This window comes from Phyllobates terribilis, unplaced genomic scaffold, assembly GCF_046119375.1.
Source record: "Phyllobates terribilis strain yellow unplaced genomic scaffold, ASM4611937v1 Scaffold_2__4_contigs__length_985480577, whole genome shotgun sequence".
NCBI lineage: Eukaryota > Metazoa > Chordata > Amphibia > Anura > Dendrobatidae > Phyllobates > Phyllobates terribilis.
Genome location: NW_027362762.1, coordinates 300,771,394 through 300,843,482, shown reverse-complemented (window position 1 = coordinate 300,843,482; position 72,089 = coordinate 300,771,394). Strand labels below are relative to the sequence as shown.

Below are 72,089 nucleotides of genomic sequence, written 5' to 3'. Positions count from 1 at the left end.
GTAGTGAGAATGTGGACAGAGCAGGAGAAATTGCCGTCCGCACAGCAGGGGAACAGCTGACGTTACTGAGCCCCAATAACACGGCAGCAAGTGTTGACTGTGCAGACGGCACTTCCGAGCGCCAACTGACGGTGTTGGAGCTCAGGGATAATACTGAAAACAGAGGAGCCAGAGGTGTAATTGGAGCAACTTTAAAATCTGTAGTAGTGAGAATGTGGACAGAGCAGGAGAAATTGCCGTCCACACAGCAGGGGAACAGCTGACGTTACTGAACCCCAATAACACGGCAGCAAGTGTTGACTGTGCAGACGGCACTTCCGAGCGCCAACTGGCGGTGTTGGAGCTCAGGGATAATACTGAAAACAGAGGAGCCAGAGGTGTAATTGGAGCAACTTTAAAATCTGTAGTAGTGAGAAAGTGGACAGAGCAGGAGAAATTGCCGTCCGCACAGCAGGGGTACAGCTGACGTTACTGAACCCCAATAACAGGGCAGCAAGTGTTGACTGTGCAGACGGCACTTCCGAGCGCCAACTGGCGGTGTTGGAGCTCAGGGATTTCAGTTCAGGTGGTAGAAACATGAACACAACAGGAGACCTGGATACTGTTGCCAACCAATTATTTATTCTGGAAGAGGACTGGCAAATTCATGAGAGATCCAGGCCTTGTTCATTTTGAGAAAAGTAAGCCGGTCAACGTTATCGGAGGATAGTCGCATGCGACGGTCTGTTAGTACACCGCCTGCGGCACTAAAGACGCGTTCCGATAATACACTAGCAGCAGGGCAAGCTAGCACCTCCAATGCATACTGACTAAGCTCTGGCCATGTATCCAGCTTACAGACCTAAAACTTGAAGGCGAGAAGAGCCGTCTGGGAGTACACTAAGAGGGCAAAACATGTAGTCTGTCACCATGTAGTCTGACGGAAACGTTGCCTCCTGCTGACTGGAGCCGTCTGTGATGGTGTAGACATTTGTGGCGGCGGGGACACAAAACTTTGCCACATTTCGGCCATACTGGTCTTGCCTTGTGCTGAGGCGCTGCTTCTGCTCCCTCTTTGTGCAGAGCTTCCTCCACTGCCTCGACGCACTGAGCTGCTTTGTAAAGCACTAGCAGCACTGCTCTCGGTTGGAATGGAGAACATGATGGAATGCACCAGTGCGTCTTGGTACTCCCGCATTTTACACTCCCGGTTCAACGGTGTTATGAGGCTTTGTAAGTTGTCCCGGTAGCAAGGATCTACGAGGGTGGACGCCCAATAATCAGCCGTGTTGAGAATGTGGGCGATGCAGCGGTCGTTTCTCAAGCATTGCAGCATGAAATCAACCATGTGCTGCAGACTGCCAACTGGCCAAGAAACGCTGTCCCCTCCTTGAGGCGTGATCTCTGCCTGCTCTGCATCACCCCACCCACGCTCTAGATACTGACTACTAGAGCATTGTGTACCTCCCTCCTCTGGACAGATGTCTTCCTCATCCATTGACTCCTCCTCATCCTCCTCACAAAGTGTCCCCTGCCTAGGCCTTTGTGAGGAACCACGTTGCGCAGACTGTAGAGAAGCAGATGGCATTTGTGACTCCTCATCCTCCACCTCTTCCAAAACCTCATCCCTTAGTGCTTTCAGTGTTTTTTCAAGCAGGCAGATAAGGGGGATAGTCATGCTGACTAGTGCATCATCTGCACTCGCCATCCGCGTGGAATAATCGAAGGCACGCAAAATGTGGCAAATGTCCTTCATAGAGGCCCACTCAGTGGTGGTAAAGTGTGAACGGCGCGCACTGCGACTTGTTTGCGCCTGCTGCAGCTGGTACTCCATTACTGCTGCCTGCTGCTCACACAACCTCTCCAACATATATAACGTTGAATTCCACCTGGTGGGTAGGTCACATATGATGCGATGTTCCGGAAGACGTAATCGGCGCTGCAGAGCTGCAATGCGTCATCTTGCGTTGCTGGAACGCTGCAAGTGAGCGCACTCTATGCGGACCTTGTGAAGCAGTGCATCAAGATCCGGATAGTCCCTCAAAAAACTCTGCACGACCAAGTTGAGCACATGTGCCAGACATGGGATGTGAGTGAGGTTGCCTAGGCCCAGAGCTGTAACCAGATTTCGGCCATTGTCGCACACTACCATGCCTGGCTGGAGATTCGCTGGCACAAACCACACGTCGCTCTGCTGTTTGATGGCATTCTAGAGCTACTGCGCTGTGTGGATTTGATTCCCCAAATAAATTAATTTTAATACGGCCTGTTGACGTTTGGCCACGGCTGTGCTCATATCAGTCATCATAACAGGTAACCAACCGTTCACGGGTCGATGTGGAGGTAGACCGTGACGGCTCCTGCAGCGCTGATTCAGAGGAACTGGAGTATGAGGAGGAGTCAATGTGTACAGACTGGATTCCTGCAATCCTTGGAGTTGGCAGAACACGTACAGCGCCACTCTCAAGATCTGTACCCGGCTCCACAACATTTACCCAATGGGCAGTGAGGGAAAGGTATCGTCCCTGTCCATGCTTACTGGCCCACGCATCGGTGGTCAGGTGGACCTTGCTACTGACGGCGTTTTGTAGCGCATGTTTAATTTTTCCCTCCACATGATGTTGCAGGGCAGGGATGGCTTGCCTGCTGAAATAAAAGCGGCTGGGCACATTGTATTGTGGGACTGCCAATGCCATAAAGTTAGGGAAGGTGTCAGTCTCCACCAGCCTGAATGATAGCATTTCAAGGGCCAGTAGTTTAGCAATGCCAGCATTCAGAGCCTGTGCTCGGGGGTGGTTTGCCGAGTATGGGCGCCTTTTCTCCCATGCCTGTGCTAACGATGGCTGTAGACTGGCCTGGGAGTGTGAGGATGACTGGGAAAGTGGTGCTGTGGGTGGAATTACACTGTGTCTCTGTACAACAGTGCCAGAGATTCTTCCATGGCGATCCTGTGAGGAAGCCGAACCAGCTGTGTGTGAGCTGGAGGAAGAGGCTACAACACGAGCTGAAGAGGTGGTAGGTGGCGCTGTAGGTTGGCCTAAGACTTCAGTGTGTTTTTGTAACTCCACCACGTGCTTGGTCCGCACATGTTTCCACATATTTGTGGTATTGAGGTTGCTGACACTTTTCCCTCTTTTCACCTTCTGATTACACAGCTTGCATTTGACAAAGCAAATGTCATCTGCAACTGTGTCAAAAAAGGACCAGGCATTGCAAGTCTTGGGAGCGCCCGCTTTGGATTTTGGAAGAGCCATGCTCCTAATGGGTGCCGAAGTGGAGGCTACAGGCAACCAAGTCTGCCCCCTCCCTCTCCCTCCTTTTTGGGCTGTTTGGGGAATCTCTTCCTCAGAGCTGCTCCCACCACCTTCCTGTCCCTCACGCCATGATGGGTCAAGGACCTCATCATCTACACCACCCTCTTCAAACAGCTGCTTCTCCTGGGTAGTCTCGACAGCACAGTACGCACCAGAAAGTGGCACCTGAGTCTCATCATCAGATGCGTACTGCGGTGTGCTGCTGACCATAGGCACTGGCCCACCCGTCTCTTCAGATTCAGAGAGACAAAACGGTTGCGCATCACTGCATACTACCTCTTCTTCAAATTCTCGAATTCTGCTTGGCTAGCCCCCTCTTTCCAAGCCAAGAGATTCAGAGAACAGAAGTAGAGATGGCTCCTGTCCAGGGCTCTCTGACTGCCTGGGCAATTTGGCAGGTGGTGAAGAGACAGATGGGTGCTCTTCAGTGCTCAGGACCTGAGAGGATCTGGAACTAATTGAAGTCGATGCGTTAGCTGCCATCCATCCGACAACGGCTTCAATTTGGTCCTCCCGCAGCAGTGGGGTACGGCTAGCTCCTACAAAGCTGCGCATAAAGGACTGTTCCCTGGTAAAATTGGGGGATGCTGAGTCACTGGTGCTCGCAGCAGGCACAGAATCCCCACGTCCTCTCCCTGCAGGCACAGAATCCTCACGTCCTCTCCCTGCAGAAACTCCACGCCCACGACCACGACCACCACCACATGCCTTACTCCCTGCCTTCTTCATCTTGGTAGACTGATAAAGATAGGCAGAAAAGTAGTAAGGGCTTAGTGTGCTTATTCCTGAACAGCTGCTAACAGGTATAAGAAACACTAATTTTATAAAGTGTGGACTAGACTTTAATATGAGCTAATGTGGCCTACACAACTGTAAAGTGGAGTGTTTGGTGAACATTATTTAGGTTTTTTTTGTCACAAAAAGACACTGGATGTGCCTAAAGATGTAATACCGATAGTATCACAAACTTTTTGTAGCTATTACAATGTAGGAAGGTAACCTACAATGCAATAGATGAGGCTACAAAAAATAGGCTAATACTAATCTGGCTGGGGCTGCAGGGCCCAATGCTGCAGAAAGGCTCCTCTAACTACTCCTATATAGTGTGTTTGGAACCAATTTAGCTGAATACGGATGGAACCACCACACTAATAGGAGATATCAGGAAAAATTATGAATTGGCAAAAAAGGACAATGCATGAGGCAGTGACACACACTGAGTGCACTACAACCAGACGTGGCTGAAGCACACACTACAGGGTGAGCTGCACTCACACACACAGACCTTGCAGACAGCGGTGAACAGTGCAGATGCAGAGCACTGAGCACTAGCGCTGCAAGACCAAAAAAATTTCTCTATCTACTCCTATATAGTGTGTTTGGAACCAATTTAGCTGAATACGGATGGAACCACACACACTAATAGGAGATATCAGGAAAAATTATGAATTGGCAAAAAAGGACAATGTATGAGGCAGTGACACACACTGAGCGCTGCAAGGCACAGCGATTTATAAAGTAGCTTGGGTAAAGCAGAATAGACCAAATAGCTAGCTAAAACTGTCCCTAACTGAATTCACAGCAGAGTGAGCTCAAAATGGCGGCGGCGGCTTTTATAGTGCATCATGACATCATTTCAGCAGCCAATCACAGCCATGCCATTAGTTAAGATGCCTACATGCCTAACAGGATGTGCCCACACTTCTTAGGATCCTCATTGGCTGAATAAAATGAAACTGGCTCATTGCATTATGGGAACTTCCGATTCCGGTATACGATATTGCAAAAGTATCGGAATTAAGTATCGGAATTCTGATACCGCGAATATCGGCCGATACCCGATATTTCAGTATCGGAATGCTCAACACTAATTGTGATCCTTCTGGAGATGGTTCTACTCCTTCATTGGAGTCCAGTTGTGTTTAATTAAACTGATAGGACTTGATTTGGAAAGGCACACAGCTGTCTATATAAGACCTCACAGCTCACAGTGCATATCAGACCAAATGATAATCATTAGTTCAAAGGAACTGCCCAAGGAGCTCAGAGACAGAATTGTGGCAAGGGACATATCTGGCCAAGGTTCTGAAAGAATTTCTGCAGTACTCAAGGTTCATAAGATCACAGTGGCCTCCTTAATCCTTAAATGGAAGAAGTTTGGAACCACCCGAAGTCTTCCTAGACCTGGCCGTCCAGCCAAACTGAGCAATCGTGGGAGAAGAGCCTTGGTGAGAGAGGTAAAGAAGAACCCCAAGATCACTGTGGCTGAGCTCCAGAGATGCAATAGGGAGATGGGAGAAAGTTCCACATAGTCAACTATCACTACAGCCCTTCACCAGTCAGGCCTTTATGGCAGAGTGGCCAAACGGAACCCTCTCCTCAGTGCAAGACATATGAAAGCCCCCATAGAGTTTGCTCAAAACACATGAAGGACTCCCAGACTATGAGAAATAAAATTCTCTGGTCTGATGAGACGAAAATAGAACTTTTTGGTAATAATTCTAAGCGGTATGTGTGGAGAAAACCAGGCACTGCTCATCACCTGCCCAATACAATCCCAACAGTGAAACATGGTGGTGGCAGCATCATGCTATGGGGGTGTTTTTCAGCTGCAGGGACAGGATGACTGGTTGCAATTGAAGGAAACATGGATGCGGCCAAGTACAGAGATATCCTGGATGAAAACCTCTTCCAGAGTGCTCTGGACCTCAGACTTGGCCGAAGATTCACCTTCCAACAAGACAATGACCCTAAGCACACAGCTAAAATAACAAAGGAGTGGCTTCAGAACAAATCTGTGAACATTCTTGCATGGCCCAGCCAGAGTCCTGACCTAAACCCAATTGAGCATCTCTGGAGAGACCTGAAAATGGCTGTCCACCAACGTTCACCATCCAACTTGACGGAACTGAAGAGGATCTGCAAGAAAGAATCGCAGAGGATCCCCAAATCCAGGTGTGAAAAACTTGTTGCATCATTCCCAAGAAGTCTCATGGCTGTACTAGCTCAAGAGGGTGCTTCTACTCAATATTGAGCAAAGGGTCTGAATACTTATGACCAGGTGATATTTCAGTTTTTCTTTTTTAATAAATTTGCAAAAATTTCTACATTTCTGTTTTTTTTCAGTCAAGATGGGGTGCAGAGTGTACATTAATGAGGAAAAAAATGAACTTTTTAGAATTTACCAAATGGCTGCAATGAAACAAAGAGTGAAAAATTTAAAGGGGTCTGAATACTTTCCGTACCCACTGTATAAACAAGTGCACCAATTCTGCATTTATCACCCACTCCCGGTTATGGCTCCCACTCCTGACCAAAAATACTAACCGAATACTGACCAAATACTGATAGTGTGGCCGTGGCCTTACTGTATTTATCATAGCCTGCATTAAAGAGTAGCTGTAGTTTTAATTTTTATTTCAAAAGTCAATAGGACACATGAAATTAAGTAACTTTGTAATATATCCTATCAGAGAAATGTGCTTCTTTCTCCACCAGGACTGATCTTTCACTGTCAATTCATTATAGATAACATCTGTAAAATCTCTGAGATAGGAGATGCCAGCTGGTGCTTTTCAAATTCTTTGAAGTGAGGAGGAAGGAGCTAGAGGTAGATACTGAAATTCTGCTGCTTGTTTTCCACATTTAGAGTTTTCCATAGACCTTTATAAGCACCAACTGCCATCTACTATACAAGCCAAGTAAGTATAGGTTGAGATATTATTTTGATTATACTACAGGTCCCTTCTTACTCAATATCCTCATACAAGGCCTCTTGCATGATTGTACTAGACTATAAAAAATGGACCAAGTATGTGTGTTATTATAAATGTTTTATATTCATTTGTTTTACTACATGTAGCACATACAGTATCATAGATCCTAGCAACGTAAAGAGTAACCATCGTTTTCATTTTTATTTTTTATAAATTAATAGAACATGAAGATATATAATTTTGTAATATATCTTATCAGAGAAATCTGCTTCTTTCTCAGCCAGGACTGATTTTTCTCTTTCAAAATTCTCCATTCCCAGGTAAAATCTGCATTCAGTGAAGATACATTTTTACATTGCTGAGATATGAAATGACAGTTGGTTTTTATAACATTCTATGTAGATGGGAGGGGGAAGAAGAGATTGGAGCTCTGCCTCTAGCTCTTGCCTCCTCCTCCCCTCTACATAGCATGTCATGAGTAACAACTGGCATCCCCTATCTCCGTAATGGAAAAGTCTGTATTCTCTGAAGACAGATTTTATTCATTAAGAATTTTTAGAATGAAGGATCAGTCTTGGATAAGAAAGAAGTGGATTTCTTTACTAATATATATTAAAAAGTTCCTTATTTTCACAAGTACTATTGATTTGTGGAAAAAAATTAAACATTGGTTACTCGTAATCTATTTTGGGGATTTTTTGCTACAGTAGTAATTTTGTGAGTCTTCCCTCCCAAGAAGCATGAATGAGTCTAGGGTGCTGACTCCTCTGGCACGGGTTATCTGCTTCACTTTGATACTTACTTTCTCTGACCACTTCACAACCATAACACCCAAAAAACTTGTCTTAGCCTTAAACATTTGGCCTTTGTCAAAGTCTCTGAAATCCTTTCTCTTGGCTAATTTTACTGCTGCCTAATAAATCTCACCCCTCCTTAGTACTATTGTAGATAATCAATATTATTCACTTAACAGGTCAGGGGTTTTAAATTATGGCTGATCGGCATATGCTAAATTATTTGGAGTAATTTACCCCTACAGGTGTCAGGAATTTTTGTAATGCTTAGGAGATTGCATGTTGCCTTTTACTCTAAAAAGAACAATATGATTTAACTTAGGAAAGGTATAACCAAAGAGAAGCAATGAAGAGGTTGTCCAATGGATTTCTATGTTCCTTCATGTCGCTGTAACGCAGGTGGGTGTGGACCTACTGTGCCACTGGCTAGACTTACCCTGGAAGGGCATGACTAAGTGGCTACCTGGTCTTCCCTAGCGCCGCTGATGGTGAGTATACACTTGGGCCTCACGATAGACACCAGGTGCCACTCCAGGGCAAGGTCCGCACCCGCAGCACCCAACCCACGGGTCAGAGCAAGTATGCGAGTTACAGACTGGCGAGACATGTCCAGGGTTGGGGCTGGCAGCACAGGTTTAATATACATAGCCGAGGTCTGGAGTGGAGAGAACAGACAAGACGAAAACACAAACTGGGTCAGTAACGGCAGGGATAAACAAGAAAACACCTTTGCTGGGAATTAGATGCTAACAGAAAATTGGAACCTAAGCTCAGGCAAAGGTATGAAGGGTGGCGTTGCCTAATATAGCACCTGCTGGTTGGTGATTGGCTGGAGAATTCAAACCCTGCAGGACACAGCAGGGTTAACTTCCTGCAGGATCTGGCCGTGCCCCCCTACAGCTATGTGGAGACAACAATATTCAGAAGAGTTGGCAGTACTGCATGGACTCAGTAGCCAGACATGAGGATAAGCAGAGCAGAGAACACAGTGATTAACACGGCGGCGGGAACACGTGCGAGTAACAGCCATGACAGTCGCTATGAAGGGAATTTATCTGTATTACACCGGAAAAATATATCTTTGTACCATGTTAGCCAAAATACAGAAAAATATTAAAATTTGAGAGTTCTCAGTGGTTAATACCTTTTAAAAAAGCACTCCTCCCATCACAGTTTTTATCCCCTTAATATATTGCAATAATCATATTATATAGGATTGTGTATTTACAATTGGTCATTCTGCCTTTCTACCCAGCTAATTCTTTTTTCTCTGCTGTATGTAGAAACAAAAAGTCTTTTGTCCCTGCATGACTCTTTCCCTTCTTCAACACCTGACCCAGATGCTCCATTATCCCCCTGCCAGGACTTTTGCACTGACTGATGACTCATGCAGGGAAAATTTACCTCCTGTTTCTACATAGAGCTTAGAAGGATTCAGCTAGTCAGTTTCACATGATGTCATAGACATCATGGTAAAGAGAAGAATTAGCTAGGAAGAAAGGCTAAATGAGCAATAGTACACAGTACTATATAATATGATGATTGCAATAAATTCAGAGGATACAAATTTTGATGGGAGTGCTTTTTTAATGGCTGACTGTTATGGCTAGTTAGCCATTAAAAGGTATCGACAACTGAGGACTCTCAAATCTGTATTAGGCTGCGTGCCCACTATACGTTTTTCAAGCTTTTTTGATGTGGAATTTCCGCAGCGTAAACGCTTGAAAAACGCTTGGTAATACGTGCCCCATGATTTCCTTGTGGAAAAATCCGCAGCATGTCCATTATTTGTGCGTTTCCGCATGCGGATTTGAGGTCACAATGCATTTGAAAAACGCAAGTCAAATCCGCATGTAAAAACGCTGCAAAAATGCATGTAAAATCCGCAAGCGTTTTTACTGCCAAGAACATGCAGAAACGCTGCGGAAATTTTCTGCTTCAATTCTGCATCGTGGGCACATAGCCTTATACTGTGTCACCAACAGTGTCTCTCAAATGAAGCCAAGATAGGACAACAAGATCCAAAGAGGCAATGCACTCCAAAGAGCATGAAGGCCCACTCAGAGTGCAAAGTCTTTCAGAAAAGGGTTTTTTTTACACTCTTTACAGATTAAAAGTGGTCTTTTTGAATTTTACATAGTTTTTGGTAAAAAGGGATATTTTTTCCAACTTTGCCCTAGGTGCCAAAAGAACTTGTCAGTGTTCAATTAAGTAACTATTTCCCTTCTAAATATTGTTTATGGTTGAAAATATTTTGTTGCCTTATGCAAAATAACAGTCTAAAATTTTAAGACTCCCAAGATTGAACAAAAAAGTAACTCGTATGAGGGTGAAATGTTTTGATTAGCAACTTCATTATGTCTCTCATAGTAATAGGCATGGGTAATAAGGAATGCAGAATACCTGCTGGCCTAGTGCCTTAAAACTGTTCCGATTCCAGCACACATCTGCATCTCCTTCCCTCTTGGACCAACATGAAGGTTATGATGAGAACCCAGAAAGTCATGTATTAGTCCCACATAATCATGTTTTAATGCTACATCTTTTGTGTCTCCATAAACAAATCCTAATAACTGTTTCTCCGGAATTCCCTGAAACAAATTTCCACAGTGTTAGCTGGTTATATGGTTCTATTAATAAATAAGAAATACATGCACCATGTGTTTTCCATGAATACAGCTCGCCTCACTCCACACATAAAGATGAAGGCTATTTATGTTCTTCCTACTAGTTCTGCTAAAATACAATATTAGCTTTAGTTAATGGCAGCTACAACTGTGAGGTCTTATCAATATACTGAATGGGTCACATTTATTAAAAAACAAAAAGGTGCAAGAAAATTGCTAAAGCTTGTTAGAGAAATGAGCCATTGTTATAAAAGGAGTGGGATATTTTATTTGTCTTGTTACTCAACATGTAAGAAAAAAAAAAAAAGAGGCATCAAAATGCACTGCTTAATAAGTGGTTGCTGTTGTGCCAAACTTATTATAAAAAAGATTGTAAATAAGTTTGTAGGTACGCGAGTATAAATAAGGAAGATATGCAACTTAGGAAAGTTTCACATGTCCAAGATTCACAGTCTGAAAATGGACTACAGTCAGGGACGGTGTCAGCACCCGGCATACCCAGGCAAGTGCCGGGGCCCTGAGCAGGCGGGGGGCTCACTTGCGGTTAGGCACCCCGCTGGGCTATGGGCGGAGGAGAGCGGTGCCAGCTCCCGCCCTTCTCCCCCGCTTGCTCAGGGCCCCAGCAGCCGGATGCTTACCTCTCCCAGTGCCTTCGCAGATCCGCTGTCTTCCTGCTGTGCGCTCCCTGTGACGTCTCAGGTCAGAGGGTGCGGTGACGTCTTTCCACCGCGCCCTCCCCTGAACCATCACAGGCAGCGCAGAGCGGGAAGACACCGGTAACGCTGAGGAGTCCGGAGCAGCGGCAGCAGGTGAGGAGGAGTGAGGTGAGTATTTGATTATTATTTTTTTTTAATGTATGAGGCATGGGGCTTTATATGGGGGGTGATATCCTGCATAGGGCATTATATGGGGGAGGTGACATCCTGCATGGGCCATTATATGGGGGGGTGACATCCTGCATGGGGCATTATATGGGGGGGAGGGACATCCTACATGGGGCATTATATGGGGAGAGAAGTGACATCCTGCATGGGGCATTATATGAGGGGTGACATCCTGCATGGGGCATTATATGAGGGGTGACATCCTGCATGGGGCATTATATGGGGGGGAGAAGTGACATCCTGCATGGGCATTATATGATGGGTGACATCCTGCATGGGGCATTATATGGGGGGGAAGGGACATCCTGCATGGTGCATTATATGGGGGAAAAGGGACATCCTGCATGGTGCATTATATGGGGGGGAGAGACATCCTGTATGGGGCATTATATGGGGGGGAATTGACATCCTGCATGGGGCGTTATATGAGGGGTGACATCCTGCATGGGGCATTATATGGGGGGGAAGGGACATCCTGCATGGTGCATTATATGGGGGAAAAGGGACATCCTGCATGGTGCATTATATGGGGGGGGAAGGGACATCCAAATATTAAACATCATTTACTTATCAACAATACTTAGCTTAATCCCCACAAAAAACTAAGGAACTATTGGTTTATTCCAATAAACAACGGCATGTGCTGCATTGCATTCATATGAATTTTTTACAGGTTTTCAATAACTTTTTTATTTTAAAAAATTAAAAATATAAGCTCAGGACTGCTGCCCATGTCCCCCAATGACCTCTTCACTTAATCTTCCAGCAGGCAATGTCACATGACTGCTGCAGATTATCAACTGCGGGCAGCAGTATTGGCTTGCATCGGGTGTCTGGTAACGTGAGTAATGTTTTTTTTTTATTTTCACCATGGGCCTATGAAAAAAGTTATGAACAAATTTATTATACAAAAAACATTACGGTGAATGAACAGCGCATTTTATTCCTCCACCACTAGATGGTACTACATATATCTATTTGCAGTGCCTGTCCCTTTATGCACTCATGAAGGATTGCAAATATTAGACCTTCTTTAATTTTTGGTTTTTAAAGTAACTATACATTTTAAAGTTCTAACTTTTCTTTTACCATGACTATTACACAAGCCACAAGCCAAGTAAGAATAGGTAGGGATCTTATTTTGATTATACTACAGGCCCTTTCCTACTATCTCCCCATATAAGACCTAGTTCTTTCAGGATTGCACTGGATTCAGGACTGTAAAAAAAAGTCTCAAAGAAAAAATCAAAACGGAAGTAAAAAATAAAAAGAAGATAGATAGGGAATGATATGGAATTTTTAATCAAATTATATTAGAAAAGCGATTAGATTATTACATTAAAAAGATGTTTACGATTCAATTAAACGTTGGTTCCGGACTACCCCTTTAAAGGGAATCTGTCAGTAGGATCAAACCTTACTATATGGGCATGTAGGTCATAAGAAGCTGAATAGAATGATACCTTGATATCTGTGATCCAATGTCTTATTCCAAAAGGATCCAGGTTAAATGATCTGTTAAGATCTATAAGCTGATACGGGTTCGGGTGGTGGAACCTCTGTGCTGTGATACAAGGAGGGATCAGAGGGGTGTAACTAAGTGCCTACCTAGACCGATCCTGGCTTCGCGGCGGCTTAATCAACTCCGCAGACCAAGGAGGGACCGGGAAGGTGGACCAGGTGCCATTCTGGGACCGACCTCGTGTGAGAGCAGGCGACTCCCGTGGGACTGATGGCCTAAACAGACAGGCACGGCAGATGAGCACGGCAGGTAGGCAGACAGGTAATGCAGGTAGGCAAACAGACTTGGCTGGCAGACTGACAAGTGGACACGGCTGGTTGACAGACTGGTGGGTACGGCTGATAGACAGGCTGGCGGGCACAGTTGATAGACAGGCTGGCGGGCACGGCTGATAGACAGGCTGGCGGGCACGGCTGATTGACAGGCTGGCGGGCACCGCTGATTGACAGGCTGGCGGGCACGACTGATAGACAGGCTGGCGGGCACGGCTGATAGAGAGGCTGGCGGGCAGCACTGGAACCTGAGGGCTGGAGAAGTGTTAGAACACAAAACTACAACTTTGCAAAGACACCTCCATTTTGGGGGAGGTGCCTTATATAGGGGCAGTCCTCTGGCCATTGACCAGGCACTTTTTAGGATGGCGCGCGCGGCCCCTTTAAAAGGGAGGTAGCATGTGTTCCTTAAGCACAGTGCCCGGGTATCTGCGCGCGGTGCGCGCACCCTGGGCAATTGCAGCGAGGGAGCCGGAGGATGCCGGACCGGGACCGCAGCGGTGAGGGGATCGGCGTCTTTGCCGGGCAGGAGGCAGAAACGCCGACGATACAGTACTGCCCCTTCTTCAAGCCCGCTAGAAATTTTTCCAGAAGAAGAGGAGCATTAATGTTCTCCCTGGGCTCAGGACCAAACCCCTTCCAATCCACAAAAAAGTCTTTCCTCTTACCCTCTTGATGGCCAAAATGTTCTCTACCTCAATGACGTCCTCAGCAGAGACTGGAGCTGGAGTGGTACCTGGATTGTCAAAGAAAGGATTAAGGACAACAGGCTTGAGGAGAGACACATGAAAGAAATTGGGGATCCGTAAGGAGGCAGGGAGTTTCAGCTTGTACGCCACTGGATTTATTTGGCTCAGAATCTCGGAAGGACCGATGAACCGCAGACCCAACTGAGGTGGGTCCAGACGTCTCTTATAAGCATGCTTCTTCATCAGCTCTGAGGACTGTAGCAGCGCAGATTTAGTGTCTTCCCAAATCACCGAAAAGTCTCTGATAAGAGACTCCGCAGCTGGATTGTCCACAGAAATAGAAACAGGAAACGGAATATTGGGATGCTGACCGTACACCACAAAGAACGGAGAGTTGACTGAGGACTCACTTACATGGTTGTTGTAAGAAAACTCGGCCCAAGGCAGAAGTTCTACCCAACTGCTATGATGAGCGTTGACAAAGTGCGGAAGTTGCCTAGATGTCATATATTACGGGCACAGGAAGAGCAAGCAGGGACAAAATCCGCAACATCCTTGCGCAGAGTCAGCCACCCACAATGTCAGGAAATTAACAGAAGCGTCTTCCTTTGACAGGCATGTCCAGCCAGCTTGGACAAATGGCCCCAGAGTAAGACCCTCCTCCTATCCGGAGCCGCCACAAAAGTCTTACCAGGAGGAAGATGAGACAGGTCCAACGGGGCAACAGTTATTATTCTGGAGGTGTCAAAGATGTGTAGAGGCTCCTCCTCTTGATCGGTAGACAGGAATGAGTGGGAGAGTGTGTCAGCCTTAATATTCTTGTCTGCCGGGCGATAATGGAGAGTGAAGATGAAGCAAGCAAAGAATAGAGACCATCTGGCCTGATGAGGATTTAGTCTTTGAGCAGACTGCAAGTAGGAAAGATTCTTATGGTCCGTGTAGATGACAACTGAATGCAGAGCTCCTTCTAGTAGGAACCGCCACTCCTCCAGTGCTATTTTGATGGCAAGCAGCTCCAATCTCCGATCTCCAATGGAGTAATTGCGCTCGGAAGGGAAGAAGAGCTTAGAACAGAAGCCACAGGTCACCATTCGCCCGGACGAGGATTTCTGAGTAAGTACTGACCTGGCCCCTGAAGAAAAGGCATCAACCTCCAGGAAAAACTGTTTGTTACAGTCAGCACGATGTAGCACCAGAGCAGAAGAGAAAGCTTGCTTCAAGGACACAAAGGAATTTTCCGCCTCTGGAGTACATTCCTTGGGATTAGCCCCTTTGCAGCTCAGGGGGGAGATGGGATCAGTCCGGGGAGAGAAATGAGGAATGAAGAGGCGGTAATAATTAGCGAATCCCAGAAACCGCTGAATAGCCTTCAGCCCCTCAGGCCGGGGCCATTTTAGGAGAGCAGACACTTTTTCGGGATCCATCCTAAGTCCTTTCTCCGAGATTATGTATCCCAGAAATGGAAGACAAGTCTGTTCAAAGACACATTTCTCAAACTTGGCTTTCAGATGATTCTTCCTGAGCCTCTGCAATACCTATCGAACGTCTCTCCAATAAGAAGGCAAATCAGAGGAGAACACCAGGATATCATCCAGGTACACTACCACGCATGAGTATAGGAGATCTCGGAAGATGTCGTTCACCAGCTCCTGGAAGACAGCTGGCAAGTTACAGAGTCCAAAGGACAAGACGCGGTACTCATAGTGGCCATCTCGAGTTTTGAATGCCGTCTTTCACTCGTCTACCTGGCGAATCCGAATCAGATTGTACGCGCCAAGAAGATCGAGTTTAGTGAAGATCTTCGCGCCTTTTAGGCGGTCAAACAACTCCAAGATGAGAGGCAATGGATACTTATTTTTGATCGTAATCTGATTTATACCCCTATAGTCGATACAAGGGCGAAGAGAGCCATCCTTTTTCTTGACGAAGAAGAATCCTGCTCCAGCCAGAGAGGTGGATTTCTGGATAAATCCCCTAGCAAGATTGTCTTCAATGTACTCAGACATGGTACGGGTCTCAGCCAGTGACAGAGGGTAGATACGACCATGAGGAGGTGAAGCACCAGGGATGAAGTTGATGGGACAGTCCTATAGCCTATGAGGAGGTAGTATATCAGCCTCCTTCTTGTGAAAAACATCCGCATATGACCAATAAGGTGACTGAAAGCCAGGTAGGTTAGCTGGAGTGGATGGAGTTCGAGCAGGACGGATAGGAACCAAGCAGGTTTTATGACACTCCTGTCCCCAGCGGAGCACCTAACCCGAGCTCCAATTCAAGACTGGCTCGTGTCTCCGTAGCCAAGGCAGTCCTAGCAGCAAAGGATGAGACAGACCAGACAGCACATAGAAGGAGATTTTCTCCGAGTGTAGCATTCTCACCTGAAGAACTACAAGCTCGGTGACAAACAAGATGGACTCTGAAAGAAGCTTCCCATCCACCGTAGAAAACTGCTAACGGATCCGAAAGACGTTGCGTAGGGATCTAAAACCGTTCCACAAGGGCTTGTTGGATGAGATTCCCAGCAGACCCGGAATCCAGATAGGCAGTCTCGAAGAAGTGTATCTTCCCGCAGGATATCGATACTGACAGAGTCAGTGATGGAGAGGAAGAATTTTTGCCCAGGACGACCTCTCCAAGCGATCCTAGGCACTGGAGTTTCCCAGTCTCTCTGGACAAGAGTGTATTAGGTGTTCCGAACTACCACAGTAGAAACATCTGCCCTCAGCGCGGCGGACCTCCTGGCAAGACTTGCCTATCTTAACCTGGTCTACCTGCATAGCTTCAGTAGTAGATGCCGAGATAGAGGCCTGTAGGGAGACTGGCCTTTGGAAGGTTGGTGCAAGGAGTGGAGATTTCTTCTCGCGGGTCACCTCCTTAGAACGCTCCTGAAACTGGATGTCGATCCATGTGTCCAAAGACACCAGGTCGTCCAGGGAAGAGGGTATGTCACGACCAGCTAGTTTGTCCTTGATCCATCCAGAAAGGCCCTCCCAAAAGGTAGACACCAGGGCCCCGTTATTCCATGTTAGTTCAGACACAAGGGTTCGAAACCGCACCGCGTACTGGTGCACATTAAGGCTCCCTTGACGTAGACGAAGAGAGGAGGCAGTCGAAGATGTGCGGCCGGGTTCATCAAAAACCCTGCCAAAGGCCGCAAGGAAATCCTGAAGATTCGACACCAGGGGATCCCCTCTCTCCCATAGTGGGTTGAGCCAAGCCAACGCCTCTCCAGTGAGATGAGACATGATAAATGCCACTTTAGCACGGTCAGAAGCGAATTGATGAGCCAAGAGCTCGAAGTGCAGCATGCACTGGTTGAGGAAGCCCCAACATACAGTGGGTACGGAAAGTATTCAGACCCCTTTAAATTTTTCACTCTTTGTTTCATTGCAGCCATTTGGTAAAAAAAAGTTCTAAGAAGTTATTTTTTTTCTCATTAAAGTACACTCTGCACCCCATCTTGACTGAAAAAAACTGAAATATCACATTCTGCCCATGTGTGTCTCCATTCTGCCCCATGTGTCTACATTCTGACCCCATGTGTATCCATGCTGCTCCCATTTGTCTCCATGCTGCCCCCATGTGTCTCCATGCTGTCCCCATGTCTCCATTCTGCCCCCATGTCATCTCTCATCCTGCCCCCATGTAATCTCCCATCCAGACCCCACAGTGCAGCATTACAAGTAAAAAAAAAAAAGTTTCTCCTTACCTGGCCACGGTCCAGCGGTGTCTTTCCCTTGTGGATCTGAGGTGCGGGTGCGCTGGTGAATGGCAGTGACGTCATTCACTGGCGACATGTGAGCTGATGTCAGCTGCCAGCCTGTGATTGGCGTCTTCCCTCACAGCAATAGATTTCAACTGAACGTGCATCCGAGGACGTATGTTCAGTTCGCTGGGGCCTGGTGAGCAGAAGCAGAAAGAGGGGGGGCCCAGTCCAGGCCCCCCTCTGCTCACTGGGCCCCATACGCCAGAAAAAGCAGTAATGTCCTGATGGCGGCCCTATATATATATATATTTATATATCGTATTTTCCAGACTATAAGACACACTTTTTTCCCTCCAAAATTTTGGAGAAAAGTGGGGGGTGCATCTTATAGTCTGGATGTACGGTACCTTGTAGTCCGGCTGTGGATGGTGGGGGGAGTGGCATCAAAACAGGATGCCGCTGAAGCAGAGGGGAAGTGAGTAGAATCCTTTATTTTTTATGTGTGCGGCGAGAGGGGGCCATATTTACCAGGATGGGAGCCATGTATACCAGGATGGGGGTGCCATGTATACCAGGATGGTTGGTCATGTATACCAGGATGGAGGGGGCATATATACCAGGGTGGGGATAGGTGCCATGTATACCAGGATGGGGATGGGGGCCATGTATACCAGGATGTGAAGCCATATATACCAGGATGGGGGGCCATGCAAACTATGTAAACCAGGAAGGGGACCATGTTTACCAGGATGGGGGGCCCTGTATACCAGAATGGGAGCATATATATACCATGGAGGATAGTAGTACAGAATTGGGGGACATTACCATTATAACAGTGTCAGCAGCAGACCACCCCGCATAACAGTGCATCAAGACCACTCTTTTTGCTTCAATTTTTTTTTCTATTTTCTATTTTCCTCCCCTTAAACCTAGGTCTTATGGTCCAGTGCATCTTATAGTCCGAAAAATACGGTATATATATACACTGCTCAAAAAAATAAAGGGAACACTCAAATAACACATCCTAGATCTGAATGAATGAAATATTCTCATTGAATGCTTTGTTGTGTACAAAGTTGAATGTGCTGACAACAAAATCACACAAAAATCATCAATAGAAATCAAATTTATTAACCAATGGAGGCCTGGAATTGGAGTCACCCCCAAAATTAAAGAGGAAAAACACACTACAGGCTGATCCAACTTTGATGTAATGTCCTTAAAACAAGTCAAAATGAGGCTCAGTATTGTATGTGGCCTTCACGGCCTGTATGACCTCCCTACAACACCTGGGCATGCTCCTGATGAGGTTGGGGATGGTCTCCTGTGGGATCTCCTCCCAGACCTGGACTAAAGCATCCGCCAACAGTGGTGCAACGTGATGTTGGTGGATGGAGCGAGACATGATGTCCCAGATGTGCTCAATCGGATTCAGGTCTGGGGAATGGGCGGGCCAGTCCATAACTTCAATGCCTTCATCTTGCAGGAACTGCTGACACACTCCAGCCACATGAGGTCTGGCATTGTCCGCATTAGGAGGAACCCATGGCCAACCGCACCAGCATATTGTCTCACAAGGGATCTGAGGATCTCATCTCGGTACCTAATGGCAGTCAGGCTACCTCTGGCGAGCACATGGAGGGCTGTGCGGCCCTCCAAAGAAATGCCACGCCACACCATTACTGTCCCACTGCCAAACCAGTCATGCTGAAGGATGTTGCAGGCAGCAGATCGCTCTCCACGGTGTCTCCAGACTCTGTCACATCTGTCACATGTGCTCACTCTGAACCTGCTTTCATCTGTGAAGAGCACAAGGTGCCAGTGGCGACTTTGCCAATCCTGGTGCTCTGTGGCAAAGGCCAAGCGTCCTGCATGGTGTATGGCTGTGAGCACAACCCCCATCTGTGTACGTCAGGCCCTCATACCACCCTCATGGAGTCGGTTTCTAACCGTTTGTGCAGACACATGCACATTTGTGGCCTGCTGGAGCTCATTTTGCAGGACTCTGGCAGTGCTCCTCCTGTTCCTCCTTGCACAAAGGCGGAGGTAGCAGTTCTGCTGCTGGGTTGTTGCCCTCCTATGGCCCCCTCCACATCTCCTGGTGTACTGGCCTGTCTCCTGGTAGCGCCTCCAGCCTCTGGACACTACGCTGACAGACACAGCAAACTTTCTTGCCACAGCTCTCATTGATGTGCCATCCTGGATGAGCTGCACTATCTGAGCAACTTCTGTGGGTTGTAGAGTCCGTCTCATGCTACCACGAGTGTGAAAGCACAACCAACAATCAAAAGTGACCAAAACATCAGCCAGAAAGCATTGGTACTGAGATATGGTCTGTGGTCCTCACCTGCAGAACCACTCCTTTATTGAGTGTGTCTTGATAATTGCTAATAATTTCCATCTATTGTCTATTCCATTTGCACAACAGCATGTGAAATTGATTGTCAATCAGTGTTGCTTCCTAAGTGGACAGTTTGATTTCACCGAAGTTTGATTCACTTGGAGTTATATTCTGTTGTTTAAGTGTTCCCTTTATTTTTTTGAGCAGTGTATATACAGCTAAAAATTAAGAGACCACTGAACAGTTTTCTATTGGAAAGCATGGAAAGACTGGTGGAAAGCATGCCAAGACGCATGAAAGCAGTGATTAAAAATCATGGTTAGTCCACCAAATATTGATTTCTGAACTGTTCCTGAGTTAAAACATGAGTAATTTGAGGTCTGAAAGCACTGTTTCTTTTTTAGTATTTTGATGCTTTCTCATTTGCTGCAAATAAATATAAATTTTTTAGCTTTGATTTTCGGAGACATTTTGTGAGTAGTTTATAGACTAAAACAACAATGTACATTTTACTCAAAAATATACAATTAAACTTCTCTATTAAAGAGAAAAATCTGAGAAACTGAAGATTTTGCAGTGGTCTTTTAATCTTTGCCAGAGCTGTATATATATATATATATATATATATATATGCACATATACATAGATTAATGCACACATAGTTATATATACACACGTGGACAAAATGTTAGTACCCTTCTGTTAACGCCTTAGTGACGGAGCCAATTATGACCTTAATGACCAAACCAAATTTTACAATTCTGACCACTGTCACTTTATGTGGTAATGACTCTGAAACGCTTCAATGGATCCCACTGATTCTAGATTGTTTTTTTGTGACATATTGTACTTCATGATAGTGGTAAAATTTCTTTGATTCTTCAACTTATGTTACATTGCGACAAAAATGGAAATTTGGCGAAAATTTAGCAATTTTCAAATTTTGAATTCTTATGCCCTGAAATCAGTAATGTCACACAAAATATTTAATGAATAATATTTCCCACATGTCTACTTTATATCAGCACAATTTTTAAACAATTTTTTTTTTAGGAAGTTATAAGGGTTAAAATTTGACCAGCGATTTCTCATTTTTCAAACAAAAATTCCCAAAAAATTTTTAGGGACCACATCACATTTTAAGTTACTTTGAGGGGTCTATATGACAGAAAATACACCAAAGTGACACCATTCTAAAAACTTAACCCCTCAAGGTGCTCAAAACCACATTCAAGGAGTTTATTAACCCTTCACATGCTTCACAGGAACTGAAGCAATGTGGAACGAAAAAATTAACATTTCACTTTTTTTACACAAAAATTTTACTTCAGACCCCAATTTTTTTTATTTTCACAAGGGTAACAGGAGAAAATGGACCACAAAATTTGTTTTGCAATTTATTCTGAGGATGTCGATACCCCATATATGGGGGAAAACCACTGTTTAGGTGCACGGCAGAGCTCAGAAAGGAAGGAGCACCGTTTGACTTTTTGAACCCAAAATTGACTGGAATCAAGAGCGGACACCATGTCAGGATAGGAGAGCCCCTGATGCACCCAAACAGTGAAAACCCTCCACATGTGACCAAATTTTGGAAACTCAGCAATACCCCACATGTATTCAAAAAGTTTTGTTTGGACAAACGGCATAACTTGAAGTGGAAGGAGCAATATTTGAATTTTAGAACACAAATTTGGCTTAAAGAGAAGGCGGGCACCATGTCCCATTTGCAGGTCCCCTAAGGTGCCTAAACAGCAGAAAAACCCCACAACTGACCCCATTTTAGAAACTACACTCCACAAGGATTTTATCCAGGGTTATATTGAGAATTTTGAACCCACAGGTAGGCTTTTTCTCAAAAATCTTGCTTTAGCCCCAAATTTATCGCTTTTTCCAGAGGTAACACTGAAAAGTAGATCCCACAATTTGTTACCCACTTTCTTACAAGCATGGCAATACCACACATGTAGTCAAAAAGTTGTGTTTGGACAAACGGCAGGGCTCGGAACGGAAAGGGCACAAAGTGAGATTTGGAACACAAATTTGGCTTTAATTGGAATATATTGTCATATTTGCAGAGCCTGTGTAGTTTAAGAGGAACAGAAATCCCAAATAAATGTCTTTTTTGTAAATTATGCCCCGTTGTGCATCTACCTAGGGAGGTAGTGAGTAGTTTGATACCACCATTTTTTATGCAGTTGATGCAACACAAGTTTTAAAATTTACAATTTGCATTTTTTTCACTGCCTCTTTTATGAATCTTTTTTGTACGTTCTGAGGAACACACCTCAAATTTTATTGCACTCGTTTTCAGTGTTCAAAAGTACATCTAATATGACACCAATGTGAGTACTGGACACATGGCTGTGCCTATAATAGATGGCGCACCATTTGGTCTTTAGGGTAAAATTGATGGAATTCCAGGACCCATTCAAAGGTTACTGAGACATTGAGCAAACAAGAAAATCCTTCTAGGAATTATTACTCACAGAGGGAGTCATGCCCCTAAAAACACATTTGCTAATTATAACACTTGGTCTTGCTAACAAAACAGTTGTCCTGCAATTGTGTATATTATAGCAGGAAGAATAAACAGCACTGAAGTGAAGGGCAAAATGTGGAGGAAATGCAGCCAACTATGTGGCAAACCTGAGTTTGTTCCAAAGAGGAAAGAACAGCAGCAGTGCTGGAATGACGTTTCAGAAACTCGTCGAACAACGTCCGTTTAGCTCCATCAATTCCTATATGAGAGACGAATGTGCCAATAGACGTGGTACACCATAGCAGGCTCCCGCCCGTCAAGGATGGGACCGCTATGTGCACAAAACAACCAATCCCCTACTGAATCCTGAAAGCCCATAGTGTACAAGTACAGAACAGCCTCACTATTAGAGATCCTCCAATAAAATGATGATGCCCGTATAATCAATATAAATACAGTACAGACCAAAAGTTTGGACACACCTTCTCATTTAAATATTTTTCTGTATTTTCATGACTATGAAAATTGTATATTCACACTGAAGGCATCAAAACTATGAATTAACACATGTGGAATTATATACTTAACAAAAAAGTGTGAAACAACTGAAAATATGTCTTATATACTAGGTTCTTCAAAGTAGCCACCTTTTGCTTTGATGACTGCTTTGCACACTCTTGGCATTCTCTTGATGAGCTTCAAGAGGTAGTCACCGGAAATGGTTTCCACTTCATAGGTGTGCCCTGTCAGGTTTAATAAGTGGGATTTCTTGCCTTATAAATGGGGTTGGGACCATCAGTTGTGTTGTGCAGAAGTCTGGTGGATACACAGCTGATAGTCCTACTGAATAGACTGTTAGAATTTGTATTATGGCAAGAAAAAAGCAGCTAAGTAAAGAAAAACGAGTGGCCATAATTACTTTAAGAAATGAAGGTCAGTCAGTCCGAAAAATTTGGCAAACTTTGAAAGTGTCCTCAAGTGCAGTTGCAAAAACCATCAAGCGCTACAAAGAAACTGGCTCACATGAGGACCGCCCCAGGAAAGGAAGACCAAGAGTCACCTCTGCTTCTGGGGATAAGTTTATCTGAGTCACCAGCCTCAGAAATCGCAGGTTAACAGCAGCTCAGATTAGAGACCAGGTCATTGCCACACAGAGTTCTAGCAGCAGACTCATCTCAACAACTGTTAAGAGGAGACTTTGTGCAGCAGGCCTTCATGGTAAAATAGCTGCTGGGAAACCACTGATAAGGACAGGCAACAAGCAAAAGAGACTTGTTTGGGCTAAAGAACACAAGGAATGGACATTAGACCAGTGGAAATCTGTGCTTTGGTCTGATGAGTCCAAATTTGAGATCTTTGGTTCCAACCACCGTGTCTTTGTGCGACGCAGAAAAGGTGAACGGATGGACTCTACATGCCTGGTTCCCATCGTGAAGCATGGAGGAGGAGGTGTAATGGTGTGGGGGTGCTTTGCTGGTGACACTGTTGGGGATTTATTCAAAATTGAAGGCATACTGAACCAGCATGGCTACCACAGCATCTTGCAGGGGCATGCTATTCCATCCAGTTTGCGTTTAGTTGGACCATCATTTATTTTTCAACAGGACAATGACCCCAAACACACCTCCAGGCTGTGTAAGGGCTATTTGACCAAGAAGGAGAGTGATGGGGTGCTACGCCAGATGACCTGGCCTCCACAGTCACCAGACCTGAACCCAATCGAGATGGTTTGGGGTGAGCTGGACCGCAGAGTGAAGGAAAAAGGGCCAACAAGTGCTAAGCATCTCTGGGAACTCCTTCAAGATTGTTGGAAGACCATTTCCGGTGACTACCTCTTGAAGCTCATTAAGGGAATGCCAAGAGTGTGCAAAGCAGTCATCAAAGCAAAAGGTGGCTACTTTGAAAAACCTAGAATATAAGACATATTTTCAGTTGTTTCACAATTTGTTTGTTAAGTATATAATTCCACATGTGTTAATTCATAGTTGTTCCTGCCACACCCATCCAAAACCGTCCCCCAAAAAGATGCCGTGTTTGTAGGATGCACAGCAGAAGGAGAGATTCCCACTATTATTGCCCCATGTGCCCATCCCAACCAGGCCTTTGTTTCACCCCCTGTTTTGAAATCTACCACACAACTTCTCATTATTAATTTTATATAAATAAGACCAAATTGTGTGGTAGCATCTTTTTTTTTCAAATTTATATTTTCTGTTTAGTGGGTCCCAGTAGAGAGGAATTTTTATTGGACAAGTAATAAAAAGAATATTTTTGTCAGTAAAACACATTTTACCCCATTTCACAATTAAATTACAGGACTTGATCAATCACATACCAAACTATTATTCAGATAAATTCTCGTCCACATGCCCACGTCTGTGTACCCCAGAAAGTGGACCCCAGAAATGTTCTTGAAAAGTCAGGTCATCTGACAATTAATTCCAGGACTTGATTACTCACATAAACATTTTTGACCATTTATCTTAGTTTGACTGTTTTTAAGACTGTCTTGCTACACAAAACTTTTGTTTCTATTTATATTACTTATATACAGTACAGACCAAAAGTTTGGACACACCTTCTCATTTAAAGATTTTTCTGTATTTTCATGACTATGAAAATTGTACATTCACACTGAAGACATCAAAACTATGAATTAACACATGTGGAATTATATACTTAACAAAACAGTGTGAAACAACTGAAAATATGTCTTATATTCTAGGTTCTTCAAAGTAGCCACCTTTTGCTTTGATGACTGCTTTGCACACTCTTGGAATTCTCTTGATGAGCTTCAAGAGGTAGTCACCGGAAATGGTTTTCACTTCACAGGTGTGCCCTGTCAGGTTTAATAAGTGGGATTTCTTGCCTTATAAATGGGGTTGGGACCATCAGTTGTGTTGTGCAGAAGTCAGGTGGATACACAGCTGATAGTCCTACTGAATAGACTGTTAGAATTTGTATTATGGCAAGAAAAAAGCAGTTAAGTAAAGAAAAACGAGTGGCCATCATTACTTTAAGAAATGAAGGTCAGTCAGTGCGAAAAATTGGGAAAACTTTGAAAGTGTCCCCAAGTGCAGTTGCAAAAACCATCAAGCTTTACAAATAAACTGGCTCACATGAGGACCGCCCCAGGAAAGGAAAACCAAGAATCACCTCTGCTTCTGAGGATAAGTTTATCCGAGTCACCAGCCTCAGAAATCGCAGGTTAACAGCAGCTCAGATTAGAGACCAGGTCAATGCCACACAGAGTTCTAGCAACAGACACATCTCTACAACAACTGTTAAGAGGAGACTTTGTGCAGCAGGCCTTCATGGTAAAATAGCTACTAGGAAACCACTGCTAAGGACAGGCAACAAGCAGAAGAGACTTGTTTGGTCTAAAGAACACAAGGAATGGACATTAGACCAGTGGAAATCTGTGCTTTGGTCTGATGAGTCCAAATTTGAGATCTTTGGTTCCAAGCACCGTGTCTTTATGCGACGCAGAAAAGGTGAACGGATGGACTCTACATGCCTGGTTTCCACCGTGAAGCATGGAGGAGGAGGTGTGATGGTGTGGGGGTGCTTTGCTGGTGACACTGTTGGGGATTTATTCAAAATTGAAGGCATACTGAACCAGCATGGCTACCACAGCATCTTGCAGCGGAATGCTATTTCATCCGGTTTGCGTTTAGTTGGACCATCATTTATTTTTCAACAGGACAATGACCCCGAACTCACCTCCAGGCTATGTAAGGGCTATTTGACCAAGAAGGAGAGTGATGGGGTGCTACGCCAGATGAACCATGGCTCTCACTGTGGTTCACTGGAGTCCCAAAGCTTTAGAAATGGCTTTGTAACCTTTCCCAGACTGATAGATCTCAAATACTTTCTTTCTTTCTCATTTGTTCCTGAATTTCTTTGGATTGCAACATAATGTCTAGCTTTTGAGGATCATTTGGTCTACTTCACTTTGTCAGGCAGGTCCTATTTAAGTGATTTCCTGATTGAGAACAGATGTGGCAGTAATCAGGCCTGTGTGTGACAGGGAAATTGAACTTAGTTTTTCAAAGATGTGAAAAAACACAGTTAATTTATGTTTTAAGAGGGGAGCAGTCACTTTTTCACATAGGGCCCTGTAAGTTTGGATTTATTTTTCCCTTAATAATAAAGACCTTCATTTAAAAACTACGTTTTTTCTTTACTTGTGTTATCTTTCTCTGAAATTTAAATTTGTTTTGTGATCTGAAACATTAAAGTGTGACAAACATGCAAAAGAATAAGAAATCAAGAAGGGTGGAAACACTTTTTCACACCACTGTATAATGTTGTTAACAAATAGGACCACATATGTATTACAGGTTCCCTTTACCCTGATGTATCTATTTAGACTGGGCATTAGATGCCTCTGGTTAAGCTGTGACTCTCCTACTTGGTAACTGAATTTCACTATCATGTACATTACAAAGTTGAAAAGTATTCAATGCTCAGTTCTATCATTCTTATTACTCTCATTTTTGGCATGTTTCGTGTTTTTCTACCTCACTACCTGGAATTTCACTAGTTTGTTTGAGGGCTTGCATCAGTACATGAAAGAACATGCCTACAACTGTGAACATTTGGTTTTCTTTTTTATGCGAAGCAAACAACAAATAGGACAAAATAACTGAAAACTTTAGTGTGTAGAACTATTCACCACACTAAAGTCAGTACTTTGTAGAACCTCCTTTTGCGCAATTACAGCTACAAGCCGCTCTATGAGCTTTCCACATCTGGCCACTGGGATTTTTGCCCATTTCTCAGGGCAAAACTGCTCTAGATCCTTCAAATTAGATGGTTTCCTCTGGTGAACAACAATCTTCAAGTCAGAGTACAGATTCTCAATTGGATTAAGGTCTAGGCTTTGACTAGGCCACTCCAAAAAAATTACACGTTACCCCTTAAACCACTCAAGTGTTTGTTTAGCAGTATGCTTTGGGTCATTGTATTGTTGGAAGGTGAACCTCTGTCCCAGGCTCAAATCACTGACAGACTGAAACTGGTTTTGCTCAAGAATATCCCAGCATTTCGTACCATCCATCTTCCCCTCTACTCGGACCATTTTCCCTGTCCCTGCTGTCGGAAAACATCTCCACAGCATCATGCTGCCACCACCATGTGAGGATTGTGTTCCATAGCATTCACCCTGGTGGCCAAAAATTTACATTTTGGTCTCATTTGACCACAGCACCTCCCTCCATACATTTGGGGAGTCTTCAACATGACTTTTGGCAAACGAGCCTTACAATTTTTGTGTGTAAGTAAAGGTTTTTTTCTGTCCACTCTGCCATAAAGGCCACCACATATGGAATGTATAGCTTATTGTGGTCATATGGACAGATACTCCAGTCTCTTCTTAGGGACTCTGCAGCTCCTTCAGGGTTACCTTTGGTCTCTGTGCTGCCTCTCTAATTAATGCCCTGCTTGCCCGGGCTGAGAGTTTTGGTGGTCGGCCCTCTTAGACAATTTAGTGCTGATGCATCACACACGATTCGGATTTAAAAAATATTTAAACACAGGTTGTAATGTAAGAAAATAGGTAAAAAGTCAAGGGGGTGAATACTTTCGCAAGCCACTGTAAGAACAAAGCATAGTTTGCAGTTAGTGTATGTGGGCATCTAAAGGTGGGATTGCTGCCTAAACAGCTATGCCAGGTAGGTCAGAGACCTGCATAGCTGACATAATTACAGGCTGTTAGAAATAAATAAATGGTTAAACTTAATCCTAAGCCATAAACGTTAAAAAATGCGCAATTGTGGCAATTTACGGTATGACTCTTGCACTTCTTACAGTGTGATTGGAGATACTGAAACTGGACATGTCCCAGCACAACTAAAGTATTTACAGCTTTTTATTGCATTATTCCTCTTTAAATAGGAGGCTTAGCAGAAAGAGCCTATAGACAAATTGAAGGAACAAGACTCAATGGATCGTTCTCATTTTTACTTCTGATTTACAAATTCCCTTATTAGTCATTTTCTCTGACAATCAGGATGGAACGCAACATTATATTGACATCTTATATCGTGGACAATGTTACCTGTCCTGAAAATGCAACCATTTGTAATGGCACCGCCTGTCTATTGCCACCTGACAGATTCAATATTATTCTAAACACAGTTTTAAGTATTGTCATCACAGTCATGTTAGCTTTGGTCATGTTTTCAATGGGCTGCACTGTGGAGATTAAGAGATTTTGGGGCCACATAAAACGCCCCTGGGGCATTGCAATAGGATTTCTGTGTCAGTTTGGGATAATGCCCCTTACTGCTTTTGTATTGTCTCTGGCATTTGACATTCATCCAGTTCAAGCTGTTGTCGTTTTAATCATGGGCTGTTGTCCTGGTGGAACTGGTTCCAACATCCTGGCATACTGGGTAGATGGAGACATGGATTTAAGGTAAGATACATATATAAATGTCAAGCTAGTACTGTATTTGTCTCCAGACTTTATATGATTTTTTTGTTCTTTTTTATACATATACTTACTTCTTTTAGTAAGGTTGTGCTCATGATTTCAATATACATACTCAGCTCTCTAAACTTGAATACCATGATGAATGCAGCCATTGGCTCTACTCATAGCCTTAAAGGGGTTTTCCCACAAACAAAGTTAATTTTAAAGTTGATTTTAATTAATACATCTGGGAATAATAATAATTTTTACAATTGGATGTGTTTAATAAAATGTTCCTGTGCTGAGATAATCTTATAAATGTGCCCCTGCTGTGTACTGTGTAATAGCTGTGTCTGACCATACAGTAACATGGTCTGATCATACCACAGCTCCTGGGCAGGGGAGGAAGGAAAAGACTATACAGACATTACAGCACGGGATCACAGCTGATTCTTTCTGTGTGGTAAAGCATTTCTCTGCCTGTTTTTAAAAAATGTTTTCATCAAAGAATTATTTGGGATCCCATGCTGTAATGCATTGTTTCTGCAGACTACAGTGCAAAATCAGATTTTCTCCATGTGTTTTTGCTGTCACTGTTATTCTTCATTTGGTTTTAATAGATGTTGGGATTAGGAGGTAACAGCACTAGAGATGAGCAGACCCGTGGAAGTACGGGTTCTGGTACCCGACCCGAACTTTATTCCAAAGTTTGGTTCGGGTACCAGAACTGTACCCGTACTTAAACCAAAACCCATTAAAAACAATTGCAACACAAACTTGCTCTCTCTCTTCCTCGCTCTGTCTCTCTCTCGCACTCTGCTCTCTCTTGCGTGCTCTCTCACGCGGGCTCTCTCTCACTGTCTCTCTCGTACTCTCTACTTCGAACATTGCAACGGACTTTCGGGAGAAGTCCGTGTTCGGTGTTTAGCACTGGACCCAAACAGTCCGATATGAACCTCAAACTTTTAAGTTTGGGTTCGCGTTCGCTCATCTCTAAGCAGCACGCTCCAGCAATCTTGGACAGCTTCAATTTTGTGCCAACAAGCTCAATAGATAAGAGCTTGGAAGCACTGTGTATATACTGCTATCTAAAAGTAGTAGTCAGTCTCTAAAGAAACAACGAGCTCTAAAGAAAAGAAATGTGTTAATATGGTTGAAAATATAAAAAAGCAATATATTAAATTCCAGAAATGATTTCATTTACAAGCAGACAATGACCATTTATGGAAATGGGAATAATCCTTTCAGCAAATTTTGGAAGCTGTATTGATTTAAAATATTTTATTATTTTGTGACTAGAGATGAAAACTAATATAGATCTAGATTTTTGCTAAGCTTGACACAGATATTCAGCATTTTTTGTAAACTGTAGATGTGGAAAGATGTGATTGATCCAAATCAAAGCTTTACTTTTAACTCGAATCTCCGTTAAACTTGAAACAGCTTATTAAACGTTTTATGTATTTGATGTTCTGTATAGGAGGGCATTTCCCACATTCTCCATGTATCATTACTGCAGCTGCCTGCAATCACCGACACAGGCCAATGCATTATTTCTGGAGACTACAGTGCAAAATCAGATTTTCTCCATGTGTTTTTGCTCTGCAGCCTCGCTGTTATTCTACATTTGGTTTTAATAGATGTTATGTACAATAAATATCACTATTATTGATTTGTTTTGCAGTATAAGCATGACAACTTGTTCCACTCTCCTAGCATTAGGCATGATGCCGCTCTGCCTCTTCCTCTACACTAAAACATGGGTTGATTCCAATTCAATTATTATTCCTTATGACAGCATTGGTAAGTAGTGTGCGTTACACAATATAATATCAGATATAATTAATTACAAGTACAAATATATAAATAGAAAATTTATTAGGATATTAGAAAAAAATTACACATTCGCTAATCTTACAAAATAAAACATTTAAAATTGTTTCCATTGCCCCCTTTGAATGTGAATTTCTGCTTTAATGAAACATCAGATAAATTGTATTCTCCGCACACTCTGGGATGGATGCAAATAACACTTCTGTATTGTGATACATTGTTTTTGACGAGCCCCCTTGGCCGTGGGGTACTCGGTAGCCGGGCCAGTCGTTGCTAGGGGAGATGTCACAGTGGCTGTGACCCGGTCCGTGACCCAGGGCGATCAATAAAAGGGGTTATTTACAGGTGAATTAAAGTTTTTATATAAAGTTCGTGACGCCACCTGTGGTATGCGGCTATATGGGGCCGCCGCTGTGGAGGAGGTCCTCTGGAACTGATGTTAGTGCAGCAGAGTTGGTTCCGCTCTCCACAGGCAGAGCTTAGTTCCAGGGCAGGAAATGGTGATGTTATAGATGTTGCTGTGCAGTGTAGTGCAGGGGATGATGGTGCAGCAGTAATAATTCACAGAGACAGTGGGGTGCAGTCTTCAGGATTTACTCACAGTTTTCACTTTGCTCCTGGTTACAACGGCAGATCATAACTTCCCATTTCATCCTGTGCTTACTCAGGGAGGAGCTCAGCAAACCCTCAGGTACCTCCGGAGTACGTAACGGGACCCCCTTCTGTGTGTTCCTTCTGGCCGCCTCCCTGCACCTCACACCCAGTGTCCCAATCCAGTGACCATGGACCTTGTTGGGCAACGTCTTCTCTGTCCCCTGGGTCCTCTATGGCCACCTTTTTGGTGAGTTAGATGTGACTTTTGGCTGCAGCACCTGAAATGCTGCACCCTCCAGTTGCCTAGTTGAATATTGCAATTCTCACTAGTTAGGGGCTGGTCCCCTCTGCGACCCAATCCCTCCACCGCCTGGTAGATTCGGGCGTGCGGGTGGCCTCCAGCACTGCCCGTACCCCTGGGATCCTTTCTTCACTCCTGGAGCCTTCTCTCTGCTCCCGTTCCTTCCTCCTCTCCTTCTCCTGGGCCTCCTCCCTCAGGCCTGCGCTTCCCTGAGCAGAGCTGCAGGAGCTCCTGCTCCCAACTCTTCCTCTGACTCTCTCTCACTTCTTCTCCCTCTAGAATGTTCCACCCTCTCTTTTATATCGCTTCTTACTGAGCTCCCCTGAACTTCTTCCTCGACCCACACCCACTACATGGTTCCCCCTACTTTGGCCCCCCCCCCCACTCCAGCCAGGGACAGGGCTCAGCAGGAGAGCGACGCATCTTGCCCCTCCTGCCGGTCTGGAGTAGTGTAGTGTTGGATGCAAGTGTTGGGGGCCCTGGCAGTACTCCATCCTTACCTGAGAGTGAGATACCACACCTCTGGGTGAGATGCAGTACCTCTGTGGCGACTGAACCCACAGGGGCGCCACAGTTTCAACTATAGATAAACAAGCAAATAATATTTATATATGTTTTTGGTCACCTGCATGAAAGAAAAAATTATTTGCTTATTCATCTATTGTGGAAACAATGTATCACAATAAAAAAAGTTTTATTTGCATCCATCCAAGAGTGTGCGGAGAATACGATCTTTCTACTGCCAAGGGTTCCACCTTTCTCTACCTGTATCTCTACACTTACCTTGTAGAGTGAACGCCGGATCATCGTTTATTAAAGAAACATCTGGCATTACTGACAGCAGAGCAGTGAAGCATTTTGTTATCTTGTCATAAAAGAATAGTAGCGAGCGTGTTGCTCTATTTCAGGGGCAGACATTAGGGCTGCCACTAGGAATTTCAGGGCCCCATGCTGGCAGAATTTCCGGGCCCCCTTGAGACTCCATCCAGGCTCCACCCCAGCTCTGCCTCCACCCCTTGAACCTTCCACAGTCATACCGCCCACTCTTGTAAAAACTCCACTTCTGCACCACATCCTCATTAATCATACATTAACAGTTCCCATTGAACACCATATCACATATATAGCCAGATGCTTTTGTTTTGGCCAAAAGATTTTTTAAGCCACCACCACGACAAGGAAGACTTTTTTGGGAGGGTCAAACTCCCATTAACAGATGTCCAGAGATCCTGTTTAATATAATATATTGAATACATCATGTTTGGACAGCTTGGCTGTTTTCCATTAGTTAAATATACTCTAAACACAGAAACTTGACCACTATTTAATACAGTTTCCTTCTAGCCAAGGCTTTGCAGCTAGGTGGTAGAGGGGCATTCTGGTAATCCTTGGCTCAAGGCCCAAGGAGACGTGGCCAGCTGCCTCTGCTGCAGTCATACAATGTAAGTAGTTTCGGCTGTGATTGGGGCACGGGGGCTTAATAAAGCATAGTAAAGGAATTAACCTGTGCCCCAGCGTGCCATGCACTCTGTTAGGCCTTTTAAACAGTGGCTCGGCTGTGCTGCCTCAGTGCAGGCTGTGCAGCATGTCTCACCCATTCCGTGCGCCCCTCTTTGCTTCTGCCCACCAGGCCCTACACAGCAGTAATGACAGTAATGCCCTGATGATGGCCCTGGCAGACATACCGCATGTGCAGCTCTAATGTGTTAATTCACGAGTATTATCATGTGCATATTTTATCATATTATGCCTATTATGAATATGCATGTACATGTGCATGTCTTTTACAAAGATTGAGTCTAAATCAAAGGGGGCAGACACAAGACCTTCAGAGGGGCTCTTGCCTGTCAGTTTCTGCCCCTGCTCTAATGTGAATGTAGGGAAGAACAATAAGAGTAAGGTCAAATGGAGCGGACAGAGCGTGGCCATGGTGTTGTAGCGATGCGAAATGAGAAAAATGCACTCCAAACAGCATTAATATGCTATAAAAAAAACTTTTACTGTATGCAACTTCTTTTAGTTACAATTTCAATACCAGTTTCATATTTCGTATACAACCCCTGGCAAAAATTATGGAATCACTGGGCTCGGAGGATGTTCATTCAGTTGTTTAATGTTGTTGAAAAAAACAGATCACAGACATTGTAACATTCCTGGCGGCGTGCTTGCATGGTGCACCACCTCCCACCATGCAAGACCGCAATCTTACCTGTCAGTCCATGTTGCACTCTTTGTTTCAGTTCCTGCTGTGTCCATATCTCTTGTCTGATTGCTTAGGGTGTCGGCGTGGCTTTCTGCTTGTTTCTTATAGCTACTGTGTGCACAGTCCGAATGCGTCCCCAGCCTATTGCTGTGAGTCACTGGATACTTAAACTCCCTCCACCCAGTAGGAGGGGCCTGAGCAACACCTTCACTCAGTTTGTCTTTGCAACTGAGTTGCCAGGTCCTGTCCTGTATCTAGTATGTTTCTGCCAACCTGGGGGCTGTATGCCCAGGCCTTTTACCTGTACTTGTGACTTTAGTCACTTTCCGCCACCCTGGGGGCTGAGTTCCCAGGCTCGTTCCTGTATCTTGTTCCTGGTTCAGAGCCTGTCTGAACAGTGACCTAGTCTGTTACTTGTTTGTCTCTATGTCTGTATCTTCCTTCTTTCCTGCAGTATCTGAACCTGCACCTAACTCCAACTCGTTGTCTCTGTACTTCTGTTTGTGAGTCTTGTGTCCACTCGCTACTTCATTGTAAGTACCTTGTGTGTATCTGGTTCTGCTCATTCTGTTTCCCTCCCTCTGTATCTATCTCCTGTGTTCCAGCTATCTTCTTTTGTTTTCCAGTCTGTTCCATGTCAAGAGAGTCCTGTCCTGTCTACCGCATCTGCGGGTTTTCTTTTGCTCTGCTTGCTCACCGCACCGGCGGTTTTGCTCTGCTGTGCTTGTTCACAGCATCTGCGGTTTTGATCTGCTTTGCTGGTTCACCGCATCTGCGGGTTTTGCTCTGCCTTGCTTGTTCACCGCATCTGCGGTTTTGCTCTGCTTTGCTTGTTCACCGCATCTGCTGGTTTTGCTCTGCTTTGCTTGTCTACCGCACCTGCGGCTCCGTTCCTGTATCCCAGTCTGTACTGGTCCCTATTCTGCCTGCGTTTCTACCTGCCAGTACCCGCCTCTCTGCATGTCAGCCGTGCCTGCCTGTGCCCACCTGTCTGCATGCCAGCCGTGCCTGCTGTTAGAGCCCTCCTGTTAGTTTTTGCTATCTTGTGTTTTGCGGTCACGTTACCAGCTGCCTATATATTCCAGCTCCGCCCTTCTGGCTTTGCTGGACTTCAGTGTTTTTTGCCTGTCTCTCTAGCCAGGTACTTCGGTGCCTATCTCTGTCTAGTTCGCTTGGTCCTCTGGGACCTCTAGTACTTTTTGTCTGTTTGTCTTTTGCTCTGCAACAACTTGTTAAGAGGTGTCCCATTTTTGTCCCAGTCCTTAGTTCTTTTAGGGACCCCTCCCTTTATTCTATAGGTCTCCGTTCAGCCTAGCCGAGGACGAAGGTGGGTCTGTTCACAAGGAACAGGCTGCCCGCTATATCGTAGGGATTCAGCTTAGTCTTACTGTAGGGACAGCTTTCCCCTTTCTTTCCTTAGTTTATGTTGCAGATCATAACACCTGCCAGTGCCCACCTGTCTGCATACCAGATGTGCCTGTCAATATCCACCGGTCTGCATACCAGCCGTGTTTGCCAGTACCCACCTGTCTACATGCCAGTCTAACCTGCCTGTTCCTGCATTCCCCGGTGTGGGTCAACAGCTGTGACCGGGGTCTGACCTGGAGTAGCATCTGGTCCCTCTGCTTGGTTCCTCCCTGGTTTGCTCAGGCCATGGTTCCCATTGAGCCCCACGGCCCTTCGCTCTCAGAGACATTTTGAATCCTTGTCCAGCCCAAAAAAAACTAAAAGGAAAGAAATTCGGGGATCAGTATGGTTTCCGTCCAGGAGTAGGCTCAACGCCTGCAGGGATTGTCTCTGGAGGTGGCCGAGCTTCAGCAACACGTGAGTAGCTGTCCTGGAGCGCATTTTGTCGAACCAAAGGTAGGACTGCCTGATGTTTTTTATGGTAAACAGCAAGATTTTTTTTCCTTTAAAAATGCTTGCTTGTTATATTTTCGTTTAAGACCGAGGTCCTCTGGGAATGAATCACAGCACATTGGTTTTATTATGTCACTTTTGCGCAATGAACCACAGGGGTGGGCCTTTTCTCTCTAACCTAATGATCCGTGTTTAAGTTCTGTTGAAGAATTTTTTTCTGCTATGGGGCTATTATATGACGATCCTGATCGATTCTCATCTGCTCAATCAGAACTTAGACGTTTGAATCAGGGGTCAGATGATGTTGAAATTTATTGCACACACTTCAGTGGATGGGCCTCAGAAGTTAAATGGAATGATTCGGCGTTGAAATGTTTATTTCTTGCTGGTGTGAGTGAAAGGGTTAAGGATTTGCTAATTGCATTCCCTGCACCTGAGACTCTGCAGGAAGCTATGCAGTTACCTGTTTGTGTGGACAGGAGAATAAGGTCCAGGGTCGATGATGTAAAACCTCCTGCAACTTCAGGTCCTAGTTTCCAGAAAATCTGCTCTGACAGCGGAGAACCAATGGAGGTTGGGGCGATGTCACTCCGCTCTCAAGAAAGAGATCGGAGATTCGCCGAAGGTTTGTGTCTTCATTGTGGTAAAGCTGATCATTTGATTAAGTATTGTGAGCGTCGTTTAAGTAAAGAAAAAAAAAAGGTCAGTTACGCCCGTATAGCTTGTTTACGCTCTGCAGGAGTGTTTCTTTCTGGGAGTACTGCTCTGCAGGGAGATTTGATTGAATTTCAGGTTTTTGTGGTTTGTGGTTCAACACTTAATGTGATTGATAAAGGGTTTTTGGAAAAACTTAAATTGAAATCCAAACCTTTGTCATCTCCTATTTCTGTGGTTGCAATTGATAACACTCCTTTGAAATGTATAACTCACAAGACTGCTGCATTTCCTCTCACTATCAATGGTGTTCACCAAGAAATTTTGGACTTGGTTGTTTTGGATAATTTGCCCTCTCCAGTTGTTCTAGGATTGCCTTGGTTAAAACTGCACAATCCGTTATTGGACTGGTCTACTAATGTGATTAAGTCTTGGAGTCCGAAGTGCTATGATAAATGTTGTAATGGTCGCATTGCGGCTGTAGAAAAAGGGGAATTACCAGTACCTATTCAAGATTTTTGTAGGGTTTTTTCGGAGGAGGAGTCGCAAGTTTTATCTCCTCATAGAGATTATGATTGCGCCATTGAGTTTGTTCCGGGTGCAACTCTACCCAAAAGTCGCTTGTTTAATCTGACTATCCCTGAAAGAAAGGCCTTAGAGGAGTACATAGAGACTAGCCTGGCTGCTGGTCACATTAGACCTTCTAAGTCGCCTGTGGCAGTCGGATTCTTCTTTGTTAAAAAAAGGACGGCGGTTTACGTCCATGTCTGGATTTTCGTGAAATTAATAAGATTACTGTACGCAATTCCTACCCATTGCCGTTAATTCCTGACTTGTTTAACCAGTTAGTGGGAGCCAAGTGGTTGTCAAAAATTGATCTCCGAGGGGCATACAATTTGTTATGTGTGAAGGGGGGTGATGAATGGAAAACTGCCTTTAACACTCCGGTAGGTCATTTTGAGAATCTGGTGATGCCTTTCGGTCTTACCAATGCACTTGCATTTTTTCAGAACCTTATTAATGACATCCTGAGACCTTTGATTGGTAAGAATGTGGTTGTGCATTTGGATGACATTTTGATTTATTCACCAGATCTAGAGTCCCATTGGCAGAGTGTACGTGAAGTTTTGCAGTTATTGAGTGATAATTCACTCTTGCTAAGCTGAAGAAATGTGAGTTCGCTGTTTAGAAAATAAGTTTTTTGGGCTACATTGTCTCCAGCGAGGGCTTTGAGATGGACCCTGTGAAGGTTCAGGCTGTGCAGGAATGGCCTAGGCCTGTTGGTTTGAAATCTATACAGAGATTTTTGGGTTTTGCCAATTATTACAGGAAATTCATTAAGAATTTTTCTGTAATTGTTAAACCTCTAACCGATCTCACCAGGAAAAGTGCGAATACGGCCCAGTGGACTACTGAGGCTATTGAAGCGTTTGAGTATCTCAAAGAGAGGTTCAGTTCTGCCCCTATCCTTATGCAGCCTGATGAGACCAAGCCTTTTTTTGTCTAGGTCGATGCTTCATCAGTGGGGGTCGGAGCAGTTTTGTCTCAAGAGAACAAGGGTGGAGTACATCCTTGTACCTTCTTTTAGAAAAAATTTTCGGAAACCGAACTGAATTATGATGTTGGAAATCGGGAGTTGCTGGCTATTAAACTTGCGTTTGAACATTGGCTTTATTTTTTGGAAGTCGCTAGATTTCCTATTCAGGTTTTCACAGATCATAAGAATTTGATCTATCAGGTTGCTGCCAAGCGATTGAATGCCCGTCAAGCTAGGTGGACACTTTTTTTTTTCTCGGTTTCATTTTTCTGTAACCTATATCCCTGGTGCTAAGAATGTTAAAGCCGATGCTTTATCTCGCAGCTTCTCTCCTACGGTCGGTGCCGAGGAGGAGGAGAGCATTTTGCAGAAAGAAGTTGTGGTGGCAGCATTGGACTCTGATTTGGAGAATGGGATTCGGAATGCTCAAGATGATGTTCCATCTAACACTCCCCATGGGAGGTTGTTCGTGCCTAGAGCCTTTAGGAGAGATTTGTTTGTGGAGTGTCATGAGTCTCGGTTGGCAGGACAACCAGGAGTTTCGGAGACTAAGAGACTTATCAGTCGCAGTTTTTGGTGGCCTGGATGGCAGAAGGAAGTCATCAAGTGGGTGCGTCAGTGTACTGTGTGTGCTAGGTCAAAGGCTTCACATACTCCTGCTGCGGGGTTGCTTTGCCCTCTGGAGGTTCCTAGTGCGCCTTGGACGCATCTCACTATGGATTTTATTACTGATCTTCCTGTGTCTGAGGGTTTTACTGTCATCTGGGTGGTCGTGGACCGTTTTAGTAAGATGTGTCATTTGGTTCCATTCATTAAGTTGCCCTGCGCCAAGACACTGGCTAAGGCGTTTGTTAAGGAGGTTGTCAAGCTCCATGGCGTCCCCACGGATATTGTTTCTGATAGAGGACCTCAGTTTGTGGCTCGCTTTTGGCGTGCTTTTTGTGACAGTTTGGTTGTCCTCGAAGAACCTGCGGTTGAGGATTCCCTCTAAAAAACTGGGTCCTAAGTTTGCGGGTCCATTTAAAGTGCTTCAGGTTGTTAACCCATCTGCTGTCAGGTTGGATGTCCCTACTTCCTGGAAGATTAATCCTGTGTTTCATGTTTCCTTGTTGAAAAAGGCTGACGTTTCTAATAGGGACGCCACTGTCACAGTTCCTCCTGTGGTGGAAGACGGTGAATATGAAATTTCTCGTATTTTCAATTCAAGATGGCATAGAGGGAAATTACAGTATCTTGTCTCCTGGAAGGGTTTCGGTCCCGAAGACAACTCCTGGGTAAGGACGGATGATGTCTCTGCTCCTAGGCTTGTTAAAGCTTTCCACAGGAGGTTTCCGGATAGGCCTGGGCCTGGAGGATCCGGAGGATCCTTATAGAAGAGGGGGTACTGTTAGAACCCTCCTGTTTAGTTTTTGCAATCTTGTGTTTTGCGGTCACGTTACCAGCTGCCTATATATTCCAGCTCCGCCCTTCTGGCTTTGCTGGACTTCAGTGTTTTTTGCCTGTCTCTCTAGCCAGGTACTTCAGTGCCTATCTCTGTCTAGTTCGCTTGGTCCTCTGGGACCTCTAGTACTTTTTGTCTGTTTGTCTTTTGCTCTGCAACAAGTTCTGTTAGGAGGTGTCCCATTTTTGTCCCAGTCCTTAGTTCTTTTAGGGACCCCTCCCTTTATTCTATAGGTCTCCGTTCAGACTAGCCGAGGACGAAGGCGGGTCTGTTCACAAAGAACAGGCTGCCCGCTACATCGTATGGATTCAGCTTAGTCTTACTGTAGGGACAGCTTTCCCCTTTCTTTCCTTAGTTTATGTTGCAGATCATAACACCTGCCAGTGCCCACCTGTCTGCATACCAGATGTGCCTATCAATATCCACTTGTCTGCATACCAGCCGTGTTTGCCAGTACCCACCTGTCTACATGCCAGTCTAACCTGCCTGTTCCTGCATTCCCCGGTGTGGGTCAACAGCTGTGACCGGGGTCTGACCTGGAGTAGCATCTGGTCCCTCTGCTCGGTTCCTCCCTGGTTTGCTCAGGCCATGGTTCCCGTTGAGCCCCACGGCCCTTCGCTCTCAGAGACATTTTGAATCCTTGTCTGGCGAATACGTGCACAAAGAAAAAAAATTTTCTCAAGCTGTGGCCCAGGCGATTTACGCACCAGCCCAAATGGATCTATCAGCACTCGTTCCTGCAGATCCACCACGGTACTATTGGGATCCAAAACGAAGCCGTGCATTTGTGGAGCAATGCATGCTGCATTTCAAATTCTATGCTCACTATTTTTCTACTGATCGGGTTAAAGTAGCATTCATGATGTCCTACCTAGCGGGTGATGCCTTGAAATGGATCACCCCCCTATGGGAAGCATGGGATCCTATCGTCTCTCACTTGCAGGACTTCCTGGTGGCCTTTCTAATGGTCTTCGATGACCCTAACCCTGAGGCTTCTGCTAAAGCTTCCCTTCCCAGTATCCCAGAGCAGCCCCGATGGGTAATGTGTGTAGGTAGCCTACCAGTTCTCCAGCCTGAACAGACTGCTGCCCACACAGAATCCACACAGGATGACAATGCTCCACAAAATACTTTCCTTCCCAACCTCAAGAGGCAGTCCAGACGTGCAAGGTGTAGAGGTAAACCGTCACTCCAGCGTCTGTCCTGCCAAAGACCTCCTGTTCCCCAGCCTGTAGAGGCAGCTCTCCGCACAGAATCCATGAAGGATGACTATGTTCGTCAGGCAAACCAGAGGCCAGAACTCAGTCACAAAATTGGATTGAAGTCCCGCTGCGGTTGTTTGGGACCCCCTGACTGTCTTTGTCCAGCGAAAGTTGGAGAATCCCAAGACATTAGGCCTGTAGGAGAGGCTGCCCTTGGCGTTAGTGTTTCCTCTCCACAGATGACCATGACTGTCTCCGTGGCAAGTGAAGGACTCGGATTAACTGGAAGTTTCAGGCTTATAGCCTTGACAAGTCGGTGTCTGATTCCCGTCCGACAACTCCAGTAGCCGGTTTGGGCATTGTCAGCAGAAGGACGAGCCCTACTCAGAAACAGTCAAAATAGGTCTGTACAAATTAAGCTCCAGATTGGAGCATTACACATGAAGAAGTTCACATTCCAGGTGCTGTCTGGTTTACCCACAGGTCGTCCAGAGCTGAGAGATCTAGTGCCCGCTCAGGTCTGGAGATCCTGTATGGTGTTTCCTGGGGGACTGCTGAGGTGCAAAAGGTGTCCAGTCCCCATATCTTCAGGACAGTTAGCAGTTTCTTCTTCTTCTTCACCAGATCTGCTAGTCACTGACTCGCTGTGCACTGAAGTCTCCAAAGGAAGGGAGGCGGAGGCATTGTTCCCACACAGTCTCGATGATTGTACAAATGATCTGGCTTTAGGCACCGCACCGCCTCGCAAACATGTCATCTCAGAAACCAGACTGAAGTTGGTCCCTAATCAAGGATCCTCCATCTGTAACAAATCTGGCAATAAGTCCATCAAGGCGGTGGCTACCTCCAAGTCTCTGCACCCCTCCAACCAGACGGAGGACTTCCAGTTGTCTCCTGAATCCCCCGGGGTGCTACCTGATAACAAATGGAGAGAGACTTTTCTGCACCCTGTACCTGGTACTTCGCCCACTTCATCCAATAAGCTTGACAAAGTGTACGTCAAAGCGGTGGTTAACCCCGAGTCTCTGCATCCCTCCAACCTGGTGGAGGACCTCCAGTTGTCCCGTGAATCCTTTGGGGTACTCCCCGATGATAACAAATGTAAAGAGACTTTTCTGCACTCTGTACCTGGTACTTCGCCCATTTCATCCAGTAAGCTTGGCAAAGTGCACGTCAAGGCGGTGGTTTTCCCCAAGTCTTTGCACCCCTCCAACCCGGTGGAGGATTTCCAGTTGTCCCGTGAATCATTTGGGTTGCTACCCGCTATTAATAAGTGGAGAGAGACTTTCCTGTGTCCTGTTCCTGGTACCTCGCCCACTTCATCTGTTGCTGAGGATGGCCCAATGGAAGGAAACATCCTAGTTACCAAGATGATGAGACCTGCTTTGTTCCCTCTAGTGGGCAGAAGAGGAAATCTTCTTGAGGAGAAGGATCGGTCTCCAAATTCTTTGCAGAAAAACCTTGCTGGCTAGAGGAAGAGGGGGCGTAAAGGGGGGGGTACTGTAACATTCCTGGCGGCGTGCTTGCATGGTGCACCACCTCCCACCATGCAAGACCACGATCTTACCTGTCAGTCCATGCTGCACTCTTTGTTTCAGTTCCTGCTGTGTCCATGTCTCTTGTCTGATTGCTTAGGGCGTCGGTGCGGCTTTCTGCGTGTTTCTTATAGCTACTGTGTGCGCAGTCCTAATGCGTCCCCTGCCTATTGCTGTGAGTCACTGGATACTTAAACTCCCTCCACCCAGTAGAAGGGGCCTGAGCAACACCTTCACTCAGTTTGTCTTTGCAACTGAGTTGCCAGGTCCTGTCCAGTATCTAGTCTGTTTCTGCCACCCTGGGGGCTGAGTTCCCAGGCTCGTTCCTGTATCTTGTTCCTGGTTCAGATCCTGTCTGAACAGTGTCCTAGTCCGTTACTTGTTTGTCTCTATGTCTGTATCTTCCTTCTTTCCTGCAGTATCTGAACCTGCACCTAACTCCAACTCATTGTCTCTGTGCTTGTGTTTATGAGTCTTGTGTCCACTCGCTACTTCATTGTAAGTACCTTGTGTGTATCTGGTTCTGCTCATTCGGTTTCCCTCCCTCTGTATCTATCTCCTGTGTTCCAGCTATCTTCTTGTGTTTTCCAGTCTGTTCCATGTGAACGGAGCCGTGTCCTGTCTACCGCATCTGTGGGTTTTGCTTTGCTCTGCTTGCTCACTGCATCTGCGGTTTTGCTCTGCTTTGCCTGTTAACCGCATCTGCGTGTTTTGCTCTGCTTTGCTAGCTCACCGCATCGGCTCTTTTGCTCTGCTTTGCTTGTTCACCGCATCTGCGGTTTTGCTCTGCTTTGCTTGTTCACCATATCTGCTGGTTTTGCTCTGCTTTGCTTGTTCACCGCATCTGCGGTTTTGCTCTGCTTTGCTTGTTCACCGCATCTGCGGGTTTTGCTCTGATTTGCTTGTCTACCGCATCTGCGGTTTTGCTCTGCTTTGTTGTTCACCGCATCTGCGGGTTTTGCTCTGCTTTACTTGTCTACCGCATCTGCGGGTTTTGCTCTGCTTTGCTTGTTCACCGCATCTGCGGGTTTTACTCTGCTTTGCTAGCTCACCGCATCTGCGGTTTTGCTCTGCTTTGCTTGTTCACCGCATCTGCGGGTTTTGCTCTGCTTTGCTTGTCTACCACATCTGCGGGTTTTGCTCTGCTTTGCTTGTCTACCGCATCTGCGGTTTTGCTCTGCTTTGCTTGTTCACTGCATCTGCGGTTTTGCTCTGCTTTGCTTGCTCACCGCAGCTGCGGTTTTGCTCTGCTTTGCTTGTTCACCGCATCTGCGGGTTTTGCTCTGCCCTGCTTGTCTACCGCACCTGCGGCTCCGTTCCTGTATCCCAGTCTGTACTAGTCCCTATCCTGCCTGTGTTTCTACCTGCCAGTACCCGCCTCTCTACATGTCAGCCGTGCCTGCCTGTGTCCATCTGTCTGCATGCCAGCCGTGCCTGCCAGTGCCCACCTGTCTGCATACCAGCTGTGCCTGTCAATATCCACCTGTCTGCATACTAGCCATGTTTGCCAGTACCCACCTGTCTACATGCCAGTCTAACCTGCCTGTTCCTGCAGTCCCCGGTGTGGGTCAACAGCTGTGACTGGGGTCTGACCTGGAGTAGCACCTGGTCCCTCTGCTCGGTTCCTCCCTGGTTCAAAAAGTCGACTGAGCCGCCGTGCGACCTTGGTTGGATCGGGTTGATACTTAGTTACACCCCTCCATGCACTCCTCAGTTCATGGTACAGTGGGATCACTAATCACGCTCACGCCAGTCAGTCCGGGCGCGAGCGTAACAGACATGACCCAAAACTTAAGTCATTTGAAATGGCAACTTTAGGGCTTTAAGAAACACTAAAAGAAATCAAGATTTAAAATGTGGTACTCAGTAAGGGTAACTTTTTTCAGACCAAGCAGAGGGAAAAAATTATGGAATCACTCAAGTCTGAGGAAAAAATTATGGAATCACCCTGTAAATTTTCATTTCCAAAACTAACACCTGCATCAAATTAGATCTGCTCGTTAGTCTGCATCTAAAAAGGAGTGATCACACCTTGGAGAGCTGTTGCACCAAGTGGACTGACATGAATCATGGCTCCAACATGATGTCAATTGAAACAAAGGAGAGTATTATCAAACTCTTAAAAGAAGGTAAATCATCGCGCAATGTTGCAAAAGATGTTGGTTGTTCACAGTCAGCTGTGTCTAAAATCTGGACCAAATACAAACAACATGGGAAGGTTGTTAAAGGCAAACATACTGGTCGACCAAGGAGGACATCAAAGAGTCAAGACTTAAAGCAATATGTCTCCAAAACAGGAAATGCACAATAAAACAAATGAGGAACTAATGGGAGGAAACTGGAGTCAATGTCTGTGACCGAACTGTAAGAAACCACCTAAAGGAAATGGGATTTACATACAGAAAAGCTAAACATAAGCCATCATTAACACCTAATCAGAAAAAAACATGGTTACAATGGGCTAAGGAAAAGCAATTGTGGACTGTGGATGACTGGATGAAAGTCATATTCAGTGATGAATCGCGAATCTGAATTGGGCAAGGTGATGATGCTGCAACTTTTGCTTGGTGCCGTTCCAATGAGATTTATAAAGATGACTGCATGAAGAGAACATGCAAATTTCCATAGTCATTAATGATATGGGGCTGCATGTCAGGTAAAGGCACTGGGGAGATGGCTGTCATTACATCTTCAATAAATGCCCAAGTTTACATTGATATTTTGGACAGTTTTCTTATCCCATCATTTTTCAAGATGATAATGCATCCTGCCATAGAGCAAAAACTGTGAAAAAATTCCTTGAAAGAAGACACATAAGGTCAATGTCATGGCTAGCAAATAGTCTGGATCTCAATCCAATTGAAAATCTTTGGTGGAATTTGAATAAAATGGTCCATGACAAGGCTCCAACCTGCAAAGCTGACCTGGCAACAGCAATCAGAGAAAGTTGGAGCCAGATTGATGAAGAGTACTGTTTGTCACTCATTAAGTCCATGCCTCAGAGACTGCAATCTGTTAATAAAGCCAGAGGTGGTGCAACAAAATACTAGTGATGTATTGGAGTGTTCTTTTGTGTGTTTGTTTTTCATGATTCCACAATTTTTTCCTCAGAATTGAGTGATTCCATAATTTTTTCCCTCTGCTTGGTCTGAAAAAAATTACCCTTACTGAGTACCACATTTTTTATCTTGATTTCTTTTAGTGTTTCTTAAAGCCCTAAAGTTGCTATTTGAAATGACTTTAGTTTTGTGCCATGTCTGTGATCTGCTTTTTTTCAACAACATTAAATACCTGAATGAACATCCTCCGAGTCCGGTGATTCCATAATTTTTGCCAGGGGTTGTATTACCATGTACAGGTGAAATGTCCATTCCCCGTGTTTGGTAATTGTAAATGTTTTCTTTTGGCATGAATGCCTCCAGCAATGCTATACAATACGACCAGTAGCCACTGTGGCTTTCAAATTACTCATTAAGAAAGTACTTTATTTTATTGGGGAAACAGTTGTTTTTCATTGAAAATCGAATAATCATTTTTTTCCTTTGAGTGGGCGTAACATTTTATAGACAAATGTTTAATTTACAGGTAGTTATTCTGACAGTAAGACATTAACCACATCATTTCTTGCAGGTATTTCTTTAGTTACTCTTGTTGTTCCAGTTGGAATTGGAATGTTTGTTAATTACAAATGGCCACGAGCAGCTAAGATAATCCTCAAGGCAAGTAAAAAACAGTTTTCTACATATTACAAAAAAATATATATCCTGCTCACAAATAAAACTAATTCCAGAATCACCCCCCCCCCCCAAAAAAAAAAAAAAACAGGCATTGAAGTTTATTACAAAGTTAACCAGAAGTTATGCCCACAGTCATTTGAAATGACTGTGTTTGTACTGGAGCATATCACAGAAGTCAATTGTGGATTCAGGTCTTTTAGAAACATTCAGCTGTACAATCATAAAAATGAATAAGAGTCTTAGGATGCGTCGTTGCTGAGCAAGTGACCATTTTAGATTTTTCAAATGATCTGTTGTGTTATGATTAGTAATGTGCCATGTGCACACAGTTGGACATACAGTATGTATCAAGCTAAACACAAAAGAATTATCGTGTTTTTTGTTCCAAAAAGCAGTCTTTCATGACATACACCATATTTATTATGTGTTTTAGACACTTTTCATGCTTTATTAATTATGACTTCATTGAAAAGGCCTTTGCCTTACCATAAAAGATGAGCGGCCTAACAGGCATTTTGGTGCAGGTTTCCGACACAATGTAATGCTGAGTGCATTATGCTTCTATGCATTTAGCCTGCAGAATATGTGAGGAGTAGACAGATACCCATGCATCAATTCTGACTGTGTCCACTGTCGGGTGCATACCTCCAGAGTGTAGCTAGCCTTGGCAAAATAAACTGTAACTTAAACTTAGGCTAGACAGATTTCAATTAGGCTACAGTCACATGACCGTTTTTCGCTCATCCGAGAAAATCGGACCTATCATGCAAATCACGGTCTGATCAAATTCTGATCAGAATGTGATTAGAATTTTTGTTGGATTAGGAGAATAAAACTGAAAGTCTCCCTCTTCTCCATTCTGTCAGTCCGTGAAAACTGGACCGTACTCAGATGTTATTAGAGTGTGGTCCGATTTTTTCCACGGGCCCATATACATGAATGGTCGAAAGCCATCCGATAATCAGAAGCAATTTGTGCATGCTGCAATTTTTTCCTTGGACCACTCAGTCCAAGGAAAAACCCAGACAAGTGCACGGCCCCAGAGAATAACACGGGTCAAGTGCTATTCGTCAAAATGAATGATGGATAGCACTCGTCTGATTTTTACGGTCATCGGCATGAGAACATGTGAAGGGGACCTTAGACAATGCAATGTTTACTTGACAGTCTTAAAATGCTCCAGATTTATCATAGTGGTTCATGCTGTTTGATAAGTTAGTCATATTTTAAGACAGTCAATTGTATTCACACACCCCTTTCAGCAAGAGCACACCTTCTTTTTGGACAATGTAAAAAGTACAACAGCCATCAGGCCAACATGAATTTAGGAGGCAGAGAAATGGCGCTCTACTAAAGACAAAAAATGTGCATACTTCTTTAATTGCTGTGATATATTTTGTGACTATTTTGTGAGAAAAGTCAAATGTTATAGATTGGTCATAATACACATTCGTAAATTGTGAATCTCTGTGTATAGAGGGGTTTATATTTTTCTATTGCTTGAAAGCAAATATCTGGTCTCTATAAAAATGCACCTAAATGCTACGTGTGAATCCAGTCTGAAAACTTAGGTTCCTGCTTAGAGAACTTGCATTTATTTGAAGGGTGGCAAGAAGAAATACATTTTTGAAAGCAAGCCATGAAAAGACCATTTTGCAGTTTACAAAAGGCCATGCACAGCTGGCATGTGGAAGAAGGTTCTCTGGTCAAGTGAGACATCACCCTAAAAACACCATCCCACACATGGTTGTGGCAGCATCAAGCTGTGGGGATGCTTTTCTTCAACAGGGACAGGAAAGCTGGTCAGAGTTGATTGGAAGTTAGATGGAGCTAAATGCAGGGCAATCCTGGAGGAAAACCTGTTAGAAGCTGCAAAAGACTTGAGACTGGGGCATAGGTTTACCTTCCAGCAGGACAACAACCCTAAACATACTGCCAGATTACAGTGGAGTTGTTTAGATCAAAACATATTCATGTGTGTGAATGGCCCAGTCACAGTCCAGAATCCCATAGAGAATCTGTGACAAGACTTGAAAATTCCTGTTCACAGACGCCTCCATCCAATCTCACTAAGCTAGTGTTGGTTTGCAAAGGAGAATGGGCAAAAATTTCAGCCTCTAGATGTGCAAAGCTGGTAGAGACATACCGCAAACGACTTGCAGCAGTAATTGCAGTGAAAGGTGATCCTACAAGGTATTGACTCAGGGGGGCTGAATACTATGCTATTTAGTGTTGGTGTATCACATAAAATTCAAATCAAATACACTTAAGTTTGTGGGTGTGACGTGAAAAATGTGGAAAAGTTCACATTGTATGAATACTTTTTCAAGGCACTGTAAAAGAGACAGATTAGGACTAGCATATGTTTTAGAGAGCAATACTGCTGTCTATGGCTTTATAATGGCATCATGAGCAGTGGCATACAGCCAATGGTGGCAGACCATGGGGCAGCTATAGGGCCTATGAGTCTGGGTGCCACCGCTCTCACCCTCACCTGTCATCACAGGTTGAACTGTATCGGTATCCTGGATGCCAATATAGTTGAAAGCAATGATGGAAGAGGGAACCGTCCTCCCCTCCTCCATCATTCTCTCTCAGCGTCTGAGATCTGATGTCTCAGTCCAGCTCACGTTGCTGTGCCAAGCAGTGCAGAGCTGCAGAACCCACGCTGAGAAGACTAGAGCAGTGGGGGAATGAGGAGAAGAGGTGAGTATTTTTTTTTCTTAAATCAATGAGGACATTGTGGGGCTCCTTATACTGTATGGAAGGCAATGTGGGTGTCATGCTCCTGGATTTGACCACTTGAGTTTGTGTTCTGTCGTGGGCTTCTCTTTCTGCCAAGCCACGGGAAACACACCTTTCACACCTTGGGTTTGGCTATTTTGGCTGCAGTCTGTCCAGCTTAACACAGGTGTTTTCCGTCTATCACCTGTTGGGTGCAGCTTTATATTCTGTCCTCCTGCTAGTGGTTCCTGCTGGTGATAGATTCATTTAGATGTTCAGACATTCTGTTGATGTTTGGAGCCAGTCTGTGAGCTTTCAGCTAAGGATTTTCGCTTTGCTGTTTTTTTTGCTATAATTTGCACCCATCTTCTATTTATCATTAGGAAGTAGGCAGTATATTTGTTAACAGTACTTGCTTTATTCTTTGTTTGGTATTTTGTTATTTACTTTTCTCACTCTGGGATCTTTCCTATGTTCAGCACACTTCTCTTCTTGTAGGTAATTCACACTCTGATCTGCCTTCCAGTTCTTTAGGAGAAATGTGAAGAAACTCGACGGCCATTTAGGCAGGTTAGGTCCGAGTTGCCATTTTCTAGTCCGTGGTTAGGGCTATTACTGCAACGCAGGCACCACTAGTGACTGCGGTGTCAGGATATCTAGTCTGTATGGGAACCGGCAGGGTCAGTTGCAGTTTTTTAGTGTATAACTTATTTTCCCCGAGTGAGTTGCTACACAGGCATGACAGTGGGGCTCATTATACTGTATGGAAGTCAATGTGAGTCCCATTATACTGTATGGTATGCAATGTGGGGGCCATTATACAGTATGGAATGCAGTTTGGGACCCATTATACTTTATGGAAGGCAAAGTGGGGGCCATTATACTATATGGAATGCAATGTTGGGGCCAGTATACTGCATGGAGGACTATTTGGAGCCCATTGTGCTGTATAGAGGACTATGTGAGGCCACTTGGATGCTGCTCTGACATGACCTATGTCTCGTGTTTCATGCTTCACACAGCCCGTCTTGAAATCTAGCACGCAGTGTGATTTATGGTAGCTGCCATCTTTTTTCATACCTTTTTTGCTAAATGATGGTATTTAGAAAAGTGTATATTATTTAAATGTGTATTATTTATATTATTTATTTTAGCACATTTCTCGAAGAACCCCTTTAACCCCTCTCTATTTCAAAGTGTTTGGATAGACTAGGCTGATCATCCTGATTGTTTGTGTGCACTAAATTTGTCTCTTTAATACAGTTGCATTGCACAAAAAATACACATAACATTATGTCATATAACTAAATAATGCTATTGTCCATCCAGGTAGGATCCATTACAGGGGGTGTCCTTATTGTACTAATAGCTGTAGTAGGTGGAGTTCTATACAAAGGATCATGGAACATTGACCCAAAATTGTGGATTTTAGGAACAATATTTCCAGCTGCTGGCTTCATTTTTGGCTTCTTGTTGGCTTACATATCTAATCAGACATGGAGCAGGTATGTAGCTTTTTTAATGTAAACGGGCTCTCTCATCTACCATCAAAGTTAATCTTAATGGGAACAGATCAGCTTTTCTACTGTGTAACCTATACTCAGCAACAATTTAAATTCCCTATCAGTATGTCTTTGGAGTATGTCGCATACATCAAATAGGTGACAATGAGACTGAGATTCTGCTGCATACAATCCTGGTCCTCCTTGCCATATCCCCACAGTTACTTCTACCTCCTATCCACGACCTTCCACAAACTGTCGCAACCCTTCTAACCTCATACCCATCCAACTAGTCCCCACTTCCTCAGTTGCGCTAACAGGAGCTCTATGGAACTCTCGCTCCATCTGCAACAAACTTTCCTACATGAACGACCTTTTCATTACTAACAAACTTTCCTTCCTCGCCATCACTGAAACCTGGCTCACCCCCTTTGACACAGCCTCCCCTGTTGCACTTTCGTATGGCGGATCCCACCTTTCCCACACCCCCCGCCCTAACGGCAAACATGGTGGAGGCATAGGTTTTCTCCTGTCAGATACCTACGCTTTCACCCAAATCCCATTGCCACCCTCCGTTACACTCCCCTCTTTTGAGGTGCACTGTGTGCGCATCTATTCCCCCTCTGACCTCCAACTGGCCATCATTTACCGACCCCCAGGGCTAGCCACCACTTTCTTAGACCACTTCACCACCTGGCTGCTTCATTTCCTTTCCGCTGACATCCCCACTATCATAATGGGTGACTTCAACATCCCCATTGACACTTCCCACTCGTCTGTCTCTAAGTTCCTATCTCTCACTTCCTCCTTCGGCCTTGCTCAATGGTCTTCTGCAGCTACTCATAAAGATGGCCACACACTGGACCTCATCTTCACCCACCTCTGTTCCCTATCTAACTTCTCTAACTCACCTCTCCCTCTCTCTGACCATAACCTCCTCACATTCTCTACCCTCTCCTCTCCAGGTGCACAATCCCCACTCCACAAACTTACACACACTCGCAGAAACCTCAAACACCTTGACCTCCACTCACTCTCTGAATCCCTCCTCCCTCTTACAGACATAAATTCCTTACACAATGCAGATGCTGCTGCCGCTTTATATAACACCACAATAGCTGCAGCTCTCGACTCAATCGCCTCTCTCACACATACCAAAGCTCGCACAATTAACAGGCAATCCTGGCACACCAAACTTACTAAAGAACTGCGACGGGCCTCCAGGGTTGCGGAGCGGAGATGGAAAAGGTCTCACTCCATCGAGCACTTCATCGTATCCAAACAATCCCTCACTATTTTCAAGTCCACACTCACTGCAACAAAACAAAAATACTTCTCATCTCTCATATCTTCCCCGTCCCACAACCCTAAACAGCTATTTAACACTTTCAATTCTCTCCTTCGTCCCCCATCGCCTCCTCCCTCTTCTCTCATCTCAGCTGAAGACTTTGCCTCATTCTTCAAGCAGAAGATTGACACCATCAGACAAAGCTTTTGCCTAAAGTCCGCACAACCCCTCCTCATATTTACTCAACCTTCCTCCTCCAAACCCCACTTCTCCACCATTATAGAAGGTCAAGTCTCCTCTTTACTCTCCAAATCACACCTCACCACCTGCGAACTTGACCCAATCCCATCCCCCCTCATCCCTAACCTTACCAGAGTCTTCATCCCAACCCTAACCCACCTCTTCAACCTGTCACTAACAACCGGTGTCTTCCCCTCATGTTTCAAACATGTCTCAATCACACCCATCCTCAAAAAGCCCTCCCTTGACCCATCCTCTCTTGACTAGCTACCGCCCCATATCACTTCTCCCCTATGCCTCAAAACTACTAGATCAACATGTCCACCTTGAACTGTCCTCCCACCTCTCCTCCTGCTCCCTCTTCGACCGCCTACAATCTGGCTTCCGACTGCATCACTCGACTGAAACTGTCCTGACCAAAGTCACCAACGACCTACTAACCGACAAATCCAAGCGACACTACTCCATCCTCCTCCTTCTGGACCTGTCATCTGCCTTCGACACAGTCGACCATTCCCTCTTACTACAGATTCTCTCATCTCTTGGCATCACGGACCTGGCCCTATCTTGGATCTCCTCATACCTAACAGACAGGACATTCAGCGTCTCCCACTCACGCACCACCTCCTCATCTCGCCCCCTATCTGTCGGTGTCCCCCAAGGTTCAGTTCTAGGACCTATGCTCTTCTCCAGCTACACCTTTGGCCTGGGACAGCTCATAGAGTCTCACGGCTTTCAGTATCACTTCTATGCTGATGACACACAGATATACCTCTCTGGACCCGATATCACCTCCCTACTAATCAAAATCCCACAATGTCTGTCCGCCATCTCATCCTTCTTCTCTGCCAGATTTCTAAAACTTTACATGGATAAAACAGAGTTCATCATCTTTCCACTCTCTCATTCAATTCCCCCATCTGACCTATCCTTCAACGTCAATAGCTGTTCACTCTCCCCAGTCCCACAAGCTCACTGCCTTGGGGTAACCCTGGACTCTGATCTCTCCTTCAAACCACATATCCAAGCCCTTTCCACTTCCTGCCGACTCCAACTCAAAAATATCTCCCGGATCCGTGCATTCCTCAGCAAACACTCTGCAAAAACACTAGTGCATGCCCTCATCTTCTCCCGCCTTGACTACTGCAACCTCCTGCTCTGTGGCCTCCCTTCCAACACTCTTGCACCCCTCCAATCTATCCTAAACTCTGCTGCTCGGCTAATCCACCTGTCCCCCCGCTATTCCCTGGCCTCTCCCCTCTGTCAATCCCTTCACTGGCTCCCCATGGCCCAGAGACTCCAGTTCAAAACCCTAACCATGGCATACAAAGCCATCCCAAACCTGTCTCCTCCATACATCTGTGATCTAGTCTCCCGGTAGTTACCTGCACACAACCTCCGATCCTCACAAGATCTCCTTCTCTACTCCCCTCTTATCTCCTCTTCCCACAATCGCATACAAGATTTCTCCCGCGCATCCCCCCTACTCTGGAACTCTCTACCCCAACATATCAGACTCTCGCCTACCATGGAAGCCTTCAAAAGAAACCTGAAGACCTATCTCTTCCGACAAGCCTACAACCTGCAGTAACCACCGCCCCACCACATTACTGTATGACCAGCTCTACCCTCACCTACTGTATCCTCACCCATCCCTTGTAGACTGTGAGTCCTCGCGAGCAGGGTCCTCTCTCCTCCTGTACCAGCCGCTGACTCGTTTTTTTTAAGATTATGTAAATGTTTTTGCTATGTACAGTACAGACCAAAAGTTTGGACACACCTTCTCATTTAAAGATTTTTCGGTATTTTCATGACTTTAAAAATTGTACATTCACACTGAAGGCATCAAAACTATGAATTAACACAGGTGGAATTATATACTTAACAAAAAAGTGTGAAACAACTGAAAATATGTCTTATATTCTAGGTTCTTCAAAGTAGCCACCTTTTGCTTTGATGACTGCTTTGCACACTCTTGGCATTTTCTTGATGAGCTTCAAGAGGTAGTCACCGGAAATGGTTTTCACTTCACAGGTGTGCCCTGTCAGGTTTACTAAGTGGGATTTCTTGCCTTATAAATGGGGTTGGGACCATCAGTTGTGTTGTGCAGAAGTCAGGTGGATACAAAGCTGATAGTCCTACTGAATAGACTGTTAGAATTTGTATTATGGCAAGAAAAAAGCAGCTAAGTAAAGAAAAACGAGTGGCCATCATTACTTTCAGAAATGAAGGTCAGTCAGTCTGAAAAATTGGGCAAACTTTGAAAGTGTCCCCAAGTGCAGTTGCAAAAACCATCAAGCGCTACAAAGAAACTGGCTCACATGAGGACCGCCCCAGGAAAGGAAGACCAAGAGTCACCTCTGCTTCTGAGGATAAGTTTATCCGAGTCTCCAGCCTCAGAAATCGCAGGTTAACAGCAGCTCAGATTAGAGACCAGGTCAATGCCACACAGCGTTCTAGCAGCAGACACATCTCTTCAACAACTGTTAAGAGGAGACTTTGTGCAGCAGGCCTTCATGGTAAAATAGCTGCTAGGAAACCACTGCTAAGGACAGGCAACAAGCAGAAGAGACTTGTTTGGGCTAAAGAACACAAGGAATGGACATTAGACCAGTGGAAATCTGTGCTTTGGTCTGATGAGTCCAAATTTGAGATCTTTGGTTCCAACCACCGTGTCTTTGTGCGACGCAGAAAAGGTGAACGGATGGACTCTACATGCCTGGTTCCCACCGAGAAGCATGGAGGAGGAGGTGTGATGGTGTGGGGGTGCTTTGCTGGTGACACTGTTGGGGATTTATTCAAAATTGAAGGCATACTGAACCAGCATGGCTACCACAGCATCTTGCAGCGGCATGCTATTCCATCCGGTTTGATGCAGTTGGACCATCATTTATTTTTCAACAGGACAATGACCCCAAACACACCTCCAGGCTGTGTAAGGGCTATTTGACCAAGAAGGAGAGTGATGGCGTGCTACGCCAGATGACCTGGCCTCCACAGTCACCAGACCTGAACCCAATCGAGATGGTTTGGGGTGAGCTGGACCGCAGAGTGAAGGCAAAAGGGCCAACAAGTGCTAAGCATCTCTGGGAACTCCTTCAAGATTGTTGGAAGACCATTTCCGGTGACTACCTCTTGAAGCTCATCAAGAGAATGCCAAGAGTGTGCAAAGCAGTCATCAAAGCAAAAGGTGGCTAATTTGAAGAACCTAGAATATAAGACATATTTTCAGTTGTTTCACACTTTTTTGTTAAGTATATAATTCCACATGTGTTAATTCATAGTTTTGATGCCTTCAGTGTGAATGTACAATTTTCATAGTCATGAAAATACAGAAAAATCTTTAAATGAGAAGGTGTGTCCAAACTTTTGGTCTGTACTGTATATCCCTATCACATGTAAAGCACCATGGAATAAATGGCACTATAATAATAAATAATAATGATACATCACATACAATACACTGAGACTGTGCTTTATACATCACGAAGGATACACCAAGACTTGCTATATACATCACATAGGATACAGCAAGACTCTGCTGTATACATCAGATACAATAAACTGAGACTGCTGTAAATATTACATAGGATTCACTGAGACTCTACTGTATATATCACATAAGAGACATTGAGACTCTACTGTATATATCACATTAGAGACATTGAGACTCCGCTGTATGCTTCACACAGGATACACTGAGACTGCTTTATACAACATATAGGATACACTTATACTGATGTATGTACATCACATAGGATACACTACACCGCCTTGTTCGAACAGTATCACATCACTCGAGACCTTTCCTTTGTATATTGGATCTCTTCCTTCTGCAGGCAGGCAAACCTTGCTTCAGATTCACTGAGGTAAAATGGCTGGTACTCTGTGTTGTGTGTTACTTCAGGCCAGCAGCCTTCAGGTAAACCGTTCTTCAAAAAGGGCTGAATTTCTCTACTCTTGACACAGTCCTGACAACAAATCTTGATAAATTCTGTGCTCTAATCTTTCCAGAGACTTAAGCCCCCGTCTCACATAGCGATCTCGCTAGCGAGATCGCTGCTGAGTCAAGGTTTTGGTGACGCAACAGCGACCTCACCAGCGATGTCGCTATGTGTGACACTTTGCAACGATCAGGCCCCTGCTGTGAGGTCGCTGATCGCTGCAAATTGTCCTGGACCATTTTTTGGTCGTTGGCCTCCTGCTGGCCGGCACACATCGCTGTGTGTGACCAGCGGGACCAACGATCAGGTTGGTATCCATGGTAAACATCGGGTTACTAGGGGCACGTGTGCACTTAGTAACCCGCTGTTTACCATGGATACCACTCTGCTACGGTGCGCGGGAGGTTACCGCTCACCTTAGCAGAGTCGTATCCATGATAAACATCGGGTTACTAAGTGCGCGTATGCCCCTAGTAACCCGATGTTTATCATGGATACGACTCTGCTAAGGTGAACGGTAACCTCCAGCGCACAGTAGCAGAGTGGTATCCATGGTAAACAGCGGGTCACTAGGGGCACACGCCCACTTAGTAACCCGCTGTTTATCATGGTTACGAGCCTGCTCCTGCTTCAGCAGCAGACTGGTAACCGGGAGCAGGACATCGTGGAACGATTCTTTCCACGATATCGCTGCTCCCCTGATCGCTGGTGAGCCTGCCTGTTTGACAGCTCACCAGCGATGTATTAGCGATGCAGCAACGATCCCTGACAGGTCATATCGTTGTCGGGATCGCTGCTGCATCGCTTAGTGTGACGGGGCCTTTACGGTTTCTTTTTATAGTTTCTCTTTATCAGGAACAGGCAGGAGCCTCTCTGCTCCCGCAGACACACACACACACAGCTGTATACATAACATAGAATGCACTGAGATTGTGCTATATACAGTGGGGTGAAAAAGTGTTTGCCCCTTCCTGATTTCTTATTCTTTTGCATGTTTGTCACACTTCAATGTTTCAGATCACAAAACAAACTTAAATATTAGAGAAAGATAACACAAGTAATCACAAAATGCTGTTTTGAAATGAAGATCTTTATTATTAAGGGAAAAATAAATCCAAATCTTCAGGGCCCTGTGTGAGACTGATTTAAAACATAAATTAACTGTGGTTTATCACATCTTTGGGAAGCTGAGTTCAATTTCCCTAGCCACAAAGGCCTGATTACTGCCACACCTGTTCTCAATCAAGAAATCTCTTAAATAGGACCAGCCTGACAGAGTGAAGTAGACCAAAAGATACTCAAAAGCTAGACATCATGCTGTGATCCAAAGAAATTCAGAAACAAATGAGAAACAAAGTAATTGAGATATATCAGTCTGGAAAAGGTTATAAAGCAATTTCTAAAGCTTTGGAACTCCAGCAAACCACAGTGAGAGCCATTATTCACAAATGGTGAAAACATGAATCAGTGGATCAGGAGTGGCCGGCTGACCAAAATTACCCCAAGAGCGCAGTGACTACTCATTCAAAAGGTCACAAAAGAATCCTACAACAACATCCGAAGAACTGCAGGCCTCACTTGCCTCAGTTAAGGTCAATGTTCATGACTCCATCATAAGAAAGAGATTGGGCAAAAATGGCATGCATGACAGTTCCAAGACGAAAAAGAACATAAAGGATCATCTATCTAAGTTTTGCCAGAAAACATCTTGATGATCACCAATACTTTTGGGAGAATACTCTGTGGACTGACGAGACAAAAGTTGAACTTTTTGGAAGGTGTATGTTCCATTACATCTGGCATATAAGTAATACAGCATTTCAGAAAAGGAACTTCATACCAACAGTAAAATATGGTGGTGGTAGTGTGATGGTTTAGGGCTGGTTTGCTCCTTCAGTACCTGGAAGACTTACTGTGATAAATGAAATCATGAATTCTGCTGTCCACCAAAAATCCTGAAGGAGAATGTCCGGCCATCTTTTCGTGACCTCAGGTGAAGCGCACTTGGGTTATGCAGCAGGACAATGATCCAAAACACACCAACAGGTCCACCTCTGAATGGCTTAAGAAAAACAAAATTAAGACTTTGGAGTGGCCTAGTCAAAGTCCTGACCTTAATCCGATTGAGATACAGTGGCATGACCTTAAAAATGCGGTTCATGCTCGGAAACCCTCCAATGTGGCTGAATTACAGCAATTTTGCAAAGAAGAGTGGGCCAAAATTCCTCCAGAGCGCTGTAAAAAACTCATTGCCTATTATCGCAAATGCTAAGTGTGGCCCAATAAGTCATTAGGTTTAGAGGGCAATCACTTATTTACACAGGGCCTTGCAAGTTTGGATTTCTTTTTCCCTTAATAATAAAGACCTTCATTTAAAAACTTCATTTTGTGTTTACTTGTGTTATCTTTGTCTAATATTTAAATTTATTTTGTGATCTGAAACATTTAATTGTGACAAACATGCAAAAGAATAAGAAATCAGAAAGAAGGGAAACACTTTTTCACACCACTGTACATCATATAGGATACACTGAGACTCTGCTGTAAATATCACATAATATACACTATGATTCTGCTGTGCATAAAACATAGCATATAATGAGACTCTACTGTATATATTACAGAAAAGACATTGAGGCTCTACTGTATATTTCACACAGGATACACTGAGAATGCTGTATACATAGGAGACATTGAGACTCTGACATATACATCACAAAGGTCACACTGAGATTCTGCTGTGTACTTTACATGTGATACACTGAGACTGGTGTATATACATCACATCAGATATAATGATACTTTGCTACATAAATCACATAGGATACATTAAGACTACTGTATATATCACAAAGGATATACTGAGACTCTGCCGTATACATTATATAGTAACTTGAAATAAACTGAGACTCTGTATACATCACAAAGGAGACACTGAGACTCTGCTGTATTCATCACATAGGATACACTGAGACTCTGTAGTATATTCATCACAAATCTTACACTGACACTCTAACCTATACATAATGGACTGAAATTGCTGTATTCATCACACAGAATACACTGAGACTCTGCTGAATATGTGCAAAAAAAGAATAGTGAAAAGCTGCACTCACCATTTCATAAAACCAATAGTCCTTTATTTCATTATGCAGATAAAAATAGTGGAATGCAGGGAGAGCGGGGAATAGGAGTGGACATATTATGAGTATCTGCCTATTATAAACAGGTGGGGTCATTTTTGCTTATTAGGTGGTGCAGGCTTTCTTCTTTTACTCTGCTGAATATATCACATAGGATATATGCATAACAGGATACACTGATACTCTGCTGTATACTAACATAGGAATCATTGTGACTACTGCATGCACATCACATAAGAGATGTGAGATGTGACGAGAATCTGGCATTATGGGAAATGTACTTTGCTTTAGGAGTCTGACAAACCAGACTTGGCACAACATCTTAAACAGTGCCTGGATTTGGCTACTGCAACTGCACAAGACAGGGCACTGTGACATGCAGGGGAGGGGAGAAACATTGTAATTCACACAGAAGGCCGGGATTTCTTTCAGGCCCTGGGACTGGAACACATCAGAAACTTGACTGAATAAAAAGACATTTTACAGCAGCCAGACCTCCTAATATGATCTACCAAAATAGACAATTACCCATTAAAAATTAACTTTTAATTTAAACACACTAAAATAATGTACTCAATAGTACAGTTGGGACAAACTAACATATAAGAAAGGAGACATAGAGGGATATAAAGGTGAAAAAGGAATAGAAATAGTGTCAGCTAGGACGTAAATAATACGCTATAAGGGATAATAGACTAATCCCTTTCTGGCAGTGGAGTATATCAGCCCCCAATATTCAAATAGTGCCCCCACTGTACCCCGGCTATCCTTCACCTAGTCCCCAAGGAACCTTAATAATGCAATTCAACGAGTACACATATAAATTTTGCAAACAGCGTCCTCAGTAGCGTATTCAGCAAATATCCAATAATGACATCAATGGCATATAGAAAGCTAAATGTCCACAGTAATACTAACACCCCAATAAGTCAAAAAAAATTGAGGCGTATGGAAATGTAGTCCACCAGCATGCAGAGTCATGTAAGACTCAAAAAAAAAAAAAAAAAGTCCAATTAAATCTTGAAATAAATATAAAGTCCAGAGCTTTTTCAAAAAGCCATATCAGATGACCAGTGTAAAGCAAAATAATAGTCCAGTAATCACCAAAACAGTTACAGTAAAGGCAAGTTCCACTTGTTGATCCAAAAATGTTCAGTTTGTAGAGATCAAATTCAACGATGCGATCACCAGAGGAAAGAGTTAACATATATCCAAAAAGACATCAGTGCAGCAGGTTTCACTTCAATATGAAAATATACCAATGGATCAACAAGTGGAACTTGCCTTTACACCAGCCTGAACATTTCTTGGATGCAACAAGATAAGTCCATTGATTTTTATTACATGCATACATGTTTTTTCTGACAAGCAGCGTTTTTTTCTCATTGGATTTTCTTTATTTGGGACATTGTAATTTTTGTATCCATCAGCACCTCTAATATCATCTATATTTCCTGTAACTGTTTTGGTGATTACTGGACTATTATTTTGCTTTACACTGGTCATCTGATATGGCTTTTTGAAAAAACTCTGGACTTTATATTTATTTCAAGATTTAATTGGACTTTTTTTTTTTTTTTTTTTTTTTGAGTCTTACATGACTCTGCAAGCTGGTGGACTACATTTTCATACGCCTCAATTTTTTTTTTGACTTATTGGGGTGTTAGTATTACTGTGGACATTTAGCTTTCTATATGCCATTGATGTCATTATTGGATATTTGCTGAATACGCTACTGAGGACGCTGTTTGCAAAATTCATATGTGTACTCATTGAATTGCATTATTAAGGTTCCTTGGGGACTAGGTGAAGGATAGCCGTGGTACAGTGGGGGCACTATTTGAATATTGGGGGCTGATATACTCCACTGCCAGAAAGGAATTAGTCTATTATCCCTTATAGCGTATTATTTATGGCCTAGCTGACACTATTTCTATTCCTTTTTCACCTTTATATCCCTCTTTGTCTCCTTTCTTATATGTTAGTTTGTCCCAACTGTACTATTGAGTACATTATTTTAGTGTGTTTAAATTAAAAGTTCATTTTTAATGGGTAATTGTCTTTTTTGGTAGATAATCTTTACTTACCCTCCTTCCAACATATGTTGGTTATTTTCTGGTATTTGGAGACCTCCTAATATGAGCATTTCTATCACTGGTATGCCCATATTAGAGGTCAGATAAGTGCCAGGGGGTGACAGATTCCCTTTAACCTTGTAGACAATGACATTATTAGTAGATAATGTGTGGTATTTATCCTACATATTAGGAGTTGCAGTAATTCTTTCAGTGGCTTAATATTACACTCTCATGAATAAAATCCTATTTACATATTACATATGCCCTTACATATGCCCTTACTGTTTTTGCCCCACTAATCCTCACTCTCCTTCGCTATCCCCAAACCCCAGTACCCTCTAACCAAATCATCATTTCTCCTTCCCTCCTACCTCCCCACCTAACGTCATCTACAGACCTGCTCCTCAACCTCAGATCGATCCTACCAAAACATAACACAAGCCGGACACTCTCCTTCTCCCAACTGCTCTCCCTCTCTCTGCTTCTCCTCACTACTGGCGACATATCTCCCAATCCTGGACCCCCACAGCTTGCACCTTCCACCAATTCCCCCACCTATCACATCAAACCAACTGCAAACTACCACAACCTCTCTTACGCAAAACCGGTCCCCCTGACGCCCACCCCGGTGCTCCCTCTCTCTGGAGCACTCTGGAATGCACACTCTGTCTGCAACAAGCTCCATTTTGTCCACGACCTCTTTACCTCTCGTCATCTCTCTTTCCTGGGCATCACAGAGACATGGCTGACACCCTCTGACACTGCCTCCCCTGCTGCGCTGTGTTACGGCGGCCTCCACTTCACCCACACTCCTCGCCATGGAAACAGACATGGTGGAGGAGTGGGTCTTCTCCTCTCTAACAACTGCACCTTTAGCCCTACTCCTTCTCTTCCCATCCTTATTCTCCCTTCTTTTGAAGTCCACTCTGACCGCATTTACTCTCCCTCCAACCTCCAAGTGGCTGTCATATACCGACCCCCGGGCCCGATCACTGCCTTTATTGACCAATTCTCCACCTGGCTTCTTTACTTTCTCTCGGCTGACATTCCCAAAATCATCATGGGCGATTTCAACATCCCCACTGACACTCGCCAGTCAGCAGCATCCAAACTCTTGTCGCTTACTTCATCCTTTGGACTTACTCAGTGGTCCTCCTTAACCACCCACACAGACGGACACAAACTAGACCTTATCTTCACCCGAATCTGCTCCCTATCTAACCTCACAACCTTCCCCCTACCCCTATCTGACCACCATCTACTCACATTCTTATCCCTGTCCTCCTCACCTATCACCCATGTCCGGCAACTAGCACACCCCCGCAGAAATCTTGCACATCTAGACACTCACACACTCTCTGACTCTGTTCTACCACTGACATCCATAACCTCACTCCATGACACAGACAGCGCCACCGCTTTCTACAATGCCACTCTCGCATCATCTATTGACTCGGTCGTCCCTCTTGTGCATGGCAGAGTGCGACGAGTCAACAGGCAACCCTGGCACAACAACCTCACTTAACAGCTTTGACAAGCGTCCCGGGTTGCAGAGCGGCGTTGGAAGAAAACACATACTCAAGATGACTTCACTGCATTCAAACAAGCAACACTCGCATTCAAATCAGCACTCTCCTCTGCTAAACAGGCCTACTTCACAACCCTCATATCCTCTCTATCCTACAACCCCAAACAGCTATTCAACACTTTTAACTCTCTCCTCCGCCCTCCACTGCCCCCTCCGAACTCCGTCATCTCTGCTGAGGAGTTTGCCACACACTTCAAAAATAAGATTGACCAAACACGGCAAGTCTTTACTGTCCGACCACCACAACCCCTTTGTTTTCCACAGCATTTCCCTACCCCCATAACCTCCTTCCCAACATCACAGAAAGAGACCTTACTCGTCTCTTCTCAAAATCATACCTCACCACATGTGCACTCGACCCCATCCCACCTCCTCCCCAACTTCACCCCCACACTCATCCCATCCCTAACCCATCTCTTCAACCTATCACTATCTTCTGGTACTTTTCCCACTGCCTTCAAGCATGCCACAATCACGCCCATCCTCAAAAAGCCATCCTCGACCCAACCGCCTTGTTCAGCTATCGCCCCATATCGCTGCTCTCATTTGCCTAAAAACTCCTTGAGCAACACGTTCACACTGAACTTTCCTCCCACTTTTCATCTAACTCTCTCTTCGACATTCCGGCTTCCGCCCCCACCATTCCACCGAAACTGCCCTTACCAAAATCACCAATGACTTACTTACAGCCAAAGCTAACAGACAATTCTCTGCACTCCTTCTTCTTGACCTGTCCTCTGCTTTCGATACAGTTGACCACTGCCTTCTACTACAGATCCTCTCTTCCTTTGGCGTCAAAGACCTTGCTCTATCTTGGATCTCCTCATACCTTTCTAACCGCACATTTAGCGTCTCCCACTCCCACACTACCTCCTCACCCCGTCCCCTCTCTGTTGGAGTCCCTCAAAGCTCTGTCCTAGGACCCCTACTCTTCTAAATCTATACACTTGGCCTGGGACAGCTCATAAAATCCCATGGTTTCCAGTACCATCTGTACGCTGATGACACCCAGATCTACCTCTCTGGCCCAGATGTCACCTCTCTGCTGTCCAGAATCCCAGCATGTCTAGCAGCCATATCCTCCTTCTTCTCCTCCCGCTACCTCAAGCTCAATGTGGACAAAACTGAACTCATTATCTTTCCCCCATCTCTCATATCTTTCCCACCTGATCTTTCTATCACAATAAATGACATCACTCTTTCCGCTGGACCGACAATCACTGCCTCAGAGTAACCCTTGACTCTGCCCTGTCCTTCAAACCCCACATCCAAGCTCTTGCCACCTCCTGTCTCCTCCAGCTCAAAAATATTTCCAGAATCCGTCCTTTCCTCAACCCTCAATCTACTAAACTGCTTGTGCATGCCCTCATCATCTCCCGCCTCGACTATTGCAACATCCTCCTCTGTGGCCTACCTGCTAACACTCTCGCACCCCTCCAGTCCATCCTCAACTCTGCTGCACGAGTTGTTCATCTCTCGCCTCGCTACTCCTCTGCTACCCCCCTTTGCAAATACCTTCACTGGCTCCCATTCCCCCAGCTTATCCAGTTCAAACTACTAACACTGACCTACAAAGCCATCCATAACCTCTCTCCTCTGTACATCTCTGAACTAATCTCCCGATATATTCCCTCACGTAACCTCCGGTCCTCCCAAGACCTCCTTCTCTCCTCCACACTTATTCGTTCCTCACGCAATCGCCTCCAAGATTTCTCCCGAATATCCCCCGTCCTATGGAATTCTGTGCCTCAAAAAGTCCGATTATCCACCACACCTGGATCCTTCAGACGAAACCTGAAAACCCATCTCTTCAAACAAGCTTACAGCCTGACATGACCTTGCTTGCTGCTACCCCCAACACCTGAGCTACTGCATCCTCTCAACCTACTGTCTCTGCCCCATTCCTGTAGAATGTAAGCCTGCAAGGGCAGGGTCCTCTTCCCTCCGTACCATTCCATCATTGTTAGTTTGTTTACTGTAAGTGATATCTGTATTTGGTATGTAACCCCTTCTTATCTACAGCACCATGGAATCAATGGCGCTATATAAATTAATAATAATAATAATAATTTATATGTAGTATATAGTAGTTGGGAGGAAAATGGGGGGTGCGTCTTATGGTCCGAACGCAACTTACTGGTGGTGGTGGAGCGGGATCGCAGGGCGGCGGTGGAAGAAGAGGTGAGGTGGGCCGGTATCTGGCTAGGGGCCTGGGCTGGTGTATTGCTGTGAGCGGAGTTTGCAGAGCAGAGTGAGCGGCTTCCGGTGGCCGCGGCCATGTTCCTGAAGCTGTGCTCTACAGGAAAATGGCCACCGGAGTCGGCGCATGCGCTCTGCCGAGTCGGCGGCCATTTTCCTGTAGAGCACAGCTTCAGGAACATGGCCGCGGCCACCGGAAGCCGCTCACTCTGCTCTGCAAACTCCGCTCACAGCTATACACCAGCCCCCGTACCCGGCCAGGCCCGGCCCCCAGCCAGATACCAGCCTGCCTCACCTCTTGTTCCGCCGCTGCCCTGCGATCCCGCACCAGCACCAAGCCACCAGCACCCCAGGCCAGGCACCAGCACCCCAGGCCAGGCACCAGCGCCCCAGGCCAGGCACCCGCACGCCAGGCTAGGCACCCGAACCCCAGCCCAGGCACAAGCACCCCAGGCCAGGCACCCGCACCCCAGGCCAGGCACCAGCACCCCAGACCAGGCACCAGCACCTCAGGCCAGACACCAGCATCAGCACCCCAGGCCAGGCACCAGCACTCCAGGCCCCCCAGCGCCAGGCCCCCAGCCACCAGGTACCAGCATGCCTCCAGTTCCGCCATCTTCCTGAGGGACCCAGCCTCCTGTGACCCCAGCTCCACCGCCCCCCCAGGTAATATACCTATTCAGCCTATAAGACGGACCCCATCTTATAAAAAATAATTTTTTTCCTATTTTCCACCCTAAAATTTGGGGTGCGTCTTATGGTCTGGTGCGTCTTATAGTACGAAAAATACGGTATTTTTTTTACTTGAAGTATACATTTTTAGAATGGATCCCTTTGGTGGTTGGATGCCTAAATGTATCCATCCAGACTGTGGCCAGTCACGTATCTCCTGACCGTATGTGCCCTACAGAGGCCACAAATGTTAAATGCACTTTACCGAAAACGCACAATTTGATGTCATACAATGTAATACATTTTTTAGTTCAATATATTTAACTATAAGTGATGAATATACTAAATGCATTACACAATATTCTTATTCCTTTTTCTATTGTTCCATATTTAGATGTCGAACAGTCTCATTGGAAACAGGAATGCAAAATACTCAACTGTGCACCACAATTATCCAGCTTTCATTTACTACAGAGCAGCTTAGCTTGATGTTCACTTTCCCTCTTATCTACAGTGTTTTCCAGATTCTGTTTGCAGTTTTACTACTAATAGGTGAGTCACTTTTAATAACCCATTATCTTGCTGAAAGCTTAAAGGGATTTCTAGAATAACATATCTGCACAGGGCTGCCACTAAGAATTTCAGGGCCCCATGGAGGCAAAATTTTCCGGCCCCCTTGAGACTCCGCCCAAGCTCCATCCCAACTCCACCTCCATCCCTCGAAACCTTCCACAGTCCCACCACCCACTCTTGGAAAGTTCCACTGCTTCATCACATCCTCACCAATCACACATTAACAGTTCCCATCGAACACCAGATCACATACATAACCAGCAGCTTTTGTTTTGGCCAAAAGATTTTTTAACCCGCCATGATGACAAGGAAGACTTTTCTGGCACTACTCTACTCTAACCTATTAAACATTTCTTAAAATATCCAATACTCTTTTTAGGCATTTTTTTATTTATTTTTCTTGAAGGGAATGTGTCACATACATTTTTTTAAATATCCAATAACATCACATACAAGGGACAAATACCGTCACACCATGGCCGGACCAGATATTACAGTCACATAGTGACCGAATAATACCACATACAAGGAACACATACCACCACATCATGGCCAAACCACATATTATCACCACATAGTGACCAAATAATGCCACAAACAAGAACAAATACCGCCACACCATGACTACATATTACCACCGCATAGTAACGGAATAATACCACATACAAGTAACAATGACTAAACCACATATTACCACTAGTGATAATCGAATATGTTTCATTAGCCCTTGCCAGCGAGCACGCTCAGGTGCTTGCCGAGTATTTCGGCGTGCTTGGGATTTCTTTTATTGTCGCCGCAGCTGCAAGTGTCATGGCTGTTAGCCAGCTGGGACACATGCAGAGATCGACTGACAGACAGTCAATCTCTGCATGTGTCACAGCTGGCTAACAGCCGTGACACTTACAGCTGCGGCGACAAAAAAGAAATCCTGAGCATGCAGAAATACTCGGCAAGCACCTGAGCATGCTTGCCGGAAAGGGTTAATGAAACATACTCGATCATCACTAATTACCACCACAGTGACTGAATAATACCACATACAAGGAACAAATACCTCCACACCATGACCAGACCACATATTGCCATCACATAGTGACCGAATACTACAATACTGATCATTAATAAAAAAAACACAATACTAATATTATCATACATTGTCTAGTGTCAGTGTACAGGTAATACAGTGATCACCAGTGACGACATACACAGTAGCTCTGTATATAATGTCTGTGTACAGGTAATACATGGATCATCAGTGATATTATACACAGAAGCCATGTCTATAGTGTACAGTGTACATGTAATACAGTGATCACCAGTGACATTATACACAGGAGCTCGGTATATAGTGTCAGTGTACAGGTAATACAGGGATCACTGGTGGCATTATACACAGGAGCTCTGTATATAGTGTACAGGTAATACAGTGATCACCAGTGACATTATACACAGAGACTCTGTACATAGTATATAGTGTATAGTGTCAGTGTACAGATAACACACTGACTCACAGGTGACATCTCTAGTTGAAGTCTTCCATCTTCACTTTACCCCTTCTTCCAGCCAGGACTCGTCTCTACATAAAACAACACACAGTTATCTAGAGCACGTTCCCCAACTTCTTCATTACCCAGCTGAATACAGACGTGCACCCACCATTAATATATAATTAGTTATTATGCAACCCACCATTTAAAATATAAATTGTAATCCACCACTGTGCCCCTACTAACTGTAAATAGCTACTTTCCCCACCTAATAAATATATAAATTAATTAGAACTTTACTTTTTCCCCCCGATTTATTACCTGTCACACTCCTGCATCTTCAAAGCCCCCACTCTCCCGATTCATTACATTTACATACCCCCTCTACCCCAATTCATTTTGCCATGTCCTCTCTCTCTCTCCCACCCCCAATTCATCATTTGTTGTCCCCCACACTCAATTCATTATCATTTGCTCTCCCCCACCCCCCTCAAGTCATAATTTGCTCTCCCCATCCCCACCTTTAATTCATCATTTGCTGTTCCCTGTCCCCCACCCTCAAGTCATCATTATTTGCGCTTCCCCACCCTCAACTCATTATTTTCTCTCTCCACCTCCACTTCGTCATTTGCGCTTTCCACCCCCCACTCCCAATTCATCATTAGCTCTCCCCACACTGCTTTCATCATTTGCTCTCCCCACACTCAGTTCATTATTTGCTCTCCCCACCCACCCTCCTAATTCATCATGTGCTCTCCCCACCCCCACTCCCAGTTCATCATGTGCTCTGCCCACCCCCACACTCCAAGTTCATCATGTGCTCTCCCCATCCCCCTCTCCCAGTTCATCATTAGCTCTCCCCACCCCCACTTCCAGTTCATCATCAGCTCTCCCCACCCCTCCACTCCCAGTTCATCATTACCTCTCCCCACCCCCACTCCCAGGTCATCATTAGCTCCCCTCACCCCCCACTCCCAGTTCATCATGTGCTCTGCCCACCCCCACACTCCAAGTTCATCATGTGCTCTCCCCATCCCCCTCTCCTAGTTCATCATTAGCTCTCCCCACCCCCACTTCCAGTTAATCATTAGCTCTCCCCACCCCACCCACTCCCAGTTCATCATTCGCTCTCCAAACTCCCCACTCCCAGGTCATCATTAGCTCCCCTCACCCCCCACTCCCAGTTCATCATTAGCTCTCCCCATCCCCCACTCCCAGTTCATCATGTGCTGTCCTGCAAGACCATTTAATTCTATTCAAAAAAATAAAGTTTTCATACTTACCCTCTTATACGATCTCTGTGGCTCCACTTCTGGACTGGCAGCATCCTTGCGCTAGATGCCAGCAAGTACGCAATGACTTCATCGCTTACACGCCATCTCCAACGCATCACTGAAGGGGAGAAGGGACTCCCTTGGAGCTGCATGGTCGTTCAGTTTTAACGGCCATGCAGCTCCAAGGCTACCTGTGCAGAGGAGGCGTACGATGGCAGTGGCAGCGCCAGGTAGTCACACAATACCCCGGGACACGGTGAGCAGAAGCACAAGAGGAATGGAACCCTGGACCGGGCCCCCGCTCTTTACTGCTGTTCACCGGGCCCCATACAGCAGTAAGGGTAGTAATGCCCTGATGACGGCCCTGAGTCTGCAGTCACTCTGTGTGACTGCAGACTTGTGAATCCTCCCAGAAGACGCACTGTGCACTGTGGGGATTCGCCAATGTCTGGGCCGGGAACGGCAGTCAAGTATGCGATATGCATACTCCCAGCCAGAACCTGTATAGTGGTCACGGCCTTGAGCATGTATTGAGTGAGGCTGTGCCCACAATATGCGTTCTAGCCAGGAGTATGCAAATCACATACTTGACAGCGGTGAATCCTCGCAGTGCACAGTGTGTGTGCTGGGAGGATTCACAAGTCTGCAGTTACTCTGTGTGACTTATCATTCTAGACCAGACAACCCCTTTAAGAAACTTTATATATCTATTGCCTCGTTTTCATATTGAAAGGCATTGTTGTATTTAGAAGACTCCACAGCACTACGAAAGCACTCTATTGTAGTCATGAAGCAGTCCTTGTTTTTCATGATCAAACCAAGTAGGATCCCGGCACTCACATGTGAAATAATTAGCCGTTTATTGTTGTCTCAACATACAAGTCATCAGACGTTTCAGCCTCTCCTGTGCTTTTTTCCTCCACATGCACCACAAGAACCATACGGAGTGCCGACAAGCCTGCCTTTTCATTGTTTTTCATGAAGCTTCATGAAGCTTCTGATTAGTAACATGATTTAGTTGGCCCAGGGGCAGACACAGACTGAAAAGGGCCCCTGTGAAAGCACAGTATATGGGCCCTTGGCAATCCAATACTCATCACAATAGCTGCATCCTTTTATGTATTTGTGACCAAAGTTGCTTGCTGCTTTGGAGGTGAAAGTGGGCCCCCTAACTTCGGGCCTCTTTGAGACTGCACAGGTTGCACCAATGGTAGGTCTGCCGCTGAGCTGGCCACTAAAATATTAGGGGCCAGTTAATTTTGTGTGCCATGCTTAAAAAAAATATTTTAGCCAGAATATTGGTGCTACCTACAGTGTATTGCATATATATAAGTTCTAGGAACCTTGCACCAACATAATAGCAGGCAGAGCATAAATATGTCAATCATAACACTACAAAAATGCAAGACAGTGTACAGTTACAGATAAAGTGCCCCATATGATGCTAGTTACAGTTTTATTGAAAAGCACAGGACGCTTGGCCAATATCCATCCAATTTGTATGAGCCCCCTAAGCCTGTAGATTTTGATGGCCTTGACTAAGCATCTACTGTATATAGTTTTATTTTATTTATTTAAAACTATATAAATGTCTTAACTCTTCCCCGATGGGGAAATAGTAGGATTTGAAAAGTGAAACTACTAACTGAAGATAGGCTGCCACCAGTTATTCCAGTGCATGTATACAGGAGGGTCGGGAGCAGTGTTTCCAAAACTCCAGCCCTCACGGATCTCCACAGGTCATGTTTTCAGGATATCCATAGTATTACACAAGTGAGAGAATTCCTAATGCCTTGATGATACTTCCACCAACTGTGCAATACTAAGGAAATCCTGAATACATGACTTGTTGAGGGTTGGGAGGACTGGAGCTTGGGAAACACTGGTCTAGAGGAATAGCAGTCAACTTAGAGATGAGAGGATCACATAGCACAACCCTGGTCCACAGTCGAGGTCCGTGGTCTCTGGTTGTAGAAAGGAGCTGCCTGAATTTCCTGACCATCTGAGTGTTTGATTCGCTGGCCTGGTATAACGCCATCTCGGCGCACAGGTAGTGACACAGCAAATCGTAAGGTCAAAAAATTCAACCAGCTCTTGTCATTGGGCAGAGAGCATTGACCTGAACCGTGAACTGGGGTTTCGCAAAGCGATCCACTCATCTCTAGTCAACACATGTCTATGGGGCATGACCAACTTTATTACTGTCCTTTGCTGTTTTCACTGAATGATAGGAACTTTCACTTGAGCAACTTATCGAAGACCACGTCTATATCATGTTCTATCTCTTGGAGGCAGACTCCATACCCCTGTACAACCTCAAATCCCATATTCTGATGCACCATGTAAATTATAACACAAAACAATACATTTCTTCCCTATGAATGCACAGCACTCTATAAAGCGTAATGAAATGGAATATGATTCAGGACTTTACTATGAAATTTCAACATCTTCTTTTTATGTATAATATAACACATTACATTCCAAGTATCTTAGCTATTACCTAACATGACTTATAACATTACCCTTAGGATACCGACTGTCCTTGTGTTTTAATAAAAAGAACACCGTTAGTAATAATGATGAAGAAACTAAAGCAGATCCACCCAATGGAGAGACAAATTCAGGGTTTCAATTGGAAGACAAGCCGAGCAATGGCATCTAGCACCTCCAAATCAAAATTTAGTCAATAATATGGACACATGGACACGACTCCATGTCATACAAAAATAGTTTAAAAACAATATGCGTTGTCAATAAAGTTCTACACCAAGGACTAAAATGCTGTATTATCTTCATGTATATAGTGTTAATTTATTGGAACAGTTTGTGCTATTGTATAAGTTCCATTTGTAAAATTATTATTTTGTTTTCTGACAAACGGTTATTATAAATTGGGGAAAAAATGCATTATGATACTATGTAATTAAAGTTGCTTTGTACATCGCTCTATGTCTCTCATTGATTTTAAAAACGTAGTTTCGCCTATGATTACATCCATTGAAAAATGTCCTGATCAAGACATAGACTTTATAGACATTGATCGCCTACATGAAATGTGACTGGTCTTTTCAAGGTTGTTAAGATAGTTTAATGACTCACAGTAAGAAATCAGTGAAGCGAGGTAAACCCTTTAACCCATAGTAAAATAGATGTCAATATAATTTACTACTGTAATAATAATGGCAGCTATAGTTATATCCCAACTGCTATACTGCAACAAAAGTATCATGTATTTATGCATAGGATTAGGCAGCACTCATTGAAACTGCTGAATTCACAATCTATCCCCTTTTATCAATCTATTCAATCTGAGCTGGAAAACATTGTGCAAATTCAATTACAAAGCGTGCTTAATTAATTTACGGATGTATATCTCTTTTAATAATGTACAGTGGGTACGGAAAGTATTTAGACCCCTTTACATTTTTCACTCTTTGTTTCATTGCAGCCATTTGGTAAATTCTAAAAAGTTCATTTTTTTCTCATTAAAGTACACTCTGCACCCCATCTTGACTGAAAAAAACAGAAATGTAGAAATTTTTGCAAATTTATTAAAAAAGAAAAGCTGAAATATCATATGGTCATAAGTATTAAGACCTTTTGCTCAGTATTGAGTAGCAGCACCCTTTTCAGCTTAGTACAGCCATAAGTCTTCTTGGGAATGATGCAACAAGTTTTTCACACATGGATTTGGGGATCCTCTGCCATTCTTCCTTGCAGATCCTCTCCAGTT

The 72,089-nt window shown here is 44.6% G+C and overlaps 1 protein-coding gene across 1 annotated transcript; it reads left to right on the top strand.

Moving 5' to 3' along the window:
• The first annotated feature begins 28,331 nt into the window (after positions 1-28,331).
• LOC141251739 (ileal sodium/bile acid cotransporter-like) lies at positions 28,332-71,445 on the top strand. The gene is made up of 6 exons (XM_073670415.1): positions 28,332-28,747; positions 30,429-30,547; positions 45,535-45,623; positions 49,695-49,870; positions 65,414-65,571; positions 70,885-71,445. Exons 1-6 carry the CDS (start codon positions 28,341-28,343, stop codon positions 71,016-71,018), a joined length of 1,083 nt encoding a protein of 360 aa, XP_073526516.1. The 5' UTR covers positions 28,332-28,340; the 3' UTR covers positions 71,019-71,445.
• Positions 71,446-72,089: the final 644 nt, after the last annotated feature.

Coding starts and splice junctions, on each gene's coding strand:
- LOC141251739 (XM_073670415.1), top strand. CDS start 28,341: ATGGAACGCAACATTATATTGACATCTTATATCGTGGACAATGTTACC. Junction 28,748..30,428: donor GATGGAGACATGGATTTAAG/GTAAGATACATA, acceptor TTTGTTTTGCAG/TATAAGCATGACAACTTGTT. Junction 65,572..70,884: donor TGCAGTTTTACTACTAATAG/GTGAGTCACTTT, acceptor CATTACCCTTAG/GATACCGACTGTCCTTGTGT.